Source organism: Nicotiana sylvestris, chromosome 3 (genome assembly GCF_000393655.2).
Source record: "Nicotiana sylvestris chromosome 3, ASM39365v2, whole genome shotgun sequence".
NCBI lineage: Eukaryota > Viridiplantae > Streptophyta > Magnoliopsida > Solanales > Solanaceae > Nicotiana > Nicotiana sylvestris.
The window spans coordinates 32,420,447-32,492,535 of NC_091059.1; the positions used below are offsets into that span (position 1 = coordinate 32,420,447).

Sequence of the window (72,089 nt, forward strand, 5' to 3'; positions counted from 1 at the left end):
GAATGTAATTTAGAGGTCCGTGGTAGATTAAGGCTTGAATTGGCGAAATTGGAGTTCTCGGTCGGTAGTGAAAATTTTGATATCGGGGTCGAAATATAATTCTGGAAATTTGAGTAGGTCCGTAGTGTCAGTTTTGACGTGTGTGCAAAATTTCAGGTCATTCGGATGAGGTTTGATAGGTTTCGGCATCGTTTGCAAAATTCGGAAGTTTAGAGGTTCTTAGGCTTGAATCCAAGCGTGATTTGGTGTTTTGATGTTGTTTGGATTGTTCCGAAGGTTCAAATAAGTTTGAATAGTGGTATATGACTTGTTGGTATTTTTTGTTGAGGTCCCGAGGGCCTCGGGATGAATTCGGATGGTTAACGGAATGGTTGGAAATTGGTTTGAGCAGCTGAAGTTGTTGCTTCTGTCATTTTCACAACTACGGATTGGGGACCGCAGGTTCAAGGTCCGCAGAAGCGGAACTAGGCCGCAAAAGCGGAGAAGGACTACATGAGCGGAAGTTGGACCGCATCTGCGAGCCCGTAGGTGTGAGGCCTGAGGCGCAAGTGCGAAAACTGGGAATTTAAGTAAAATGCGCAGATGCGGTGTTTGTCCCGCAGGTGCGTGAATTTGGCCGCAGATGCGGAAGTGCTGGGCAGAATGTATAAAAAGGACCCTTCACGAATTTTGGTCATTCTTCACTATTTTTATCCAGATTTGGAGCTTTTGGGAGCAGTTTGAAGAGAGATTCAAGGGGATTTTCACTAAGGTGAGTAATTTGAGCACTAATACTCGTTATTATTGTAGTTTTCTGTGGTTTAATCATGTAATTAGTGGTGATTAAGGGTGAAATGATGGGTTAGGGCTTGGGGATTTGGAGAGTTTTGAATGAGGGTTTGAGGAATCAAATGGAGTCGAATTTTGATAAATCTTGTATGAATGGACTCGTGAGTGGAAGAAGTTTCTTGTTTTGCAATTTTTGTCGGATTCCGAGACTTGAGCTCGGGGGCCGGGTTTGGGTGAATTTCGGGATTTTGGTTTGAATTGATAGTTTTTTGTTTGGAATTGATTCTTTGGCCTATATTGATTGCGTTGCATTGTTTTGGTTAGATTCGGGATGTTTGGAGGCCGATTCAAGAGGCAAAGGCGTAGCGAAGTAGGATTTGGCTTGGTTTGAGGTAAGTAACGCTTCTAAACTTGGTTCTGAGGGTACGAAACCCCGAACTATGTGTTATATTGGGGTGACGCAAATGCCAAATGACGGGCGTGTGGGCGTGCACCGTGAGGATTATGGCCTGGTTCATTCCATGGCACCGCTTAGTTACTCTTTCTTATTGATATCTGTGTTATGATTATATGATTAAGGAAATGAACTGTAAATCATGCTAATTATCATATTAGGGCTTCACGTCAATACTGTTGAGACCCGAGTGGTCGTTTCTTGCTGTCATCCCATTAGTTTCTTTGATATTCTGTACTCAATCTTGTTCATGCATATCATAATATGTCTCAGTCTCGGTTGTTGTTATTTGGCACATTATATCATTGTTTCGGGCTAATTTCACAGCATTGTGAGCCCTCGTGTGTGAGACTGGAGAGCGATGACTGAGTGAGGCCGAGAGCCTGAATATGAGTGACAGTTATGGGATCGGGCTGCACGCCGCAACAGATTATTGATTATGCCTTCATTGGCTTGTTATAGCGCTTGGGCTGAAATGAGCCCCTCCAGAGTCTACACACCCCTAGTGAGCGTGGATGATATTATTGAGGGATGGATTTCCTTGGACACAAATTTGTCTGAAGTATTGATACCTGGAGATGGATTTCTCCTCAGGGTTGGATTACCCTTGTTCCTCAATACTGGTTGACTTGAAGTCAGTGTTGTATATATTCCGAGATGGATTTCCCTGGGCCAGATGGCTATATGCGGTACCGAGTGGTTGAGCACTTGAGAGTGGGAGCACACGATGCATTTTCATACATTTTTGGCACTGATATGTAGAGATTTGCTGAGCTTTATACTTCACATTGTTCGGATTGGTATTTTGCTTTACTGTTGAGTTGAATAATTGAATTGCCAGCATGCCTACTTTACTGTACAATTTAAATATGTTATAATTGTTGAGGTTTAGTTCGTCACTACCTATCCGTCCATAGTTTGGACTTGTTGCTTACTGAGTTGGTGTACTCACGTTACCCCTGCACCTTGTGTGCAGATCCAGGTATCTCAGGTCACGGTAGTGACTGTTGACTATTCCAGTCGCAGATTATCACCGGAGATAGCAAGGTAGTTGCCTAGCGATCGCAGTTCCGCCTTTCTCCTTCTTTATCTTCCTTCTAGTATACTTTGGCTACTTTTAGACTATTTTGATCTTGTTATGTTTCGGAACAATTATAGTATTGCTCATGACTTAGTGACACCTGAGGTCGTGCTTTTATTTTTCGCATTTTGGTTCTTGACTTTATATCTTTATGGAAATTTTAGTTGAAAAAGGCTGTTATTTAAATTTAACGAAATGTTGCACTACTTTGGAAATGTGTCGGCTGGCTTAGTTTTATGATAGGTGCTATCACGACCGGGTTGGTTTTTGAGTCGTGACAACCGGGGGCTGCGATGATTATGAGATATTTACTATTGAAATTGGGAAACGTTAATATTATTCCTTAAAGTTCATTGTTACTAATTAAATTGAAGAAAATTTACGTTTTCAGAAATATTAAAATGAGAATTTAAATAACTATTTAGTGTTGGCTTGTCTGACAGTGGTGTTCGGTGCCATCACAACCTTTAATGGATTTTGGGTCGTGACAATAATATTAATAATAATAATAATAATAATAATAATAATAATAATAATAATAATAATAATAATAATAATAATAATAATAATAATAATAATAATAATAATAAATGACAACTGATTCAGAATATAGTTTGTATTCTATTATTTCCTCCTATTGTTTCAAGTTTGTATTTTTACGAATGACTCTTAATACTATTATAACCAATTTTGCCATATGCAAATGCTATTCTTATCATAACAAATTTATGTATCCTATGAGATTTGTCAATTTGAAAATAATCTTACTTATATGATGAATTCAAAAAATAATTAAATTGATTCTTGTTAATTAGTTAATTCAAAGGCTTAATTATTTGTTCTTAATATTAAAGAAAATAATTATTTTTGTTAATTCAAATTCTTCGTATTTGCTCATCCAATTTTAAGTAATTAGTTATGGTTATAATTTTATCTAAGTTGTATTATCAAATAGTAAAATAAAATAATTCGATATTTGACTTTTTGAATTTTTGTTTGTAGAATCATTAATGTACTTGAATCATATCAGCCACTTAAATATTTTTAGTGGTTTTTCATAAATTGATCGATGTTATTTTTAATTGTTATGTAATTATAACTAATTATTATTATTATTGTTGTTGTTATTGTTGTTGTTGTTTTATTAATTAAAATTCATCCACACGTATGGTCTTAGATAGTCTAATTAGGATTTTAAAAAAAAGTTAACGATATAAATTCCTTATGTGAATGAGGTTCCTAAATATTAGGTACTTTGCATAATTTCAAATAAGAAATGTATTAATAACCAATATTATAGTTGATTTGAAATTCCTAAATATTAGAAAAATAATTAATTTATAGTTATAATTTTATACTATGTAAAATCTATTCTAAAGGGGTAAAAAATCAAATCATATTTCGATAGAGGTTTGTGCTTTTAATATAGTATAGATATAGATATAGACAGACTAGAGAGATATTGAAAGAAATTCTAAAAACAAAAATTAACTTGAAAATAAAAAATAAAAAGTATAACAAATATTTTTAGGGAAAATGAAGTATAAAGAAGCAAAATGCAAGTATGAAAGCAAAGTAAGAATTGTAGGACAAAACTCTTTGTATTTTGCAAACAAAGGTCTAATGTGTATTTGTTATTCATTAGTAAATTATGAAATTAAAATAAACAATTAGAAAGAAAAAAAATTAGCTTTTGAGATTTTTAGTTTGAAAATTAATAGAGTTAACTTTTGGATATTTAAGTTAAAATAAAAATATTAAGCAATCTTAGCTCAAATTTGAAAAAGTTCTAAGGGCTTATGCACCAAATGAACACCGAGAACGAACTTATGCCTAGGCAAACGCTTGGAATATCGAGGCTTACGCCCTATGGTACTTACACCTCGCCAGTATACTTCAATGCGTTTTTAGTACGCCTCGCTCCAAGGCACGCCTAGAAAATTACCTTTAAAATACTGATTAAATATATTCAATTCTTAATTTTGTTTTGAAGTTTAGTCAGTTTTTACAAACTTTAGAGTGAACGTAAAAGCATTCATTTTTCCTCTTATAACTTCAAACCTCTGCTCAAGGTTTGATTTTGAATTTCTAAGCTTTGGCGGATCTTAAATTCATAATCGTAATACTGAACTTGAAAACTTCAGACTCGCTATTTTCAACTTCAAACCGGCATGTCCAAAGTTGATTCATAGGCAATTAAACTTTAAAATTATAAATATCGGCTATTCTTTAAATAGGGTTCCTAAAAAGGGCTATTTATGCCCTTCGCCCCTTAACATGACTAATTTGGGCCAAATCGTAGTCTATTTGGCATCGGGCCTACATGAGGCGAAGACTGTTAGGTAGACCTTCAGCTTTCTGCTTCCTTTCTCGAAATTCACCTCGGAAATTTGCAGAAAAGAGTCAGAAAAAGTGCACTAAATTACTAGTAGTTTCAATTCAGATGCTTAACAGCCTTAACTAATTTTCAACGATTTAGGTGAATTTATTCATTAATTTTGTTAATTTTTGAAATATTTGAGGAAATGTTTGTTGAGGATCCGAAAGTGTGTGTTTTAGGCATGTGATGATGAAAGAGAAGAACCCAACAGCTGCTGCTGCTACTACGTCAATTTTCAAGAAAGTATTGTTGAATTGTTCAGCTCAGGTTTGTCCAATACGGGTATCCCTTAACTTCCTTTATTCTTTTCATTGTTTGTTTATTTTTTCTTAAATTTTATACATATTGCTAAAGAAGTAAACTTTTTATGTCCCATGGTAAATATTTGATGTTTTCTTGATATCCTTTCTTTTCATTGTTTGTTTTTTCTTATATTTTATACATATAGCTGAAGAATTAAATTTTATTTGTCCTTTGGTGAATTTTTATGTTTTCTTGATATTCTTTGGTTTTATATGATCATGTATACTTGATTTGTAATGAGTAGGATAGTTCAAAGAATTATGACATAAAAAAGATATATTTGGTGGTCTCTCTTACAAGACTTTGTTACATGACAATTGAGGCTTGTGGTAATTGGAATTAACTCTAGTTTCAGAAAGGGTGGAAGGAGAAGGAGGGATTTTTTATGTGTGTATTTTAAATTATGACCTGATGACTTACGGATAATGTAGGAGACGGATTATTACTTAAAATGAAACCTGCCCCCAGACCTAGCTGATCCTGCTTGTTGTGTTTCAATTGTTTCCATAACCATTTTGTCAGAGATTGAAGACTATTGAAAGCATCAGGATCTTTTAACAACTTATTATTATTGCTCTTCATAAAACACAGGCGAAAGTGTACGGCAGTTGTGTTGCAGCAAAGGTTCCAGAAGTAGAACGTGACATGTGTTTAAAAGAATTCCTTGAATTAAGGAGCTGCATGCAGAGTGTAGTATGACAAACTCACCATCATTATTTGATAACGAAAAGTTCTCAAAGTGTGTACCACAGGGTAGTATGTCATTCCTTCGTTTGCCTGATGTTTACCTTGTTTATTTAACAGCTAAGAAGAAAGTGTTGAAAGTTGAATAGTATGTGTGTGTAAGCAGCTGTTGTTGAAAGATTAAATCATCCGTGAAAAGGTTTGACGTTTTAGTTGTTTTTGAAGGATAGTATTGTTCGTTTAATTGTAATGTTTTAGCATATAACTTGTTGCACCATTATATTTGTTTTTTCATTTGCAGTTCGGCATAGTTTAGGTGTTTCTCAGGTCAGTAGTTCTACATAGGGGGAAGTGAAACATGTCAACAAAAGCATCTTCTTCTCAGCCTTCTGGTTTTGGTAGTTCTGGTGCTCTATCACATGTGTATATCCAGCATCCACCCTTAAGAAGCAAAATCCCAGGAGCAAGAAATAGTTTTTATGATGATGGCACGAAACAGCTTATTGTACTCACATCTGATCAGGTAAAATGCCGAGAAGGAAAGATGAACTCAAAATTTGTACTCAACCAAACATGGTCAGCATTGACGTTTTGACAAATGATGCTGCAATATTTCTTTGCTGTCTCTTATCATTGAACTAAATAGCGGTCACTCCTTTTGCAGGTTTTTTCTTGGAAAACAACTCCATTTGATCCAAATGTGACTCCGTCCTCTGATTTAATAGGCGAAGGTCCAGTTTTGTCCATTCGATATTCTTTAGATTTAAAGCTTTTGGCTGTACAACGATCCCCTCATGAGGTTCATATCCAGAACAGAGAGAGTGGGGATACTTTCAGTCACAAGTGCAGGTCTGAATCAGAAAGGATTCTTGGATTCTTTTGGACAGATTCTCCGACATGTGATATTGTCTTTGTGAAGACCAGGTATATAGCACAAATACTTATCTCTTAAGTTTCTTGTCTTTATTGGCTTTTAAACATAACTATTTGATTACTTCATGGTTCTTAAATGTTTACCCAAGAAAAGAAAAAATGGATTTGCATTAGTAACTCAAGCTACTTTTTGTCTTTCTGAAATTGGTATAATTGACTTTAAAATTAACCTCCTCAGATAGATCTTTATGACTATTCGGTATATTCGCATGTTTAGTTTGGATATATTTACCTTATTTATTTCAGAATTTAGTCGTTTTCATGCTCATAACTAGAGTTTGGTACAAAGAGAAAGGATCACTTTTCAGCAAACAGCTGACAATTGTTTAATGAGGCAATAATCAACTATCTAGAAATCAGTTTCAGAATCCAAACTAAACAGCCTGTTATTGTGAAGCCCGGAAGAATGTTTGTTATTATTTAATGGAGTTGGAGAATAATGTTGCAGTTCATAGTGGTTTTGGGTTTAGAGCTAACGCTGAATCAATTGAAATGGAAGGAAAAATAATGCAGTCTTTGGGGATAAAAGAAGCAGATTGGCAGAAATTTGAGTGTATTGCCTCTGTTGCAGAGCAGCAGTGTTGTTGATGGATCACTAAAGTGTAGCCTTGAGGTAATGAGTTTGGCTATAACTGCAAAGTTTATGGTCAGTCCCGAAGAGCCTCTCTTCCCCTGGGGAGAATTTGATTCCTTTTCCAAGTGGGGATAGGTGGAAAAAAGTTTCGTATGCCTGAAAGGGCAATAAAGTTGCTTGGTTAGACAATCTGCAGTGAAGGTGGGAATGCCTATGCTCTTTGGGAAATGGTGAAGACTTGGACAAAAGAAAAACATTCTTGCATAGGTGGAAAAAAGTTTCGTATGCCTGAAAGGGCAATAGGTGGCTAATGGGCTGCTTGTGTTTGTGAGAAGACCCGATGCCGGTAAGTTGTTTGAGAAAGTGGGAAAGATTATCTCTTTATATATGTGAAGGAAATAAGTATAAAGATGTGCACCTTGGTTTACTTGTTGGCAGATGATAAAATATATTAATACCCAATCTCTAATAAATTGTTGATTAGCATGTGCTTCGATACTGATGAAAAGGTTAACCCTGCACGGGATAAGCTGGAGCATTTTCCTAAAGAAGAGCAAAATTTTGCTGTTAATTCATTATCATCTGTTATAGATGGGTTATATGAGGGGTTGCTCTGATGGTAAACAACCTCCACTTCCAACCAAGAGGTTGTGAGTTCGAGTCTCCCCAAGAGCAAAGTGGGAAGTTCTTGGAGGGAAGGATGCCGGGGGTCTATTTGGAAACAGCCTCTCTACCCCAGGGTAGGGGTAAGGTCTGCGTACACACTACCCTCCCCAGACCCCACTAGGTGGGATTATACTGGGTTGTTGTTGTTGTATAGATGGGTTATATGAGGCAAAAATTGCTATAGCAGAAAGATGTTTCCGCACATGAAGGAGAATGGCTGCATTTTGTTGCATGTTTCTAGTTTTCTTCTGTTAAAGTTAACACTCTATTTGCTAGAGACCAAAAATGACCCAAAAATGCAAACTTGGAGGACATTTAATGCTCAATATGAAATTTGAAGGACAAAGTTGGATCAACTTTTAAACTTAGGGGACCATTTTGGTCATTTTCTCTTTTACGTGTTATCAGAACCTTTTGTAAACCCATTCTCAGATCCATAACTCTGCCTTTAAAGGTCACCCCTCTGCATTTACTGTTCATGTTTGAACCCCGTTTTGGGTTACACATGCACAATACCTCATGGATTGTATAAGGGCATCCAAAGGGGTTTATAAAGGTCTTGCGCCTACTCCACAATCTCCACCATGGCCTTAAGGTGCTATGTTGGATGCCTAGATTCTTTCACATAATTTGCACAATGAATTTGTCTAAATGTGAACTTAACATTTGAGTGTGCAAACTTGGTCCAAGTAACAGACATGGTGATTAGAAATTGTGAAGTAACTTAAGACTATTGACAGATTAAAAATCTGGAGCAAGGAAGAAGATAGAATATGTCTCGGATAGGGAGCCTTGAAGCAACGACAAAGCTGTCTCCGTGTTCGAGCCATGGAAGCAACAATTGATGCTCGCGTCAAGATAAGCTGGCTACATCACACTCCCTAGGGTGCGGCCCTTTTCTGGACCCTGCGTGAACGTTTGCACTAGGCTGCCCTTTTTCCTCTTTAAAAATCTTTGTCCACGTGAGCATTTTGGTAGATAGTTACTGAAAAGTTTTTTTGTATTATATTTGATTCTCCTGTGGACAAGGTATTGGTAATTTTGTAGTGTTACGGTTAAGTGAGAAAAAAGGTTTCTCAGAGATAAAGTTTCTGCAAAGTAGAATGCTTTCTACTTAGGGAAAAGGGTCAAATTTACCCTGTACTATCCGAGATTGAACAACTTTGTCTTCCATTAGCTTTTGGTCTCATATTACCCTGGCCATTAGGAAAAGGGCTCATTTTTGTTCTTGACCCCTAATGGAGCTCCAAGCAGATGGTAATTTTAAACCATAGTCAAGTCGGTAATTTTGGACCTTTTTCTTGGAAGATTTCAATTCGTGGAGTCCACTCAGTACGAGACTATTTTGCTAACAACAACTGTATGAATGGGCCAAAGTATGGTGGGTGGAAAATTGAGCAATTTCGGATAGTATAGGAGCAAATTTTGACATTTTCCCTTATGCTTATGGATTTCAAACCTTCTGCTTATAAGCATTACAATTATATCGTATATTGCGCCATTATATCATATAAGCATTGCTATTCAATAACAACAATATAACCAAAGGAGGAAGAGTTATCTTGGAGGTAGAAGTCTAGGTGTCTTTGGCTCAAAAAAGGTGATAGGAATACCAAGTACTTTCAAAGAATGGAAAATTCCAATAGGAGATCCAACTTTATAGATAAATTGTTGATTGGTGATGCGGTGATAGAAGACAAAGATGCAATCAAGGAAGAAATACTCATTTTCTACCAGGGTCTATACACGGAAGAGGAGCAATGGAGGCCTACTGCTGATTTTGGTAATCTGGGATCTATCTCCAGTGATGAAAAGGACTGGCTAGAAAGGCCATTTGAAGAAGAGGAAGTTCTAGCTAGTATCAAATCATGTGCACCAGACAAAGCTCCTGGACCTGACGGATACACTATGGCATTCTTCCAAGGTACCTGGGACATAATCAAGCATGACATAATGGGGGCCTTAAACCACTTCCATCAAAATTGCTACATGGTCGGATCCTACAATGCCTCTTTCATAGCTCTAGTCCCTAAAAGGAAAGGAGCCTTAGAACTCAAAGACTTTTCAGGCCTATAAGTCTTATAGGCAGTGTCTACAAGATAGCAGCCAAGTTACTAGCAGAAAGGATCAAATTAGTGATAGGGAAACTCATATCAGGAGTGCAAAATGCATTCATCAAACACAGACAAATCACTGATGCAGCCTTAATAGCCAATGAGATGTTGGATGCCAGATTGAAGAGTGGAATTCCAGGCATACTATGTAAGTTGGATATAGAGAAGGCCTTTGACAAAGTCAGCTGGTCTTATCTACTATCAATGCTTAGAAAAATGGGGTTTGGGCACAGATGGATTAAGTGGATAAAATACTGCATAACAACGGTCAAATTCTCAGTTCTTATTAACAGAAGCCAGGTCGGCTTTTTCTCTCCACAAAAAGGGTTAAGACAAGGAGATCCCTTATCTCCCTTCCTCTTCATTCTAGCCATGGAAGGACTCAGTCAGATGCTAGATAAAGCAAAGCAGCTACAATGGATAGAAGGGTTCAGTGTTGGAAATTCTTCAAAAGCCTACATATCAATATGTTAAAGTATGTAATATACCCCGTCGATGAAGTCCCTGATTTGGAAGCTTTGGCTGATATATTATGCTGTGATACTGGTACCTTTCCAACTACTTACTTGGGCCTCCCCTTGGCTAGATACAAATCAGCCGATGTGTGGAATGGAGTCATTGAAAAGGTAGAAAAAAGACTGGCAACATGGTAGCTACAATACATCTCAATGGGTGGCAGATTGACCTTGATAAATAGTGTCTTGGACAGCATTTCGTCCTATTGCATGTCACTCTTTCCTATGCCTAGTAAGGTCCTAAAACAACTAGACAAAGTTAGAAGAACCTTTCTATGGAAAGGTAACTCTGAAGATCATAAGTTCCACCTTGTCAAATGGTCCAGGGTAATACAACCAAGATCCCAGGGTGGACTCGGAATCAGAGACCTAGCAAAGCACAACAAGAGCATGCTAATGAAAAGGCTAGGGAGATTTGGAGATGAAAGCTCTAGCTTATGGAAGGAGGTGGTTGCTGCCAAACATGGACAACAGTCCCACTGGTGCACTAAACACAACATAGCACCTCATGGAGTAGGCCCTTGGAAGCACATCAGCATCCTGTGGGAGGAATTCTCCCAGAACATATCATTCAAGACTGGAAATGGTTACATGTCAAGTTCTGGAAGGATAAATGGTTAGACACAAGCACCCTGAAAGACAGCTATCCATCCCTATATCAAATAGCCAATGCTCCAGACTCAACAATAGTTCAAAACAGATTAGAAGGTTCCTGGGACCTCCTATTTAGAAGGAACATGCAGGATTGGGAACTAGAAAGTCTTCTGGAACTGTATGGAAGACTTGGGAACTTCTTCATGAATGAACAAGCATCAGACAGACTCAGGTGGGGTAACTCTGAATCAGGCTCTTACACTGTGAAGGCAGGCTACAAACACCTCTGTGAGCAGAATGAAATCATTGATTTCTGGCCCTGGAAACTGATTTGGAAAACAAAAGTGCCCACAAAAGTCATCTGCTACTCATGGACAACTCTAAAGGGAGCTTGTCTCACACAAGATAACCTCTGTAGAAGGAGTTTCCAACTAGCTAATAGATGCTACATGTGCCAACAAAACTCAGAGTCTATTAACCACCTTCTTCTTCACTGCCCAGTAGCCACTTCCATGTGGTCTATGTTTTTTTCCATTATGGGAATAAGCTGGACCCTACCTCAGGGCATTAAGGAAGCAGTTGAAGGGTGGAACAAGTGGAAAGTTGACAAAGCCATCAGAAAAATCTGAAAGATGATCCCTCCTTGCATCTTTTTGGTTCTTTGGACAGAGAGGAATCACAGATGTTTTGATGGAGTTTCAACTCCTTCCCATTTTTTGAAAGCTAAAGGTCTAGTGTACCTTTTTAGTTGGAGCAACCTAACCCCTGTAAATAATGTTGCCTCCTATTTAGATTTTATCAGTTCACTTACTTTGACTTAGGCCATACTTTTATTCTTTTGATTTTTTGTTAGCTCTTTGACGGGAAACACATTGTAATGGAGCTAACAATGGCCTATTTTGTATCTCTGCATCTTCTGGATGCCATCAATGAAACATCTCACTTCATCAAAAAAAAAAACAATTATTACCACGTCTCAATTCCAAACAAGCTTTGCTTAAATTAGTAAAATATATATGATTTTGAACATTTTCAACATTATTGGCATACATCTCTGATCTAGATTGCAACTGCAGCGGACTGGAGTTATTCTCATGCAATTTTGAATCAAGAGCGCTTCAATTGGTAGAGACTAAGAAATTGAATGTGAGCTGGTATGTCTATACTCATGAGAGTAGATTGGTGCTCCTTGCCTCGGGAATGCAGTGCAAGAGCTTTACAGGATATCAGGTTTATTTATAGTCTTTCGTGCCTTTTCTGTTTAGATCTCTAGATTGTTGGGATGAAAATACCTTACATCACTTCTGCAGAAGCATGATTGTTGACGATACATGATAAATAAAATGAAGCAACAGTTAAAAAGGCTCTTGATAGTAAACATAAACAGAGTTTTTTTTGTTGCTTTGGTTGGTTTAATATTCTCTAGATCCAAATTATAGTGGGGTTGAATAGTTTACCATCCTAGTCTTTAAGGTTTCTCATGATTGGTGGTTTCAAGCTTAAGCTTCAGAGCTGAAGTATATGAAGCTTCACTGGTAGGAAAGCACTATCTGTTCTCCAAGGAAGAAATATCCATGTCTTCACCTTTCAGGATCATTACTGGTTATTCAGATTTTATGATAAGCCCGCTTGTCGCTGAATTCTTTTTTAGAAGTGAGATCTTTTCATTTACTCGGCATATCATTTGTCCTATTATGCCTTGTATGATTAAAATAGATGAAATCCTTTGTGTTCAGAATTCGTGAGATGTGTGATTCATCATGAAAATCCTTTTGATTTTGATAGTTTAACATTAGTTTTGATTCTGTTTTATAGATTTCATCAGTGGGAATAGTCCGACTGCCAAGGTTTGACATGGCAATGGCAAAATCTGACGCAAATAATAAGCCTGTCCTTGCCACAGAAGACATTCATATCGTCACAGTGTAAGAGCTTTTCCTGTTTTCTTTCCTTAAGAGAGATCTTTCAACTAATCTTCTTCATTAAGTAGATTTTTCACCTAAATTAAGATATGTTTCCCTGTTAATTCGCAGTTATGGTAGGATCTACTGCCTGCAACTTGATAGAATAGCAATGCAGCTCCATTGTTACAGATTTTATCGGGATGCTGTGATACAACAGGTAAGCTATTACCAACACCAAGATATACGTATATTTACGCAATGACGTCATAGCATTCTTGACCCTTGAGATTTAGAACTTACATTGAAGTAGTAGTGGCTATAAAGATAGATTAAGAGAAAACTAGTGCTCTATGATTATGGTATCTGATTGTTCTAATACTTATAAAAAAAGGTACTGATGATTCTAATTATCTAAGAGACAGTGTTGTAGCTTCTCAAAATAACAGAAAGGTCTAAATTTGAATATTGTTAGAGATAGCTATGTAATTGTCCCACATTGGAATAGGAGTAGTATCCCCTTTGTATAGAGTAGCTATAAATAGCACCTCTTGTATTGCATCACACACAATATATATCATATTTTCTCTCGTGTCTTCTCACATGGTATCAGAGCTATCGTGAGAGATTTATCGATGTGCATAAATTCCAGCGATTCCGGGAAGTAAAATCAGTCACCGGAACCCTTTTTTCCGGCGACTTTCAAAGTTGTTTTGTGTCTGCTTTGTCTCGGTCAGTGTTGTGCACAAAATCCAACACTACCACAAGAGTAGTCACTGTCCGGCGACCAAATCCCAGTGAAAATCTCCGGCGGTACTGTAGCTGTCCAAAGAAAATTTTGCGGCGAAGTTCCAACGTTGCGTGGGCCACCTTCCGGCCATTTTTTTGGCGACGACTCTTCAGGACAGATTGTTTCCCTTGCAATTCCGAGCCTACCTATCCAGGTTACACCAAATTCCGACAACTTTTTTATTTTTCCGGCGTGAATAGTGATTTCAAAAAAAAAAAGGTGGACATCCGGCCATTTTTTGAAAAAGTTCCTTCAGAACAGTTGGGTCTTCTGGTAATTCCGATCCTACTCCTACTGTTTTTATTTCATTCCGACCACTTTGAATATTTTCCGGCTGCAACAGTAACTTTCCAACTGCTACAGTAGTTTCCTATTCTGGTTCAGTGTTCCTTACTCTATTTTCAGTGGATTACAGTTGATTATTTCTCTTATTTGGTAATAATTTACAAGATGTCTTTGGGAATTGATGTTTTTGGGTCTAAAAGCATGAGTTCTGGAAACTCTAATGTTATGATTACCTCGGAACCTTTAATGGGAGGTTCAAACTACTTAGCTTGGGCTTCATCTGTCGAGTTGTGGTGTAAAGGTCAAGGTGTGCAAGATCATCTGATTAAACAGTCTAGCGAAGGAGATGAAAAGGCGATAGCGCTTTGGGCAAAAATTGATGCTCAATTATGTAGCATCTTGTGGCGTTCTATTGATTCTAAGTTGATGCCTTTGTTTCGGCCATTCCAGACATGTTATTTGGTTTGGGCAAAGGCTCGTACGTTATACACTAATGATATATCTCGCTTCTATGATGTGATATCACGGATGACAAACTTAAAGAAGCAAGAATTAGATATGTCTACTTACTTGGGTCAGGTACAGGCAGTCATGGAGGAATTTGAGACATTGATGCCAGTTTCTGCTAGTGTGTCAAAACAACAAGAGCAGCGACAGAAAATGTTTCTAGTTCTTACACTCGCTGGACTTCCTCATGATCTTGATTCAGTACGAGACCAGATTTTGGCGAGTCCGACTGTCCCTACAGTTGATGAATTATTCTCTCGATTACTTCGCCTTGCTGCAGCACCAAGTCACCCAGTGATTTCATCACAGATACTTGATTCCTCTGTTCTTGCATCCCAGACAGTGGATGTTCGGGCATCTCAAGCTATGGAGAATAGACGAGGAGGCGGTCGTTTTGGGAGATCTAGACCCAAGTGTTCTTATTGTCACAAACTTGGACACACTCGCGAAATGTGTTATTCCTTAAATGGCCGTCCACCCAAAAATGCCTACGTTGCTCAGAGCGAGACTACAGGTAACCAGGGCTTTTCTGTATCTAAAGAAGAATATAATGAGCTCCTTCAGTATCGAGCAAGTAAGCAAACATCTCCACAAGTAGCCTCAGTTGCCCAGACTGACACTCCTATTGCTGGTAATTCTTTTGCTTGTGTTTCCCAGTCTAGTACTCTTGGACCATGGGTCATGGACTCAGGCGCTTCTGATCATATCTCTGGTAATAAATCACTTTTGTCGAATATTGTATATTCACAGTCTCTTCCTACTGTTACTTTAGCCAATGGATGTCAAACTAAGGCACAAGGAGTTGGACAAGCCAACCCATTGTCTTCTATCACCCTAGATTCCGTTCTTTATGTTCCTGGTTGTCCTTTTAGTCTTGCATCTGTTAGTCGTTTGACTCGTGCCCTCAATTGTGGTATATATTTTATTGATGATTCTTTTATTATGCAGGACCGCAGTACGGGACGGACAATTGGTACAGGTCGTGAATCAGAAGGTCTTTACTACCTTAACTCGCTCAGTCCTTCCACAACATGTCTAGTTACAGATCCTCCAGATCTAATCCACAGACGTTTAGGACATCCGAGTTTATCCAAACTTCAAAAGATGGTGCCTAGTTTATCCAGTTTGTCTAGATTAGATTGTGAGTCGTGTCAGCTTGGGAAACATACCCGAGCTTCCTTTACGCGTAGTGTTGAGAGTCATGCAGAGTCTGTTTTCTCCTTGGTTCATTCTGATATATGGGGTCCTAGTAGAGTCAGTTCAACCTTGGGATTTCGTTATTTTGTTAGCTTTATTGATGATTACTCAAGATGTACTTGGCTTTTCTTAATGAAAGATCGTTCTGAGTTATTCTCTATATTCCAGAGTTTTTGTGCTGAAATCAAAAACCAATTTGGTGTCTCTATCCGCATTTTTCGCAGTGATAATGCCTTAGAATATGTATCTTCTCAGTTTCAGCAGTTTATGTCTTCTCATGGAATTATTCATCAGACATCTTGTCCTTATACCCCTCAGCAAAATGGGGTTGCAGAAAGAAAGAATAGGCACCTTATTGAGACTGCTCGCACACTTCTAATTGAGTCTCGTGTTCCGCTGCGTTTTTGGGGCGATGCAGTTCTCACAGCTTGTTATTTGATTAATAGGATGCCTTCATCTCCCATCAAGGGTCAGATTCCACATTCAATATTGTTTCCCCAGTCAGCCTTATACCCTCTTCCACCTCGGGTTTTTGGGAGCACATGTTTTGTTCATAACTTAGCCCCGGGGAAAGATAAGTTAGCTCCTCGTGCTCTCAAGTGTGTCTTCCTTGGTTATTCTCGTGTTCAGAAGGGATATCGTTGTTATTCACCTGATCTTCATAGGTACCTTATGTCAGCTGACGTCACATTTTTCGAGTCTAAACCTTTCTTCACAACTGATGTCACTTCTGCTGACCACCATGACATATCTGAGGTCTTACCTATACCGACTTTTGAGGAGTTTAGTAATCCTCCTCCACCTTCAACCACAGAGGTTTCACCCATACCAACTTTTGAGGAGTCCAGTGTTATCCCTCCTAGTTCCCCAGCCACAGGAACACCACTCTTGACTTATCATCGTCGTTCGCGCCCTACATCAGGCCCATCTGGTTCTCGTCCTGCACCTGACACGGCTCCTACTGCGGATCCTGCTCCTAGTACACCGATTGCACTTCGAAAAGGTATACGGACCACACTAAACCCTAATCCTCATTATGTTGGTTTGAGTTATCATCGTCTGTCATCTCCCCATTATGCTTTTATATCTTCATTGTCCTCGGTTTCCATCCCTAAGTCTACAGGTGAAGCATTGTCTCATCCAGGATGGCGACAGGCTATGAGTGACGAGATGTCTGCTTTACATACAAGTGGTACATGGGAGCTTGTTCCTCTTCCTTCAGGTAAATCTACCGTTGGTTGTCGTTGGGTTTATGCAGTCAAAGTTGGTCCCGATGGCCAGATTGATCGACTTAAGGCACGTCTTGTTGCCAAAGGATACACTCAAATATTTGGGCTAGATTACAGTGATACCTTCTCTCCAGTGGCTAAAGTGGCATCAGTTCGCCTTTTTCTATCCATGGCTGCAGTTCGTCATTGGCCCCTCTATCAGTTGGACATTAAGAATGCCTTTCTTCATGGTGATCTTGAGGATGAGGTTTATATGGAGCAACCACCTGGTTTTATTGCTCAGGGGGAGTCTCGTGGCCTTGTATGTCGCTTGCGTCGGTCACTTTATGGTCTAAAGCAGTCTCCTCGAGCCTGGTTTGGTAAGTTCAGCACGGTTATCCAGGAGTTTGGCATGACTCGTAGTGAAGCTGATCACTCTGTGTTTTATTGCCACTCTGCTTCAAGTCTATGTATTTATCTGGTAGTCTATGTTGATGATATTGTTATTACGGGCAATGATCAGGATGGTATTACTAATCTGAAGCAGCATCTCTTCCAGCACTTTCAAACTAAGGATCTAGGCAGATTGAAGTACTTTCTAGGTATTGAGGTTGCTCAATCTAGCTCAGGTATTGTTATTTCTCAAAGGAAATATGTGTTAGACATTCTTGAGGAAACAGGGATGACAGGTTGCAGACCTGTTGACACGCCGATAGATCCGAATTCTAAACTTCTGCCTGGACAGGGGAGCCGCTTAGCGATCCTGCAAGCTATAGGCGGCTGGTTGGTAAATTAAATTATCTCACAGTGACTAGGCCCGACATTTCTTATCCCGTGAGTGTTGTAAGTCAGTTTATGAATTCTCCCTGTGATAGTCATTGGGATGCAGTTGTCCGCATTATCCGGTATATAAAATCGGCTCCAGGTAAAGGATTACTGTTTGAGGATCGAGGTCATGAGCAGATCGTTGGGTACTCGGATGCTGATTGGGCAGGATCACCTTCTGATAGACGTTCTACGTCTGGATATTGTGTTTTAGTAGGAGGAAATTTGGTGTCCTGGAAAAGTAAGAAACAGAATGTAGTTGCTCGGTCTAGTGCAGAAGCAGAATACCGAGCAATGGCTATGGCAACATGTGAACTAGTCTGGACCAAACAATTGCTCAAGGAGTTGAAATTTGGTGAAATCAGTCGGATGGAACTTGTGTGCGATAATCAAGCTGCACTTCATATTGCATCAAATCCGGTGTTTCATGAGAGAACTAAACACATTGAGATTGATTGTCACTTCGTCAGAGAAAAGATACTCTCAGGAGATATTACTACGAAGTTTGTGAGATCGAATGATCAACTTGCAGATATTTTCACCAAGTCCCTCACTAGTCCTCGCATTGATTATATATGTAACAAGCTCGGTACATATGATTTATATGCTCCGGCTTGAGGGGAGTGTTAGAGATAGCTATGTAATTGTCCCACATTGGAATAGGAGTAGTATCCCCTTTGTATAGAGTAACTATAAATAGCACCTCTTGTATTGCATCACACACAATATATATCAATATATATCATATTTTCTCTCGTGCCTTCTCACAAATATGCTTCTTATAACATATGGATAAATAAGCTTATACACCGATCATTTGCTGGAAGCTATTTCCAATGAACTATCATATCTATTCTAAAAAGTTATATGGTAGTGAATATTGGGTTGCTAAAGTCCAATATATCCGCAAGATAAGTATTGCAGAGATGTGGATGCTAAGATGGATGGGCGGTCATACAAGATTAGATAAAATTAAAAATGATCAAATTCACCAAAGGTGCAAGTAGCATGCATTAAGGATAAAATAAGAGAAGGTCGCTTGAGATGGTTTGGTCATGTCTTGCGTCGCATTACAGAAGCACTGGTCCGTATGTGTGAAACTATGGTGAGTGAAGGTGTTAAAAATGGACGAGATAGACGTAAAATCACATGGAAGGAAGTTGTCTCGGAAGACCTACAAATCCTTGGAATCAATGCAGATTTAGCTAAAGATAGGGTACAATGGAAAAAAAAAATCCGTATATGTTATAATTACTAGATAGGAATAGGCTTTAAATTTGTTAAAGAACTTTTACTGTTCTTAAAAATATATATATATATATTCACAACTATTATTTTATTTTGGCATGACGATGATATGAGTTGAGCTTAAAGAAAGAAGTGAGGATTCATATCGGCGACTCCAACTTTGTTTGGGACTGAGGAGTAGTTGTAATTGTTGCTATGTCAAGAGGATTAATTTTTTTCCTTCAATAATGTTAGCTGATAAACTGCGTAAGGGAGTTTGAACCAACTAGCTATAAGTATAAGTTAGTTAGAAGTCAAAACTTTTGGCCTAAATGTCAAAGGTCTTCAACACGGGTTGATGGACAAAAAAGTCAAATTAGGACAGGAGCGGATTTAGCCCAAAATAAAGGTGCACGTGAACCCATGCTTTCACCGTCAAACTAGGTCTTTTATGTATATATTTCCTCAAATTTATCTAATATTATTTATTGGCACCCATGCTCCAAAAAGGTTGAATGGTGCACTTTGTTGAAGGTTAAGTTATTTACCCAAAGGAATAGGGATGGATTCCAACTTAGTACTTTTTTTCTCTCCTTTCTTTAGTGGTGCACCCATGTTTTAAAAATCTTAGACCCGCCTCTTTATTAGGAGACCCTAGTTGCTCAAATGAGGCTGATTTTAGTTGGCATTTTCTAGATTAGAAGGCAATAGTTTCCGTTGATTGTGAATAGGTCACCCAAAACTATTGTTATCCCATAGTTAGAGAAATCAAGAAGTCAAGTAGGAATATTATATCATTATCAATGCGACTGGGTGTCCCTTAATGAGAGAAGGAATCCTTAAAAGTCTCAAGGGCTCTAAGAAAAACTGCTCTCGCGTATTCTCAAGCCTTTTACTTCCTTCAACAGCTTATTTGTGATGAAGTTATGATTGTCCCAATATAAAAGGGGAATACAAAAAGTAGAAAATCTCACACAAAAATGTGGTTTTCTTCAAAGACTATCTATAGTCAGAATTGCTCCAAAATTCACAAAATATATCACCAAATGGACTAAGTTATTGTGAATTTGTGATTATTGTGTCTTTCCTTCCAGATAGTCCTCATGAGTCGGTAGGGGCCTACTTCCTGTGCTCTATTCCTCCTAAGAGTCCTGCTTGAGCAAATCTTTTACTGTGGTTGACATTGACATTCGATTTCGAACAAGTTTCATACTATGCTTCATAACTATTGTGGTACCTGATAGTGAAGCAACATATAGTTTAATTTTATCCTGATAGCTAGCTCTTGAATTTTTTTTAGAAAAACAAGCCTCATGAAAGACCAGCTTAATTTTATCCTGATAGCTAGCTCTTGAATTTTTTTTAAAAAACAAGCCTCATGAAAGACCAGCTTATGTGAACTCTTTTTCCTCTTTCTCAAGTTAGCAGTTGTTACATGCTGGTAGCTATATAAAAGAACATACTTCTTTTAGGTGCTCTTAGAGTCACTCCGAACAATGGGGAATGTCTTGGTCTTCCTCACCAGCAGCTTAGGATAGAAAAGACTGCAGCGTCAATAGCTCTTTGCTATATCCCCTTCCATGTCTGCATGTCCGGATCCATGAATGATCATTTTTTCCTTAAAATGATTTGAGGAGATTTGAACTCTTCTATTTGCTAATCTTCCGAGTTTTCTCTAGGTCTTAGATTCCATAGCATCTATCATCTCTCACATTTTAGTTTCTTGGAAGTACAAGGATGGTTGCCCCCTCCCTCCCCCCCCCCCCAAAAAAAATTCCTTAACTCCCACCTTGATAATAGCTCTTTTGTTTGGGTCATTCATCCCTATTGTTAAAGGTGCGCTTAAGCCCTGAAGCGAGCGAAAAACATGTTGAGCGCTTTGCCTCACTTAGCTGGCGTTTCGGTGTCGTAATCTACGCTCTAAGGAATACTTTTTCTTACCAATGAGTGTAATCCTAAAGAGGTTACACTAAACAATTTATATTTGTTATTCTTGCTTTATAATTATTAATCTTGGACTACACATATGTATTTGTATTTTTTCTCCATTTGCGCCTTTTTTCACTAAAGCCCACGCTTTATTTGCGCTTTGCGCTTAAAGCCCCAATGGACCTTAGAGCTTTTTTGCGCTTTTCACCTCTTTGATAACACTGCTATCCCCCTCACGTTTCATGTAATGATTTTAATATTCATTAACTACTGCTTTTCCTTTCCCATCCTTAATTCCTCCCTCCTTCTTTCCCCTCCTTTTGTCCCTAAACCTTTTCGTATACACCATAATGTTCCCCCCTCCCGTCATGTCTTCTAGTCAACTCCCACTCTGTTGCTATCCTCGCTTTCCCTCTCCTATTCCCCACTACCTCCTTTGGGTCATATTCAATGTCAAGTAGAAGTTGTATGGCCCTATCCCCCTTGCCATCAAAAGTAAACAACAACAACAACAACAAGCCCAATATTTTCCCACAAGTGGGGTCTGAGGGTGAGATGTACGCAGTCTTACCCCTATCCTAGAAGGACAGAGAGGCTGTTTCCGATAGACCTTCAAAAGTAACACCCAAAAATTCCCCAAAGTTGAGGTATTTGTTCCCTCGCCAATCCGGACAATCTCCTTCCACCTTTGAAGATTGCTAAGAGTGGATATTCTCCTCCACTTCCACATTTTCTCCTCTAAGATTACCCATGTACTCAACTACTTGATCCTTTACCACACCACTTCCAACGCTCACCTCCACCCAATTGAAAATTCTCCCTCACTGCCCAAGACCACTTAGGCCTCTCTACCCCTTCGGGGGTAGGGGTAAGGTCTGCGTACACTCTACCCTCCCTAGACCCCACTTGTGGGATTTTACTAGGTTGTTGTTGTTATTGTTGCCCAAGACCACGTAGATACCCCCCCTCCCCCCCCCCCAAGTCTCTTTCCTTCAACACATTCTGTTTTAATGGTCTCACTGGAGAACCCATGTTGTTCGGGGCCACTGCGACTTGGCAGCGAACCATTAGTGACTCGGCAATATCCTTGGGAGGCCGGTTTTGCGAAATTAGAGGCCAACGGAGAAGGATCTTTAAATTTTAGAGTCTGCCCACAGCTGTCCTCCTCCTTTCTCCCCCAGTTAAACTGATTTGCGTTGGTTTCTGCATGCTCCATGCTTTAATTGACTCTCATGGAGACCTCCCATCCTTAATCTCCCCCTCCTTCTTTCCCCTTGATCCATCCTTAACCTCCCTTCTTTCCCCTGCGTTTGATATCGGTTCGATTTTGGTCCTTTAAACCATTTGGTTTTTGGGTATTGAGGCAGTTTTGGACTTAGTGAACTGATTCATCCTACTCAACCAAACCGGTTCCCTTATCCGAGGGTACTGTAGTCCTTTTTGAAATTGACTCCATTACCAATTTAACTCTCCAACACCTCCTCTTTTGTGAATGCCTTTTGCAAAAACTGAAAAAGAATTTTAGTTTTTCAAAACAAATGCCACCTAAATTGAACTTGCTGGAAATTTTAATCCAAAGGAAATTGCTGGAATTTTTTTTTTCCAGAAAGTAGCCAAAAAATTTTGCACAATGGCCTGAATCGACCCTCGAGCTGCAGTATGGAAAAGACTGGAATGGCTAGAAAGTGAACGATTTGCATGGAAAGTCTACATTGGCGGAATAGGGTTCCAACCACCAGGAAGTTTAAAATTAAGTTGGAGTTGGAAGAGGAGTCCACCACCAAGAATCCAACAAAGTGGACTTGAAACTAATCGAGGCAGACTACACTCATTGCATAATGACAAAGTCTAGGAGGTTCTGGCGGTGCATGATGACACATGGAGGGTTTGGTAGCATTCTTGCGGGGTGTGGAGGGTTTGACTGAAGCCCTAATCTAACATCTCTCATGCCTACTCAAACTTTCTAGTTTTGTCTTTAGCTTATTCTCTAAGTTTTCTGACCAGATCATTTGGCTCTTCCCATCCGCTCTTGATCTGACGATAAAAATGCTAGTACATTAATTTTCTATAATCTGTATAAATTTGTGTGTTGCTCCTAATTTGATTTTTACAAGTGATGCTGAACTAGTTCTTAGGAATGGACAACATTCAGGTGACCAACTGCATCAGAACCAAGTGTAGGCAGAATGTCTCTTTTTAAACATTTCTGAGAAGAATATGGTGTATCTGATATTCATATGACATTCTATTTTTTCATCCCCTTTTATGGGTTTTGTTTAATTGAAATGATGTCTTGTGTTTAATTGCTCATACTTCTAGTTCATCTCTAGAGCTGCTTGTCCTTGAAACATATATTGGTCTGCTTTTTGATTGTATTACCGAGAGGTTGGCTTTCTTCTAGAACTTGAGGTCAAATAAATGCATTAACCTAATGAAATAGGTGAAAGTTACACTTTGGAGGATTTCATGTGGTATTTGCTCTGCTTGCATTTATATTGGCAGATACCAACTTCATTTAATATTTGTCGGAAATAACTTTTCCTTCTTCTCTGATGACTCCTAATTATACTTCCAGGGTTCTTTGCCAGTTTATTCCAATAAGATAACTGTCAGTGTGGTAGACAATGTACTGCTTGTTCACCAAGTGGACGCGAAGGTGGTTATTATATATGATATATTTGCAGATTCTCGAGCGCCTATATCTGCTCCACTTCCATTATTAGTTAGAGGTTTCTCTAGAGCAAATGCTGCAGCCTCTCAATTGATGTGCCAAAATGATGAAGGTCCGGCGGGAAAGGACTCAAATCATGGTGAAACAGTCATCTATGCAGACGAGTGGGTATTTCTCGTTCCAGACCTTATATGTGATATTGCCAATGGAGTTTTGTGGAAGATCAATTTAGATCTGGAGGTAAATTCTGAATCTCTGATTGCTAGTCAATATCACGATACGGAAGTTACTGTACTACTGTCTTTATCTTTTACAGGCCATTTCCGCTAGCAGCTCAGAAGTGCAAACAATCCTTGAATTTTTGCAGAGGAGGAAATTGGAAGCAAATAAGGTCTCATCTTTCGGTTCTAATTTCTTTTAATGCAACTGCTGCTTGCGCACATACAAATGTTGATTTTTCCTGTTTTATGCATGAACATGTTGTGTTACAAAAAATAATGGATGATTTGCTCTGGTTTATTTGTTGGGATAGAAGCAGTTTCCATCGAGACATTAATATTTTTGTATCAATAGTACCTCCCAGAAATGTCTTTGTTGAATATTTTGCACTAAGTTAATATTTTCACCATCTGAAATTGTCTGTTTCAGGCTAAACAGTTGTGTTTGGCAATTGCTCGGACAATTATTCTCGAACGAAGACCTGTGCCCATGGTCGCGAGGGCAATAGACGTCTTAGTGAATTTTTTCTCTCTTTCAATAAAAACTGGAATATATCAGGCAGGGTCAAAAGTGGAGAGAAGTTCAACAGCCAGTGGTTCTAATGTTAATAGTGCTGTTGGCGAATCCATCAATCAAACAGATGCATCTGAAAAGTCACTAAAACAAGAAAGCGCTAGTGGCATGCACGACAAGTCTATTGTCAATTCCTCTTCCTTTACTTCGGACTCTGAGGACAATGTTAGCTTTGCACCAAATAGAGGCAAATCTAAAAATATCAATTTGTCTAGTAGTAAACAAGATGGAGGTTACTTAGTGGGCACAGATATATCTGGTGTTGAAGCTCAGCCTTCTGTTATACGACCTCAAGCTCCTGGAACAGGTAGCACTCCCCTAAGAACTGATGAGCAGCAGGAGTCTCTGGTAACTTCTGCTGCAATATCCCCTGATGATCTGTGCAGCTTTGTGTTTGCTCCTGTAGAAGAAGAAATAGCCGGGGATTCGTCTTACTTGGTTGCTGTCATTGTTGAGTTCCTACGCAGGTACACTCTCTCGGAGCTATCTCATAAATAACGGCCATGATGCCATCGTTATCTAATCACATTTAGAAAGAAAGAAACAGTTTGAATATTACATTCACTAATAGAGGATGCAATAAGTCTGCTGTTAATAAAAGATAGTTCATCTGTGAGGATCCATTTTTGACCCCGAAAGAAATATACAAAACTTTTTCAATGGAAGTTTAGAGTCAAACCAATCTTACCTCAACAGTAGGTCACAGGTATTTAAATGATATCACTTCTTCCCCTTGCCCCCTTTCTTATACGTTATTATCCTTTTTAAAAAGTTGCCTACATTATATCCATATTGTTATAATCAAAAAAGTTTTATAATTTATTCCAGTTCATGTATTTGTTTAAAAGAAAAGTTACTATCTGTTTTCTTTTAAATTTTCTTTCTATGTTGTTTTATGTTACAAATTTACTTAATAGTCTAATGCTTGTTCAGGAATATTGTTACAATGCTAACATGATCTGGATGAACTAGTAATGTGGATGTTTGATTGATAGTCTTAAAAAATAAATGATTGCCAATTAGTTTATAGTATTGTTAAAATATCCAATCCCTTTTGGATCCGAACACTCATTGGTTTTCAGAAAATTTTCCGAAAGAAAACTTATTAAGAAAAATTTACCACCAAACCGTTCAAACCCCATCCAATTCTCCTAAAATATAGGATTCACCTTGTCTGTAACTAAATCCTCATCCGTCTGAACTGCTACAGTTGTACCATGTTCTTTCTGCTGGTAAAAGGACAAAAAGTTGCTTGTTCTTCTTTCTGATCAGTTATCTTCTTTTGATGCATGGACTGTTCTTTCTGTATCTTATAGATCATGTATCCATTCTTTCAGTGCTAACCTGGAAAGGTTGAAAGTGCCTCCGAATATTTATATATTGATGATACAACTGCTAGCACGGAACGAAAATTATGCGGAACTTGGATTGTTGATCATGAATAAGGTTAGCAAATTGTGGTAGTGTATATTTTAAGAAATGCCAAGAGTTTGTGATAAACACTTTATATGAGCCCTAAACTTGTGTTTATTGTGTTTCAGATAATTGAGCCCTCAAAAGAAGTTGCAATGCAATTATTGGCGTCAGGCAGGCAGAATTTTCAAACAAAGAAGTTGGGCCTGGATATGCTCAGAGAGCTCACATTACACCATGACTATGTGTTGCTACTTGTTCAAGATGGATACTATCTTGAAGCTTTACGTTATGCCCGGAAAACTAAGGTATTCTTAAGTTTCCCTGCATCCACTAATTCCATGTCACGACCCAAAATCCACTAAGGGTCGTGATGGCGCCGGACACCGCTGTCAGGCAAGCCAACCAAAATACTTAATTAAATTTTCGTTTTAATAATTTTGAATGCTATGATTTTCCTTCAATTCTACTAGTAAAAGATAATCCTTACAAGGTAAATAAAAGAATGTATAGAAATAAATACAAGATACCCAATAATCATCCCAGAACCCGGTGTCACAAGTGCATGAGCATTTACTAGGAATGAAATAAAATACAGTAACTGTCCGAAATACAAAATGGACAGAAATAAAATACAGTACAATACTCTAAAGGGGACTCTGCTGGTTGCGGGTCGTTTTGACAAATGCAGCTCACCTAAATCTCCGTATCAACCATGCCGCTATGCCACTAAGCCACCAGCCACACATGAACCTGTGTAACAAAATGCACAGCAAGTGTAATATGAGTACGAAAACAACGTGTACCCAGCGAGTATCCCGTCTAATCTCGAAGAAGTAGAAACGAGAGGTCGACTTCGACACTTACTAGTGGTCCAATAGTAATATATTATTAATACGAATAATCAGGGATTTATTAAAAACGGCAGTAAATTCAAATAAGTCACGAAACAGGTAAACATTCCTTTTTGTATTAAAAGTCTCCAAATTCATAACCTATTAATTATCAATTTATCTCAAGTCAGGGAGAGCAAATATCAATTTCTATAAATCTCAAGGCAAGCAATACAAGCATGCGCAAATCATGTCGAGGTCGTACGGCCCGATCCAACAATATTTAAACTGTGCACTGCCAGAGGGTCGAATGACGCGAACCATAGATGCATCTATTTAATCTACCGAGGCGTTCGGCCCGTTCCACAATAGATAAACACATTCAAACAGTCAAATCAAGAATTTATCAAGGAGCAATTATTCAGGAAAAGGCAAGCTTCTCTTTTAAAAGTCAAGAAATGATGTCTAGCCTTTTAAAAATTTATTTATACGTTCGATATGTTTTAAGCATTTTTAAGTTGACAACAAGGTTGCAATATTAAAAGTAAAGCATGCTTTTGGGGCCTAGACTACCCGGACTTAAGCATAATAGTAGCTACGCACGAACTCTCGTCACCTCGTGCGTACGTAGCCCCCACAAATAGGAGCACATATCCAATTAATTCACCTATGAGGACAATTCCCTCTAACAAGGTTAGAAAGGAGACTTACCTCGCTCCGAAGTCCAATAACCTGCTTCCAAGCTCCTTCCGACGATTCAAACCGATGCCCCAACGCTCCAAAACTGGCCAAATAACAGGCAAACAAATGAAAATACACCCTAATACTCATAACAATTCAATTTATATAAAATCCCAACTCCACTCGAAAAGTTGACAAAATCGCCATCGGGCCCACGTGCCCGGATTCCGATTTTTTTCGAAAATAAATTTCACCCACAACCTCACGAACTCAAATATATAATTGGCTCTCAATTTCATGTCAAAAAATCGTGGTCAAAATCCAAGAATACAAATTTCCTAGGTTTTCTTCAAAATCCCAAAATTTCCACTAATTTACATGATTTTCCATGTTAAAATCTAGATATAATCCAAGTAATTAACTTGCAATTGGTGGGAATCACTTACCTTGACATGGACGATGAAAATGGAGCTCCAAAATCGCTCTTAGGTCGGCTCCCATGGAGGAAATGAGATGAAATGAGCCAAATCCATTTCTTTACACTTATACACTGCCCAGACGACTCTTCTTCGCGAGATTCCCAAAAATCATTTTTCCTAACTCTTCTCAGACAACCTCTAGTATAATGGCCATAACTTTTTGTGCAAAACTCCAAATGACAAATGGTTTAACTTTTTGAAAACTAGACAGCAAGATCTACAACTTTCATGATTTGGTTATCTCTCAATTCCTTATAGATTTTGAGATATAAGCCTCCAAAGTCAGCCCTGTGCAACACAAATTTCTTCTTCATCTTCCCGGACAGCCTATACTGTACCAGCCATAACTGTACATAACTTTTGGTACACAAATCCAAATGCTAAATGGTTTACATTTCTGAAAACTAGACACAAAGGGCTACAACTTTCATTTTTGGATCATCTCAAAATTCCTTATAGATTGTGAGATATGAGCCTCCTTCCCGGACAGCCTATACTGTACCAGCCATAACTGTACATAACTTTTGGTACACAAATCCAAATGCTAAATGGTTTACATTTCTGAAAACTAGACACAAAGGGCTACAACTTTCATTTTTGGATCATCTCCAAATTCCTTATAGATTGTGAGATATGAGCCTCCGAAGTCAGACCTGCGCAACAGAGATTTTCTTCTTCGCGAACGCGAAGGACAAAATCCATATGCCCAAACCTTCTTCGCGAACGCGAAGAACAACACCAGACACCAGCAACAGCTATAGCAAAACAGCCCGAAATGATTCGAAACCACCCCGAAACACACCCGAGGCCCCCGGAACCCCATCCAATCACACCAACCAGTCCCATAACATGACATAGACCTGCTCGAGGCCTCAAATCACATCAAACAACATCGAAATCATGAATCACGCTCCAATTCAAGCTTAATGAACTTTAAAATTTCAAACTTCTACATTCGATGTCGAAACCTATCAAATCACGTTCGATTGACCTCAAATTTTGCACACAAGTCACATTCGACATTACGGACCTACTCCAAATTCCAGAATTGGTATCCGACCCCGATATCAAAAAGTCCACTTCCGGTCAAACTTCTCGAAAACCTTCAAATTTCCAAATGACTCCAAAATGACCCACGGACCTCCGACTTCACTTCCGATCGCGCTCCCAACACCAGAATCACCATACGGAGCTATTCCCAGACTCGGAATCCCAAACGGACATTGATAACACTGAAATGCACTTCAACCCAAACTTATGAAATTCTTCCAAAATGCTAACTTCCACAATAGGTGCCGAAACGTTCTCGGGTCTTCCAAAACCCGGTCAAGTTCGAAATCATTATACAAACCTGTTGGAACCTTCGAATCCCAATTCCGAGGTCGTTTACTCAAAAATCTAGTCTTAGTTAATTCTTTCAACTTAAAGCTTCCGAAATGAGAATTCTCTTTTCCAAATCAACTTCGAACTTCCCGGAATTCATTTCCGACCATGCGTACAAGTCATAATACCTTAAGTGAAGCTGCTCATGGCCTCAAACTGCTGAACGACGCGCTAAAGCTTAAAACGACCGGTCAGGTCGTTACATTCTCTCCCACTTAAACTCACGTTCGTCCTCGAATGTGCTAAGAACTGCGCTGGAGTTGTCTGAAATCATTGCTTAACACCTCGTGCACCTACCCGTGCTACCACAACTCGGTTGAGCACATTAGTTCGAGCAAGTTTGAAGATGTTCTCTTTTATTCAGGCAAATAAGCTTAGAGCCCAGTTCCAACATCCAGAACTCTCTGTAATAGTAATATATTATTAATACGAATAATCAGGGATTTATTAAAAACGGCAGTAAATTCAAATAAGTCACGAAATAGGTAAACGTTCCTTTTTATATTAAAAGTCTCCGAATTCATAACCTATTAATTATCAATTTATCTCAAGTCAGGGAGAGCAAATATCAATTTCTATAAATCTCAAGGCAAGCAATACAAGCATGCGCAAATCATGTCGAGGTCGTACGACCCGATCCAACAATATTTAAAATGTGCACTGCCCGAGGGTCAAATGGCGCGAACCATAGATGCATCTATTTAATCTACCGAGGCGTTCGGCCCGTTCCACAATAGATAAACACATTCAAACAATCAAATCAAGAATTTATCAAGGAGCAATTATTCAGGAAAAGGCAAGCTTCTCTTTTAAAAGTCAAGAAATGATGTCTAGCCTTTTAAAAATTTATTTATACGTTCGATATGTTTTAAGCATTTTTAAGTTGACAACAAGGTTGCAATATTACAAGTGAAGCATGTTGTTGGGCCCTAGACTACCCGGACTTAAGCATAATAGTAGCTACGCACGGACTCTCGTCACCTCGTGCGTACGTAGCCCCGGCAAATTGGAGCACATATCCAATTAATTCACCTATGGGGACAATTCCCTCTTACAAGGTTAGAAAGGAGACTCACCTCGCTCCGAAGTCCAATAACCGGTTTCCAAGCTCCTTCTGACGATTCAAACCGATGCCCCAACGCTCCAAAACTAGCCAAATAACGGGCAAACCAATGAAAATACACCCTAATACTCATAACAATTCAATTTATATAAAATCCCAACTCCGCTCGAAAAGTTGACAAAATCGCCCTCGGGCCCACGTGCCCGGATTCTGAATTTTTCCGAAGATAAATTTCACCACAACCTCACGAACGCAAATATATAATTGGCTCTCAATTTCATGTCCAAAAATCGTAGTCAAAATCCAAGAATACAAATTTCCTAGGTTTTCTTCAAAATCCCAAAATTTCCACTAATTTACATGATTTTCCATGTTAAAATCTAGATATAATCCAAGTAATTAACTTGCAATAGGTGGGAATCACTTACCTTGACATGGATGATGAAAATGGAGCTCCAAAATCGCTCCTAGGTCGGCTCCCATGGAGGAAATGAGATGAAATGAGCCAAACCCATTTCTTTACACTTATACACTGCCCAGACGACTCTTCTTCGCGTTCGCGAAGAAGAAAATTCCCAAAAATCATTTTTCCAAACTCTTCTTAGACATCCTCTAGTATAATGGCCATAACTTTTTGTACAAAACTCCAAATGACAAATGGTTTAACTTTTTGAAAACTAGACACCAAGATCTACAACTTTCATGATTTGGTCATCTCCCAATTCCTTATAGATTTTGAGATATAAGCCTCCAAATTCAGCCATGTGCAACACAAATTTCTTCATCTTCCCGGACAGCCTGTAGTGTACCAGCCATAACTTTTGGTACACAAATCCAAATGCTAAATGGTTTACATTTCTGAAAACTAGACACAAAGGGCTACAACTTTCATTTTTGGATTATCTCCAAATTCCTTATAGATTGTGAGATATGAGCCTCCGAAGTCAGACCTGCGCAACAGAGATTTTCTTCTTCGCGAACACGAAGGACAAAATCCCTGAAGCCCAAACCTTCTTCGCGAGCGCGAGAGTATCCTCACGAACGCGAAGAACAACACCAGACACCAGCAACAGCTATAGCAAAACATCCCGAAATGATCCGAAACCACCCCGAAACAAACCCGAGGCCCCCGAGACCCCGTCCAATCAAACCAACCAGTCCCATAACATGACACAAACCTGCTCGAGGCCTCAAATCATATCAAACAACATCGAAATCATGAATTACGCTCCAATTCAAGCTTAATGAACTTTAAAATTTCAAACTTCTACGTTCAATGTCGAAACCGATCAAATCACGTCCGATTGACCTCAAATTTTGCACACAATCACATTCGACATTACGGACGTACTCCAACTTTCGGAATTGGATTCCGTCCCCGATATTAAAAAGTCCACTTCCGGTCAAACTTCTCGAAAACCTTCAAATTTCTATCTGTAGCCGAATGACTCCAAAATGACCCACGGACCTCCGACTTCACTTCCATCGCGCTCCCAACACCAGAATCACCATACGGAGCTATTCCCAGACTCGGAATCCCAAACGGACATTGATAACACTGAAATGCACTTCAACCCAAACTTATGAAATTCTTCCAAAATGCTATCTTCCACAATCGGTGCCGAAACGTTCCCGGGTCTTCCAAAACCCGGTCCAGACATACGCCCAAGTCCGAAATCATCATACGAACCTGCTGGAACCTTTGAATCCCAATTCCAAGGTTGTTTACTCAAAAATTCAGTCTTAGTTAATTCTTTCAACTTAAAGCTTCCGAAATGAGAATTCTCTTTTCCAAATCAACTCCGAACTTCCCGGAATTCATTTTCGACCATGCGTACAAGTCATAATACCTGAAGTGAAGCTGCTCATGGCCTCAAACTGCTGAACGACGCGCTATAGCTCAAAACGATTGGTCGGGTCGTTACATTCCAAAACCTAACCGTCAATCCTGCCAAAGAACTAGAATAATAAAGATAAAAAAAAAACCTTGAGTTCAGCTCTTTTATATGTGCATGCTAAGTTTACATGTGCGAAAGCCTGAAGGTTCCATTCTTTTAAGTCTTCTGTACTTGATGCCAATTTTGGATATAGTATTGGTTTGTTGAGATTAGAACTACTCCTGCCTGACCACTTCAACTGTACTTTACATCTATTGATTACACTGTTTCAGTAATGTGCCAATATTATTTGCTTTCTGGCTGGGCTTTATCTTCCGTTTCTGTTGTGATTTTACTCTATACAAACTTGAGAAAAAAGTTCTTGTACAACTGAGGATTCTGACATAATTGAGTTTTATTCAGGTGAATACTGTTCAGCCTTCATTGTTTCTTGAAGCAGCTTATGCTTCTAATGACTCGCAACACCTGGCTGCAGTTCTTAGATTTTTCTCAGACTTCATTCCTGGGTTCAATAGCACTACTGACCACCAAACATATAGCCGTTGTCTTGCTGAGATGAATTCAGTGATTACTGCTTGAGGCCACCTTGACATAAATCAAGAAGTTGAACCCTTTGTTTCCCCTCGAAGACCAACCTTTTGTTCAGTGTCATAGTTTTGAATGATACAGGTAAATTTGTGCTAAACAGACATAAATAAGCTATAGGGGTTTTGGAGGAAACTTGGAACATGTATTTTTTTTTCGTTTTAGTTGAATCCACTAGGCATTGTGCCTAGGGTTGATTTTCATAAATAATAAGCGAAGTACAACATAGGAGGGGGACATAAACCTGACCTCCAAAAATATAATACATAGGCACCTGGTCATGTAAACATAATGACCAGAGAGAACCTGGAATTGGACCTATGATGATGATCCAGTTGACTATCAAACATTGATAATCAATTAGATGTGCAAAATCCGAGTGAAGTAAATCTAGGTCAACCATACAAAAAAACACATGTAAACCTAATTCTACCAAGATTTTGAGTTGGAGGATTATCTTCCAAATACAAACAAGTCTACATCTAATGAAAGTGTAGAAGTTCCCTAGAGAGAATGACAAATTACATGTGATACCGGAGGGAGTTATCTTCAACCTTGCTTTGACAATGAGATCCATGAAAGCTAGGTTGAAGATTTGTATCAAAAAGGGGGCATGATGAATTGAGCATAAAGTTTGCTGCTTCTTGCTGATGATAGGGGGGAGTGAGCTTTGGCTTGCGTTATTTGTCCTAACTAGCCAATGGTCTTCTGGTGGCTTCTGGTGATTGGCTAAGTCAAAGCCATGGTAGATTATTTGTTGCTGGATTGTGCTAAGTGTGCAGTTGGAACATGTATTGGAGAAAAAACTTTGAGGTGTTGATTAATAGGACATGAATGTAGTAATTTACTCCTTTTTTTTCTTTTGAATTTCTAAGTTTTAGATTCTTTACCCTTTTGTCGGGTGTTTTGGGTAGAGGATAGGGCAGGGTACACATGAACTGGTGTGATGAAGAAAATGACACTCATGTTTTATACACTAATTCCATATTAGATGTGAAATTGACCTAATTGCTCGTGAACTCCCAGCAATAGTAAAGTGACCTTTTAACAACTTGCCTTTGTCCTTGCCATCTGAATTGTACTAGTATATGTTGATATAGAACAAATTTTGTACAAACTTGTTTTTTGGTGTTGTAGGTCTATGGCTACAATGGAGGTGATATTTTCTTTTTTCTTTTTTCTCTTGTCACTCGATATTGGCCGAGTAGGTCCATGGAGTGAAAATAGCATGAGTTTGGCAGTTTTTGGACTAGTAATTAAAAAATAACCAGCATTTGCAAAGTCATTAAAAAATAGCTGTTCTTTTATGCTGAGATAAAATCTGGAGAAATAGTTGAAACATGAAACGTTCTAGCATAATATGTTGGATTATGGAGCCACTGCGTATAAACTTCCAACATATTATGTTGTAATATCATATATTTGTGTGTGTATATATATAATCGAATTCTAGGTTTCCAGATTTTTAAAGGTGTTTTCGTTTAGATTGTATTTTTACATGAAAAAAGTGGCTAAATTTTAATTACTTTCGAAATTATGGCTAATTTTCAATTAGCAATTGTAAATCAGGTTATTTTTTATTTTTCCCTGTCGATGGAGGCGGTAAAATTCTCCTTACCATCTTTCTCAGAGTTCGAACTCATGACTTTGTATATACTTATCATATTTACCTCTGCAATCAAAGTCTCATAGGAATTATACTTATCATATTGGAAAAAGTTTAAAAATACCCTTCATCTATTTATTGGGCTAAAAATATCTCTTCATCCACCTTTTTAGTTCACTTATACCCTTTGATTGTTAGGTCAATGCTGAATTAAAAGTAATTACTTAAAAAATATATTTTGCAAAGTATTTTTGTTTTTTTAAACTAATGCACAAGTAGTCTACTAATTTAGTAAAGTCTTCTTTTTTCAGTTTTAAAAAAAATAAAACAATTCAGTTTTTACAAAAAAAAAAAAATCCATTTTTTTTAGTTTTTTTAAAGCATTTTTTTGCAAAGACTGAAAAAAAATTGTAAATAGAAAAAAAATTATTTTTAACAAAATTATTCTCGTTTTTTAAAAACTGGAAAAAATATTTTCGTTTTTGAAAAATATTTTTTTTAGTTTTTTCAGTTTTAAAAAAAAAAAATATTTTGTTAAAAAACGAAAATAGTTTTTTCAGTTTTTACAAATTTGTATTTTCCAGTTTTTACAAAAAAAATTCTTTAAAAAAACTGAAAAAAAAATATTTTTCAAAAACGAAATTATTTTGTTGAAAATATTTTTTCAGTTTTTGAAAAACGAAAATATTTTATTAAAAACAATTTTTTTCTGTTTTTACAATTTTTCTGTTTTTTACAAAAAAAATTGGAAAAAATGAAAAAAAAAATTTTTTTTTTGTAAAATGGAATTGTTTTTTGTAAAAACTGGAAAAAAAGACTTTATTAAATTAGTGGACTATTGGTGCATTAGTTTAAAAAAACAAAAATATTTTGCAAAATATTTTTTTAAGTAATTATTTTTAATTCAGCATTAACCTAACGGTCAAAGGGCATAAGTGAACGAAAAAGGTGGATGAATGAGTATTTTTATCCCAATAGATGGATGAACGATATTTTTAAACCTTTTTTCAATAGTTTAGGAGCATTTTGAACCCTTTACCTATGCAATCGCCAAGTAGGCCTAAAAGAAGGAAGTCGTATCCCCCGGAGTTGCACACCGAGAAATTTTCTGAAGTTCCATCTTCTTAGTCTATAAAACTAAAAAAACAGAAATACTAATTAGAAGAAAGTATAAGAAGTTGGAAAACTTACAACAACAACGACCCAGTATAATTCCACAAGTGGGGTCTGGGGAGGGTAATATGTACGCAGACCTTACCCCTACCCCGAAGGGTAGAGAGGCTGTTTCCAGGAGACCCTCGGCTCAAAAAAGCAACAGGAGATGATATATTAGTACCATAAAAATGCGTAATAAAAATAACAACAATATATAAGAAATATGAAATTACTAAGTGGAGAATTTAAAAACGAGTCCGTGATTTCCCTTTCAGTTCTGGAAAAGATGATAAGCTTAATGAGGAGAGAATTATAAACTATTAGTACAAATTTAAGATAGAAAAAGTTTTCATTTGAAAATCTGGTGTTCAGAGTCTAGTGGTTAGATTGATTTCCTTAGTTCCCATTTAACATTTAGGTGGGATGGAGATCATCATTCTTTATATTATCTTATAAAAATAAAAAATAAAAACCGGTTGGTGATATGGACTGATCTTTTTTCATCTAACACCAAAAACAAACTTATACTACCAACTATTTGTACAGTGCGTAACATGGACTATTGAATTATGAGCCAGATTTAGCAAAAAGAAAATAAAATTGAATCACAATACCAAAATAAAGAGATAATTTATTTCGGGAAAATGATATTGTGTAGCCGCTCTCAAAATAATAGCCCAAAAAATATATATTTTTTGTATATATACATTTTGTATGTTATATATAAAAATTATATAAATTCTATACACTTTTTCGACTAACTAATATAAATAGTTTCTGGCGCAGGCGAAAAGTGATAATACCCCGAATATTTCTCTTAGAATTATGCAACCTGCTCTATTGGTTTCCCTGGGAGAGATCAGAGATAGGAGAAGAAATGGCGTGGGATAGCCACTATTTAAGGTGGTATTTATTTTTTATCTGGCAATCCTAATGTTGAGCAAAAATAGCCACTACTCTATTAAAATTAATATGAAAAGACATTTTTACCCTTTTTTCTATAGAACCGGAGCCCCGATAATGGCGAGAAGTGCAAGACAATCACCATTACCGGCGACCACCGGAACAACAACAACAACAACAATAACCTTAACCCTAAACAACTCATTGCAATCCTCTTCATCATCATCGTCCGAATAGCATCAGCAACATACAACAGAAACCCTAACTCTGAAACTGAAACTGAAGAAGAAGAGCGTTTCATGGAAGCCAGGTACAGTGGATAACGAGTTCCTCAACAAGAAAAGCTCTAAGATTTGCTGTATATTTCACAAGGAAAAGCCTTTTGATGAGGATGACAGTGATGACGATGAAAATGTGAATCAATCAAATAAGAAGGATCTATTGGTACAAGCTCAAAAGTTAAGGACAATAGGTCATGAACTTAGGCTAAGAAGCCCAAAAGTTAAGAACAATAGGTCCTGAACTTACAGTTACAAGTTCAAAAGTAAGGACAATAGGTCCTGAAGTCCTGAATTTAGACTAACAAACTCAAAAGTTAAGGATAATTGGTCTTAAACTTAGGCTAAGAAGCCCAAAAGTTAAGGACAATATGTCTTGCACTTAGACTAACAAGCTCAAAAGTTAAGGACACTTGGTCCTGAACTTACAGTTACAAGTTCAAAAGTTAAGGACATGTAGTCCTCAATTCCTGAAGTTAAGTTCAAAAGTTAAGGACATGTAGTCCTGAAGTCCTAAACTTAGAGTTACAAGTTCAAAAGTTAAAGACATGTAATCCTAATGTCCTGAAGTTAAGCTCAAAAGTTAAGGACATGAGCAGAAGGGTATTTTCGTCCGGACAGTTAAAGTTTATTAAAGCAGTGGCTAAAGACTAAAAACATTTTAAACAGTGACTTAAAAGTAAATACATGTGTTATTAGTGACTAACCGTGTACTTCCTCCGAGATAGGAGGGTCATGATTTTGATTGTAAATTACAAAACAGCAGCTTTCTGCCTTTCTCTTTATTTAATTTTTCTTTTGGGTGGTTGGGGTTGGGGTGGGGGCGGGGGGGGGGGGAAGGCGCAATACTTTATAGTATCTTAGTGTGATGTAATTGGACTTTTTATGGAAAGTATATTAGAAGATAATTAGTGACCTTTATTAGTTAGCTGATACTGACATCAACATCTAGGCCGTTTGGTGAGATACTTTAATCATGCAACTCTAGTATTTTATATTTATTATTTTCCCTTTACTTTACAGTATTTTTTTCATTGTCCAAAGTCTGGTGTATAGTGTCACCTAATACATGTACTAATGGAGGTAATAAGAACTTAGTGCAATAATCGAAAGAACAAATATATAAAACCTCAAATTTCACGATTGACGGTTTATTTTCATTGTTGTTTTTATTTTTGTACAATTATTGAAAGAATTAGAGAAAGAACAAAAAAGAAAAATCCTGTTTGTTAAGACATATGAGTGGTCATTTTCAATAAATATATTAGGTTTATAATAAGGTTTGGTATAATAATAGTTGGTAAGTCAGTTGTCTGCATGAATAATGGTGGAGCCAAAAGATTACAACCTACAACTTCCAACTTTTATATTTGTTGGCTAATTAGAAAGAAACAGAATGATGCTGGCAACCTAATATTATTTTTGGCATATTAGATCATTTTGAAAATGAAATATGTTATTTTTTTCCCAGTTCTTGTTAGGTATACACGTACCCCACCAAAATTCTTAGCAGATACCATTGAATATTACGTTTTATATTAAATAAATTTTGGAATTTTCTCTTTGAGAGTTGATTATGAGAACGAAAAAAAATATATATATTACTAACATTCGTTGGTGCATAAAATTATATGCTGTGAGGGAATAAATATTTTGATATTTAATCGAGAGAAACTTTATTTAAATAGATATAATGTGTGTGTATATATATATATATATTATTGTTCTTTTTTTATTTTTATATATAATACTACAGTTGCTGAACGTAATAATCATTGACCAAACCAGGTGGGCGTTTGGACATAAGAATTGTAAAATTTCAAAAAAAGTGAAGAAAAAAAAATTTCAAGTGAATATGATATTTAAAAATTTGAGTTGTGATTGGACATGAATATAATTTTGGATTGTTTTAAATTTTTGTGAGTAATCTGAGTGAAAATTTTGAAAATAACTTTTTTGAATTTTTAAAAAATTCAAAATTCATCTTCAAGTGAAAATTGAAAATTATATGGTCAAACGTTAATTTCAAAAAAATAATAAAAAGTCGAAAACAAAAAATTCATGACCAATCGGGCTCTAGATAAGAATACAAGTTAGAGAGGGGAATAATATGGAGCTTTTTCGAGGAAAAATTTAGAATTTTAAATAACTTTTTGGAGTAGATTATTTTTTCAAGGACTTTTTCTGAAGGGCTTGGGACAAATTGGCAGTTTCAAAACACACGTGTAAAGGTACAAATACTACCCAAAAATAATCATTGGATTCCTACAAACTATCTTTAATTCATTTGTTTAAAAAAAATTTAAGGCAAAAGGGTTCCATTTTTTGTTGATACAATAATCTATAATGAGTGGTTGGTTTGACAGCCTTTTTCTCCCTTTTTGGGGAGTTTATCTTTTGGCCCCAAAGAAACTAAAGGGCAAAGTTGTAAGAGTAAAAGAGTATACTTTATACTTTATCCAGGATTAATCCTTAGAAAATATAGAAAATTAAATATAGAACTGTACGTCTTCTAGTTTTAGGTTTGACTTTCCTATATTTATTATTCCTTTTTTTATCTATCCAAAAAGATTAATCATTGAGTGTTCTTTCACGGCGCATTTGCATCTATACCCGTTTTCTGTGTCACGTTTTAACTTGTGCCCGCTTTGCAAAAACAATTGCAAGCGTACCCGCTTTTTTGCATAACTTCAGCATACGGGGCTGAAGTAGCAAAGACAATCACACAAAACTTCAAAATTCTAGTAGCCGGGCCTGAAGTTCAGCTCTAGAGCTTAAGTTTTTTGTTTTTTAACTGGCGAACTTCAGCTCTAGAGCTGAAGTTTTTGTTTTGTAACTGGCGAACTTCAGCTCTAGAGCTGAAGTTTTTGTTTGTAACTGGCGAACTTCAGCTCTAGAGCTGAAGTTTTTGGTTTGTAACTGGCGAACTTCAACTCTAGAGCTGAAGTACCACAATTAGTAGTGATTTTTTAAGAAAAATAGCGTACATCTTCTCAGCTCAAACACGAATAAACATACAAAAACTCCAAAATTTTACAGCTCATCCTACTGGTAACTTAAACTTTTTCCTAAGACTAATTTGCTGTAAATTTGGAGCAGAAGTACAACTGCCGAACTTTTCAATTAAAAAAAATTGATCTTATAACTAAAGCAGCGTTGCTTCTGGAGATAAATACCAGTTTGTTTTGTAACTTGAAGAAGAAAATGAAGGAGGAGAAGGAGGAGAAGAAAGGAGGCTGAAGTTATTTAAAAAGTGGGTACAAGTTAAAAGTTTAAAAAAAAATATAGGTATATGTTAAATGGGGGCGACCAAATAGGGCGCCCCGTGCAATTTTTACTTCTTTCACATGGATATGCTACTTTTCAACCCAACAAAAAAGGGCCAAATACATATACAACCCATCCAACTTGGCACCATTTTTTATTTTGGCACTTTATCTCTACCTTGTTCCATTTTGGCCCTCCAACTCTATTTTATATGTTCCATTTTACCCTCCAACTCTATTTCTTATGTTCCACTTTAACACAAAAGCTGAAACCAATGCAGAAAATATAGCGCGTGTGTATACACAAAACTGAGGTGTAATAAATATCCAATTAAATGTTATCACCTAGTTTTTTCATCCATGTCAAATGGGTCAATACTAAAATATCTGAACCCGACCGTATTTTTTCATCCACTGTTGCTCCATCTTTATTCTCTAAGTTGCAAAGCTTTCATCTGCCGATTTCATACTTGGCCCATTTAGATGAAATATATTCACAAAAAATACGGTCGAATTCAGGTATTTTAGTATTGACCCGTTTGACATGGATAAAAAAATTAGGTGGCAACATTTAATTGGATATTTATTATACCTTAGATTTGTGTATACACACGCGCTATATTTTTTGCCTGGTTTCAGCTTTTGTGTTAAAGTGGAACATAAGAAATAAGGTTAGAGGGCTAAAATGGAACAATGTGCAGATAGAGTGCCAAAATGAAAAATGGTGCCAAGTTGGATGGGTTGTATATGTATATAAAAAAAATGTCCAAAATAGGAGCATGTCAATTTATGCAAGACGGGTAAATATAGTATTCTTGTTTGAATGACTTTTTAAGAAAATATGTTTTGACACAGATATATGTGTTTGTTTCAAGGTTTAATTATTTTTGTCAAAAACATCTTTTAGTTCACGTGAGGCTTGGAAATAAATTTTAAATGTGAACTCCAGGTTGTTGAGGTCAAAGGAACGAAGACAAATACACAAAATTCCACGTCTATCCACCAAAACAGTAAAATAAATAAAAACCATTGGTACTTGTATGGAAAAATGACAAATTTTTGAACCTATAGTTGACTGACACCTGTCTTGTTGAAGCTTCTTAAACTCTTGTTGGTTTTTTCTTGTGAAAACAAACAACATAATGAATAGTCTACATTCATGCTATGGTTGTGGAGTAAAAAGAAGGGAATAGTTATTTTATTTACTTTTATTTTTTTTGTCTCTTCGTAATTCTTGGGTCCAAAGTTTAAAAAAGGAACCAACTATTAGGAGTTGAAAGGTATGTATCAATGTGATGAAGTGCTCTAACTTATATGTCAAGACAATAAAGACAATACTATATTCTTCTTAATAGACTTACATTTAGGAAAGTGATTAATTTTTACTTTTTCTGTAAATACATAGTCCTAGTTTACCACATCTGCACTCATGTGGAGCTACAGTTTTAGTACATAGGACCAATTGACTTTCTGCTAATTAAACATGTACAAGTTTCACAACACATCACATGGAACATTAAAGAAACAAAATTGTTCTAATACTGATGTAATATATATTTCTAAATAAGAGTTATCTCCAAGAAATCTAGAGAAGCTAAAAATAAAGGTGTCAATGTGTCGGGTCGGTGTGAGCACGTGATTTTTGTCCTATATGAATTACTCTCATAAATTCAAGAAAACAAATTTCTCCCATTGTTTGCAGTTTTGTAGATTTTTGTGGCAATTTTTGTCGACTGTTTGCATTTGTCTGTGCACTTTTATTTTATTTAATTCATGAAAAATACAAAATATGTTGCATTTGCATTTAGGATTTAATTTGATATTTTTCAGATTAATTAGCAAATTAGTTGTTTTATAAGAAATGGGGAAATCAAAAAAATAACTTATTTTTGCACTTCTTAATTTTTAATTTTGGTAGATTTTCTTTAAATTTGGTTTTTAATTAGTTATGATAATTATTATTTGTATTTAATTAGTATTTTGATAGGTTAATTTGGTTTTAGGATTAAATTTAGGTTTTAATTTTAATTTTTGAAAAAAAGGGGAAAAGAATTTTGAAGAAAAATGAATTGAAAAGAAAAGGAAAGAATTGAGAGGATCAAAACTTTGGGCCAAATTGATTAAATTCCCCAGCCCAAATCATTTTCCCCAAACCCGTCTACCTGAGCCCAAAATTGAGCCCCACCCGGTCCAAATCGGCTGATCCTTCAGACCATCCAAACGACGTAGTATAAAGCCAATATTATGTCGTTTCGAATTCACTAATGTCCAAATGATCTGAGCCCTTCATCCCTCTTCATCCAACGGACCGGAACTAGTTTCCCCTAGCTATTTGATTGTCCGAATCTAGCCCCCCTCGATCGTCTCTGTCATTCCCCCTCTCTTCAGAGATCAGATTAGTAACCCTAATCCGCCGCCCTGATTTTCCACCGGCCTGGGCCGGCGGCGCCACCGCAAAATGACCCCAAATTAACACCACGCAACCTCCAAGGCCCCCTCATTCCAAATCCCCATTCCGTTTTCTTCGAATCTCCCCAGAACCGTTCGAATCTTGAATCGAAGTTCGAACCCTAAAATCCCAAAAAAAAAACCTCAAAATCAAGATTTCCGCGAAGATTAGGGTCTAGTTGGATATTATTCGTGCGTTCTTGATAAGAACACAGATTAATGTCAAACTCGGCTTAAATTTGAAGATTTGGATTCGTCGCCATTCTTCACTATCCGAGTTGTTTTAGGTATCTTCCCTTTTTCTTTTGTTTAATCTTTACTTCGGTTTTTCCTTTCATCTCATTATCTTCTACTTCTTTCTTCTCTTCTACTTTCCTTCTTATTCTCTCTTATTTTTCCAATTTCTTCAGAGTCATTGTTTATGCATGATAGTATTAAGTTTGTCTTAATTAGCATGATTTTGTTAGATTTTTGTTTAAGTTTTGTCTGTTTCTACCTTTCTTTGAGCCCAAGACCTTAGGAGTCTTTATGACTCTGTAGGTCATTTAGTTGGGTAATTTTGATTGCCGATTAAATTGGGTTTTTGGAATTCAGAAGCCCAAAAGGGATTAAGCCGGATTGGCAGGCCCAGTTTTAGAACTTGGACCTTGGGTCAACATTGACCCATTTGGTTTCCTGCAGTAAAAATAAGGGTATTGAGGGTTATTCCGGGTAATTGGCGTAGGGAATATTTCAGTAACATACTAGGGAAGCTTCAATACAAAATTGAATTCTTTGAGGCTGCCTTAATGTCTTGCCTATAAAGGCACCATGACTTGGTATTCAAGTCAGAAAAAAATGAGATAAAAATCTTGCAAAAAACTGAAATGGTTGAATTTTGGAGAAACTCTAAATCAACACTGAAATTCGTCACATTTCCTTGTTCAAAACAGTTCAAATTCTGCTTAGTTTAGGTTTGTTGATCCTCCTTACTAACGAGAATTTTGAAAGCATTTCAAATTCCTACATCTGGTTGAGAAAATGGTTTGGTTCTGGGAATTTTGAAGCCTGGTTTTGAGCTGTTGGGTTGAAATACTGTTGCATTGGTTGATTTCCAAGCTGAATTCTGCTACTTTGCTGATTCCTCACTTCTTTTTCCTTCTATTGCCAGGTATTAATTTGACTATGAATTTGGGAATGAAGTGTTTAATGTCAATCGAAAGACCTGTTCCTTATTTGAAATCAATAAGAAGTTGTTTCTTTGTTTTAGGACTTTATTTTGCACCTTGCTTTTGGGCCATGTAGTCTGATTATCCTTCCTTGCTTTTACCCATTTCATCATGTTTTTAGTTACTGTGATGCTTTTCTGTTGAATGGCTTAGGAATATTTGGAGCTTGGTATGTATATATGAACTATGAGAATCAGGATAGTAAACTTCAGTAGAATCAAGCCTGCTTCATGTTCATTTAAGTTTGTAGGAATTAATGCTTGTATGATGATTCTATTCCAATTTTATTAAAGTAATGTGTGTAGATGCTTTATGGGAATACATGCTAGTAAACAGTCCCATTTAGTTAGCCATTTTTTGTCATAAATGATAAGCTTCATTAGACCTCAAAAATAACAAGGAATTACGTATAGGTTTGTGGTTACATTTTCTCACAAGATGGTATCAGAATACATGTTGCATGTTTTTTTAATTGCAAAGGCTGTCAAACGTTTGCTTCATTTAAAGGTCTTTTTATGGAAATTTTGACTTATATCTTTTTTGGAATTAATCATGACCTGGGCTTCAGCATTGGCCCAGTTACACCAAACCGGCCCTGCTGCCATTTTAGCTTGCGTATTGGGCTTCATGAGAGCCTAGTAAAGACCCAAAGCATGCCTGGGCTTTGTTACATGGTCAATTTAAGCTTAGATTGGGCTATGGAGTTTAAATATCAAAGGTCTCCCTCTTAAGGGAATAGATGTGAATCCCTGCTTCCCTGCATTGGTTATGAATCGGATTTGGGCTTACTTTGGTTGTGAGCCCGGAGACATTTGAAACAAATGGGATTGTTCACGTTTTATCATTTGGGCCTGTTTTCTCTGTTGACTCCTTGTCTTCATTTGGCTTTGTTGTGGAAGCAATGTTTGCTCTAGTTACTTGCCTATTCGATATGGTGCCTATTGGTAGCCAGTTGAGTCTGAATTTTCAGCAAAGATTAGTAGATGGACTTCTTTAAGGTTGTTCTCATAATTAGTTAAGTTTCTTTAAATAAGTTGAGGTGCGCCATATTAGCCAGATATATAATTTATGGCCCTCACGAGCTAAGTTAGAAATACTTTGATAGAACAATTCGAGGCGTGCCGTGCCAAACAAAAATCTTAAATGCACGACCCTCATTTAATTAATATTTTTATCCTTAGAAATTGAGGCGCGACATTTAGCGAATTTTTCATGGCCCTCGCAAAGTTGAAAATGCGTAGTTGCTTTAGGCGCGTAATTTAAAATTACCTTCCTAAATTCGGGTGTGCATTTCATGTGACCAAATTCAAATCTTAACAACGTTAAATAAAATGTGTCTCGAACTACGGGTGCATTTCATGTGGCGTGGTCCAAAGACGTATTTTAGATGACGTTGAAATCTTCCTTATAATAATTAAAAGCGGTTTGAAGTAAAATGCACATAGGTTTAAAAGTATTTTAAAATTAGATAATTATGTCAATAATAACAGTTGACTGTGCTAGAACTACGGAACCCGGAAATGCCTAACACCTTCTCCCGGATTAACAGAATTCCTTACCCAGATTTCTGTGTTCGCAGACATAAACAGAGTCAATCGTTTTCTCGATTCGGAATTTGAACCGGTGACTTGGGACACCATAAATTATCTCAAGTGGCGACTCTGAATTTTAATGAAATAATCTCGTTTGATTGTCACTTAAATTGAAAAAAACTCCCTTAATACCCTTTTCGGGGTAGATAAAAAGGAGGTGTGACAGCTCTGGCGACTCTGCTGGGGATCGAACCCAGAATCTCTGGTTCAGGGTTCAAGAATTCGAGCTTAGAATAATTGTTATATTTGGCTTTATTTATTATCTGGTTTTATTTACATGTTTGGGCCTAATGTGCTAAGTGTTGCTTTTACCGCTTTGATATTCTATGAACTATATATAAACTGCTACGAAACTCATATTCTCTCTAAGTCTTCTAAATCATTTGAGAAGGGTGCACTTCATGTGACTTCTCTTCTGTCTAGAGTCTTATCCAATTTTAGAACAAGGTTCGGACAAGTTGCAAAGCCGGTGAAGCTTATGTATTCCCAGTACGCTACCCCCCCCCGACTCGAGTTGTCCACTCGGGTAAGCCAGGTCTAGAACAATAAACCCAGGTTTTAAACCTAGTATAACAAAGCCTCATGCTGGATCCCTAGTAGGAACGTTTGTTTGCATCACGTGCATTTGACTTTGAAGACTCAACACAGGAGTTGGGTCTATCTAGGACAGGTGTACTCGAAATGAAAAGACCATCCTGATGCATCCTACTTGCTGCTTGTGCATTTATTTGCTTCGGAATTGCATGTTGACCGGCTTATGAATAATTAGAGGAGAGTTGGAAAAGAAAAGTCAATGTGAGGGCTTAGAGAGATAATTATTTGTTTTTAAAAATCGTTGTCCAAAAATATACTGAAACTCTGCCAAAATTCTGTTCTGTTTTTTTTCTTTTCTTCTTTCTTTTTCTTTGGAAAAAAAAATAGTTTTTTTTCCCGTCAAATCTACCCGAACTACGCCAGTTTGATTCTCACCGGATGTGGAATACGTAGGCAACCCCCATCGAGTCCAACTTCCCCTTTTGCGAAAATAGCCCAAAAAGAAACAAAATTTTTATTTTTATTGTAAATAAGCAGGGTGATGCCATTCTTGTCTAAAATAGCCGAATGTCCCCAAAAGGGCGCTGGAAGGCCGTTTTGCAAGAACAGCCGCCTTTGATCATTTTTCAAGGTTTTGGCGGGTTAGCGAATACAGCCTTAAAATCTTCTTCCTCGAAGTGCTGAAAGGTCGTATTGGCAAAGCCGGATATTTTTATGAAAATTTTGAAAAATAGTGATAACTTTTTCTTGAGTCAAATGAGTCTTAATTTTTCTCCTAACTAAAATCACCCTAATAAATGTGCAGGATGAGCATAGATGAAAATGAACCCCTCTCAGCTCTTAAAGAGATCCCCTTACAACTCCACATGTGGTGGAACGATTTAGGGAAAGACAGTAGAGGAACCGTGGTCAAGGTTTTGGGTGGCCTTATCGTACTTTTGAACGTCAGGACAAGATTGGACGTGATTGAAGCCTTGATACCTTTTTGGGATCCGACTCGCAATGTGTTCCGCTTTTCTGACTTCGAGCTCACACCCACGCTAGAGGAAATTGTGGGTTACGCCGACCTTAGTGGAAACCTTAGAAGTCTTTACCTTGTTTCACCAAGACCGATATCTCCCCACAAATTTCTCGATATGTTGAGTATTAGCCGGGACGTTCAAGATGGGAGTTTGTCTGAAGAGTATTGCACTTTCCAGTTCTTGTATCATCGCTATGGTAACCCCCAAGGCTTCGAAGCACCAAACACTGGTTTGACTCATGCCGAAAATAAAGATAAGTGGGAGGCAAGGCGAGGTCTGATTTTTATAGTAGCATTCTTGGGTACTGCAGTCTGTCCACGAGACGACGACAACATAGAATTGAGCCTCGTGGGAATGGTTGATGTGGCAATTAAGAGAGCTAATGGCACCTTGGTTCCCCTAATCTTGTCTGAGATTTATCGAGCTTTGACCATTTGTCGGGAAGGGGTAAAGTTCTTCCAAGGCTGCAATCTACTACTACAATTGTGGATACAGGAACATCTCTGCCACCATGTCGGGTATATGAACCACGGTATGACCAGTTTGAAATGCATCGAAGAATTTGAAAGTCGAATGGTGGGTATTGCCTTTCCCAAGGGTATTGAGGCTCGGTTTGCACTCTTGAGCTCTTTGATTGCCGATAAAATTGAGTGGCGTTCGGATGGCTTCCTGTCACCGAAGCAGTATAAATGTCAGCCGAAGTGTGTTATCTTCTCCTTATGGTCATCCGGAGCATCCAGCCATATGCTCCTCACAGGGTTTTGCGCCAACTAGGCAGATTTCAAACCATTCCCCATGACGAGGATTTGAGTAGACTTGTCATCGAATTGGGCCCAAAGGCTGCATTTCCGGAAGGAAGAGTTCGCCAGGTGTGGAATGAATGTAGATTTCTTGAACCTAAGACCATGGTCCGGGATTTAGCTAAAGGTGAGGTAGACCCCAAGTACGTTATTTGGTTCGGCAAAAGGTTTCAGATTCCTGAGAGACCTGCTAAGAGAGCTTATGTCCAATAGTTTACTAACGACTCGCAGGAGCAGTGGGGCTGGTTAGCAAAAGAAGAAAGCTACAGAGCTAAAATAAGTAAGTTAGAAGGACAAATCAGAGACCTTAAGTTTGGCAACAGTATCCAGGCGGCCACAGATGAAGGGGAAAAGAAAAAGCTGACTCAGGAAAATAAAGCTCTCAAAGCTCAAATCCATAAAATGAGAATAGTTGTTAGAAACCCGGAAAGAAGCCGAGCGGATGAAAGGCTTATAAGCAGTCTGAGAAAGAAAGCACTAGAGTGTCAAAATGACCTAGAAAAGTCTGAGGCCAGTCTAGCGAAAGTCTGGGCCCAATTGGCAAAGAATGCAGAAGGGCGGGCACGGTTTGTACAACAAATATGAAGGGACAATCACCAATCTGAAGAGAAAAGTAACTACCCTTGAGAATGAGGCAGCCAAGCAGGCCAAGGACTTTAAAGCTGATAGGGAACATTGTTATGCTTTGATGGTTCAGATGGAGGAAGAAATGCAACAGTTGCAAAATCAAAACCATCATGACACTCAGGTGTTAGAAGCTCAGAATCAGCAGGTCGGGCGTCTGCTTCAGGAAAAGGGTAGAATCCAAGAGAGAGTTAGAGCTATTGCCGACTACATTGTTGTGAAATGCCAAGCATGTGAGGACATGACTCATACTACTTTCTTCGCTGCAGTGATGACACTTGTCCGCCAGATAATAAGTGATTTGGAGCGACTTCAAGGGGATCTCGCACGTAGGCTTGTGGCGAGACCGAATGATGTCCCACGGGCCCTAGGAGCATTTGAGGCATTGATGTATTCGTAATTTTTACTCAAGTCTATATTGCCCTTCTGTTGAAGTCTGTCAGTCTATTTTTGAGTCTTTATTTTTATCTTTCTATTGGAGTCTGTTAGTTTCCTTTTTTTTTCCGAGTTTGTTAGTTTTTATGGTTAAAATTCGGAAAGAGGAGTCGTTGTAATTAAAATGTTTTATTTTTATGGAAAGTTTGAAAATCCCCCAGAACTACGCTCAGTCTGATTCATGTGGGGTCATGATCGTAGGCAATCTCCATAGGATTTGATCATAATCAAAAGAGAAAAAAGAAAAAAGAGGGGGGGGGAGAAAAGAAAAAAAATAAGAGAGGAAAAGAAAAGAGACAGAAAACAAAGAAGCCGTGGGAAAGAAACAATGGCAAAAAAAGAGAGAGAAATGAGAGAATAAAAAGCAGAGAAAGGCATGATTGGAAAAGAAAGAAGAAGAAGTTTCAAATGGAAATAAGGAAAAGCCGGGATGATGCAAGCAACCGATCAAATGCATAAAAGAAACGGTTAAGTGCTTAGGTGCATTGCATTCCCCAAATGTGCGATTGCCTATATGTTAAACCCTGATCGCTAGCAAGTTTGTTGTTGTCATCAAGTTCAGTCAGGTGGTTAGTTTGTTTGGCATTCTGGCAACTCACCCATACAACACCCGGTCCAAAAACAAGTCGATCATGGCCAACCAGGAACTTAATGCGAGTGTTATTGATCCTTCGAGAGAGGGGGAATAGTCGAATGTTAATTTGAAAGAAGAGATGTATAAGCTGAAACAACAGATCGCCGAGATGTACCAAGCATGGGTAAAAGGACACCCTCCACCACTTTACCCCGCCAACCCTGCCTTTGTACCGCCATTGGCTCAGTCACAGGAACCTCCCACGGCCGATTCATCCCTGGGCTTTCCCATTTACCATCACTATCAAGGTACTACTTAACACTACAAGCTCCACCACCCAAACCAGTTCCGTACCCTCCTCCACTCCTGTTTTCGTGGCACTCCCACCCACTACACTCCACTGATCCTCTAGCGAGCCTTTATTCCAAACCCACGACAACCAATATTACCCCCTAGAGCCCACTTTCAAAGCTCCAGAACCCTATTCCTACACTTCTCGTTTTGATCTCCCTGTGGAAACTGAGAAACCATCTAAAAATCCTGAACAAGAGAAGATGTTTAGGAAGGTTAAGAGCCTGGAACAGTCATTCATGAATATGCATGGGTTGGGAGGTCAGGTAAGCGTGGCTTACAAAAATCTATGTTTATTTCCAGATGTTCAGTTGCCGGTGGGGTTTAAGATGCCCAAGTTTGATTTGTATGATGGGCACGGAGACCTGGTGGCTCACTTGAGAGGTTTCTGTAGCAAAATGAGGGGAGCTGGCGGGAAAGACTAGTTGCTAATGGCATATTTCAGTCAAAGTCTTAGTGGTTCAGCACCGGAGTGGTACACTCGGCAGGATCACTACAGATGGTATACATGGGATGATCTAGCCCAGGCATTCGCTTGTCATTTTTAGTACAATCTCGAGATTATTCCGGATCGTCTGTATTTGACAAATATTGAGAAAAAGCACAATGAAAGCTTCAGGGAGTATGGTTTTCGGTGGAGAGAACAGGCAGCAAGGGTTGACCCTCCAATGAAAGAAAGTGAAATGGTGGATTATTTTCTGCAGGCCCTAGAGCCTACTTATTACGGCCATTTGGTATCAGCTATAAGCAAGTCCTTCAATGAAGTAGTGAAGATGGGTGGTATGGTGGAAGAATAGTTCAAGTCAAACAAAATTATGAGATATTCGGCTATTAAAGCAACTACCCAGTCCATTCAGAGCAGAACTGGGGGAGTAATCGAAAAGAAGAAGAAAGAGGATGTAGAAACGATTGATTCAGGAGCTTGGTTCGGACCTAGGGGCTCATCTCACCACTATAATCAGCCTCAACCCCACCACAAAACCTACCCCCATACCCCATATAATCCACCCCAACACTACTACCCCCTACCAGACCCCCATTTTTCTGTCCACCACGCCCAAACATATAACCAACCCCTCGCCTATGCACAATGGTGTGCGTTAGCCCCACAAAACACCTACCCGCCCCCACGAGCCTACAAAAACCCTCCTAGACTAGATTTCCGGCCTAATTAAGCATTTAAGAACGAGAGGTTGCAGAGAAAGAAAACCTTCACTCCATCGGGCGAGTCCTATACTAGTTTGTTCCACAGGCTAAGACAATTATGCTGAGGCCGATCGAGTTAAAATTGCCAAATCCTCCCCCATGAAATCTTGATTATTCTGTAAGCTGCAAATATTGTTCTGGTGCTTCGGGGCATGACACGGAGAAATGCTGGCATTTGAAAAATGCTATCTAGGAGCTCATTGATACAAATCGGATTAAAGTCCAAGCTTTGGAGGCACCCAATATCAACCAGAACCCGTTGCCAACCCATCAGGAGACAAATATGATCGAGATAGTTCATAATGGAGGGTAACATAAGAAGCCTTCATAGACCATCATGATGATTCGATCCAGCGAGGTCAAGCTGGTTGAAAAATCAACAAGTGAGAGATCAGTGATCAAATTGAGCGGGACATATAGTGAACCATCTGCGGTAGTCAAGAAGGGATTCTCAAGTGATGTTGCAGCGAAACAAGAAAGGGTAAAAGTGGTTGTTCCGGGAATGGCGAACAAGCCTGCCATAATTGTGGAAGGTGCCCGCACAGATCCGGTCATTATCAAGCCTGTAACCTAGTTACCAATAGTCAATAGCAAGGCTATCCCGTGGAATTATGAACGGGTGACAGTGACTTACAAAGGCAAAGAAGTTAAAGAAGAAGTCTATAAGACCCATGGATTGACTCGGTCAGGGAGATGCTTTGCCCCCGAGGAGTTAAGAAAAGCTAAAACCTCCAAAGATAACCCAGTGCTAGTGAAAAAAGCTGTGACCGAAGAAGAGGCAGAAAAGTTTTTGAGAAAGATGAAGGTGCAAGACTATTCCATTGTAGAGCAGTTGAGGAAGACGCCTGCTCAGATTTCACTGTTGTCATTGTTAATCCATTCAAACGAGCATCGACGGGCCTTGATGAAAATCCTGAACGAGGCCCACGTTCCTGACAAAATCTGAGTAAACTATTTGGAAAAGATAGCCAACAAGATATTTGAGGTAAATAGAGTCACTTTTTCTGATGATGAGTTGCCCGTGGAGGGTACTGAGCACAATAGAGCCCTATATCTTATAGTGAAATGCGAAGATTCTGTGGTTACCCGGGTATTGGTCGACAATGGTTCCAGTGCGAACATTTGCCCTCTCTCCACTCTGAACGAGTTGAAAGTGGATGATGAAAGGATTCACAAGATTAGTATCTGCGTGCGAGGATTTGATGGTGGAGGGAAAGATTCAGTCGGTGATATAGTCCTTGAGCTGACAATAGGACCAGTTGAATTCACCATGGAATTCCAGGTGCTGGATTTGGCTGTTTCATACAATTTGTTGTTAGGTCGACCTTGTATTCATGTTGCCAAAGTAGTCCCGTCTACTCTGCATCAGATAGTCAAGTTTGAATGGGATAGATAGGAAATCGTTGTGCACGGCGAAGATAATTTGCGTGTCCCAGTGATGCCATTGTTCCGTTCATTGAGGTTGAAGATGACAAGGGACCTTGGGTCTATCAGGTTTTTGACACAGTATCAGTCGAGAAAATTCTATAAGGGAAATGCGTTCCAATGCCGAGGGTAACTGCCGCATCAGTCATGGTAGCTTTTGAAATGCCGAAAAATGGTTTTGTACCTGGTAAGGGTTTTGGTGCATCTCTGCAAGGTACCATACAACCGGTGTCTCTCCCTGAAAACTTGGGTACATTTGGTTTGGGATTCAAGCCCACAGCCGCAGACGTGAAAATATCCAGAAAGTTGAAACAGAGGGCATGGGTCCTCCCAAAACCTGTCCCATGTCTCTCCAGATCGTTTGTCAAGCCTGGCACCAGGAAACACCCAGTAACAACACCTCCCAGTTCTGTGGTTGATCTTGATAAAGAGTTGATTGAAAGGTTCGAAAAGTTGTTCAACGATGTGAACATGGTGGAAACTGGAGAAGGTCCTAGCAAGGCGAATGTGCAATTTGTCGGGCCAAGTGCAAAGCTTAACAATTGGGAAGCTACTCTTCTCCCTACCCAGAAGGAGTTTTGGTAGTTTGCTTTGATTTTCTTTCAGTTTATCTGGATTATTCCAGGGTTGTAATTCAGATTCTATGTTCCGTCCGTTTGGATGTATAAACCTTATTATCCTTTAAATTTAATGAAATGCAATCTCCCTTTTCCATCATTCCTGATAGTTTTATTTTTATTTTTCTTTTCTTATTTGTACAGTTCTTTTTATGCTGGTTTCAATGACATGACATGCATGAGGAATCTTTGGTCCAGTCTTAAAAGCCAATCTATTTATGAAATAATAATTCAAGAAATAGAGTGTTATGATGAATCAGAATACGATGAGGATGAGACCTTTGAAGAGATTAGTAAAGAATTAAACTATTTTGAAGAAAAACTCAAGCCCAACCTGAGTGATACCGAAGCAATCAATTTAGGGGACCCATATAATATCAGAAAAACTAAGATAAGTGTCCACCTTGAACCTCAACTCAGGGAAGAGATGATTAAAGCATTGTTTGAGTACAAAGATATTTTTGCATGGTCATATGACGACATGCCGGGTCTAAGCACTGACTTGGTAGTTCACAAATTGTCCACTAACCTGGCATTTCCTCCCGTCAAACAGAAGTTAAGGAAGTTCAAAACCGATATGAGTGTGAAGATCAAAGAAGAGGTCACAAAGCAGTTCGATGCAAAAGTCATTCAAGTCACGCGGTATCCCACTTGGTTAGCCAATGTTGTGCCTGTGCCAAAGAAGGATGGTAAGACTAGAGTGTGTGTTGATTACCGTGATCTCAACAAGGCAAGTCCAAAGGACAACTTCCCACTGCCAAACATCCACATTTTGATTGATAATTGTGCCAAACATGATATTGGGTCTTTTGTGGATTGTTATGCAGACTATCATCAGATCCTAATGGATGAGAGGATGCAGAAAAAATGGCATTCATCACGTCATGGGGAATATACGGCTACCGAGTCATGCCTTTCGGTTTGAAAAATGCTGGGGCAACTTACATGAGGGCAATGATGACCATATTCCACGACATGATACACAAGGAAATCTAGGTTTATGTGGATGATGTAATCATAAATCTAGAAAGCAGTCTGACCATGTCAGAGATCTAAGAAAGTTCTTCTAAAGGCTTCGCAGGTACAATCTTAAGCTCAATCCTGCAAAGTGCGCATTCGGGGTGCCGTCTGAAAAACTGTTGGGATTCATAGTCAGTCGTCGAGGTATTGAATTGGACCTGTCAAAGATTAAAGCTATCCAAGAATTGCCACCCCCAAGGAACAAGACTGAGGTGATGAGTTTATTAGGGAGGTTGAACTACATCAGCAGGTTTATTGCTCAGCTTACGACAACTTGTGAGCCTATCTTCAAACTGCTGAAGAAGGATGTTGCGGTCAAGTGGACAGATGAGTGTCAAGAAGCATTTGATAAGATAAAGGGGTACTTGTCAAACCCACCTGTGTTGGTGCCACTAGAACCGGGGAGACCTTTGATTCTGTATTTGATGGTCCTAGACAATTCATTTGGTTGTGTGTTGGGTCAGCATGACATCACCGGCAGGAAGGAGCAGGCCATCTATTATCTCAGCAAGAAGTTCACATCTTATGAGGTTAAGTACACTCGCCTGGAAAGGACATGTTGCGCCCTAACTTGGGTAGCACAGAAGTTGAAGCATTATTTGTCATCTTACACTACTTACCTCATCTCTCGTTTGGATCCGCTAAAGTATATCTTTCAGAAGCCTATGCCTACAGGGAGGCTCGCAAAGTGGCAGATCTTGCTAACAGAATTTGACATTGTCTATGTGAGTCGGATTGCGATGAAAGCCCAGGCATTGACCGACCATTTGGCCGAGAATCCAGTGGATGAAGAATATGAGCCTTTGAAGACTTACTTCCCTGATGAAGAGGTAATACACATTGATGAGTTGGAACAAGCTGAAGAGCCAGTTTGGAAACTTTTCTTTGATGGAGCTGCTAACATGAAAGACGTTGGGATAGGAGTTGTACTTATTTTTGAAACAGGGCATCACTACCCTGTTACGGCTCAGCTTCGTTTCTATTGTACTAACAACATGGCAGAGTATGAGGCATGCATTTTGGGTTTGAGATTAGCTGCTGACATGGGTGTCCAGGAAGTTTTGGTCTTGGGAGACTCGGACCTTCTGGTGCACCAAATTCAGAGGGAATGGGAAACACGGGATTTGAAACTAATACCGTATCGACAATGTTTGATGATCTTTGTCAGCGGTTTCAATCAGTAGAGTCCAGGCATATTCCAAGGATTCATAATGAGGTTGTCGATGTTTTGGCTACTCTGGCGTCAATGTTACATCACCCAGATAAGGCTTATGTTGACCCTTTGCATATTCAGGTCCATGATCAGCATGTTTACTGTAACATGGTGGAAGAAGAACTTGATGGTGAGCCGTGGTTCCACGACATCAGGGAATACATCAGAATGAAAGTATATCTGGTACAAGCCACAGGTGATCAAAAGAGAACAATTCGTCGTTTGGCAAGTGGATTTTTCTTCAGTGGAGGAGTTTTGTACAAAAGAACTCCAGATCTTGGATTGTTAAGATGCATAGATGCTAAACAGGCCACAACTATCATGACCGAAGTACATTCTGGAGTCTGTGGACCGCATATGAGTGGGTACGTTCTGGCAAAGACGATTCTCCGAGAAGGTTATTATTAGCTCACCATGGAGCGAGATTGTATCAGTTTTGTGCGCAAATGTCATCAATGCCAAGCACACGGAGACTTGATTCATTCTCCGCCATCTGAATTGCACACAATGTCTGCACCATGGCCTTTTGTTGCTTGGGACATAGATGTCATTGGATCGATTGAGCCAGCAGCATCCAATAGGCACAGGTTCATCCTAGTAGCCATTGATTATTTCACCAAGTGGGTTGAAGCTAAAACTTTCAGTCTGTGACCAAGAAAGCGGTGGTCGATTTTGTGCACTCAAATATCATCTGTCGGTTTGGGATCCCAAAGGTGATCATTACAGATAATGATGCTAATCTCAATAGTCATCTGATGAAAGAGGTATGTTAGCAGTTTAAGATTATGCATCGCAATTCCACCCCATACCGCCCCAAGGCGAATGGAGCAGCTGAGGCAGCCAATAAGAACATAAAGAAGATACTTCGAAAAATAGTAGAGGGTTCCATGCAGTGGCATGAAAAGTTTCCCTTTGCATTATTGGGTTATCTCACTACTATTCGCACTTCAGTAGGGGCAACTTCTTATTTGTTGGTATATGGCACTGAAACAGTGATACCTGCAGAAGTTGAAATCCCATCCCTTTGGATTGTCGCTGAAGCCGAAATTGATGATGATGAGTGGGTCAAAACCCGCCTAGAGCAATTGAGTTTGATCGATGAGAAAAGATTGGCAGAAGTGTGTCATTACCAGTTGTATCAACAGAGAATGGCAAGAGCATATAACAAGAAGGTGCATCCACGGAAGTTTGAAGTGGGTCAACAAGTATTGAAACGTATCCTTCCACATCAGGCTAAAGAAAAAGGCAAGTTCGCCCCAAATTGGTAGGGGCCGTTCATCGTAACGAGAGTGTTGCCCAATGGTGCTTTGTATTTAACAGATATAGAAGGCAAATGTGTAGAAATGGATATCAATTGTGATGCGGTCAAGATATTATGTATGATTTATTTGGTTAAATTATATTTGTTTGTACTTGGCATGTTTTGAAGATTGGAATGACGAAGGCATTTTGTTCTACTATCTAAACACTTTATCCTTTGTTACCCCTTTGAGCCTTATTTATTTCCTTTCATACCCCTCTTTTGGAATCAGTAGCAAAGTTCAGAAACGCGAAATCAAAAGATAAGTAACGGAAAAGAGAAAAAAAGAAAAAAAACAACAAAAAGAGAAAAAAAGAAGAAGAAAAAAGAGAAAGAAAAGAAAAGAAAAGAGCAAATCACAACAAAATAAAGCAATTCTTATGTCATGAACTACGTTCGACCTGATTCCTTTTAAGGATACGTAGGCAGCCTCACGGTTCGGTCCCATCAAAATAAAAATTCAAAAGTCCCCAAGCAAAGAAACTGGGGTAGAAGTTGTGGTTATGTAAAAGATCTGATTCCAAAAGTTGTAAGTTTGAACCCATTCAAGTTGTTTTGAGCCTTCGTGATACCCTTTCTTTCTAACCCTATCCAAAAGCCCACATTACGGTCCAAAGAAAGAGCTTATGACCAGTCTTCGAGAGATGCCAAGTCGAGCAAGTAGAGGTGATTCATATCAGGGGTAACTCTTCAGTCCAAACAAGGAAGATGAAAAATGAGAGAGTCTTATTAGTGAAAACTCTCAGGGGCACCGTAAGGCGATGAGAAGCTGAGAGAAATCAAAAATGAGAGAGTCTTATTGGTGAAAACCTTTACGGGCACCTTAAGGCGAAAGTGAGTTGAGAGATGAATAAATGAGAGAGGTTTGTTGGTGAAAACCCTTCGGGGCACCGCAGGCCGAACAAGGACAAGGTTTTGGTAAAGAAATTGGGTTTTGAAGGTCTCGGGGCGTAACGTACGACAACTAAAAGTTGATTGGTGGGATAGACTGGGTTGATTAATCCGAAATACATGTCCTGATCATTGGTACCAGTTGCTCTACTCAGATAAGTCTCTTTTCTTTTTTCTCCTTCAAGACAGTCTTCCAGTTTTGGATTTGTCTTATCCCTAACTCTCAAAGTCATTGCATTTCATTTCTTTCGGGTTTATTTCTCTAAGATGTTTCTAATGTCAGTTTTGTTTAAGCAAATAAGAAAGAGTTTCAAAGCTCACTACCAACTTCCAAAGTTGCACAAAGGCACAGGGCGGCCAAAGCATTGCTAGAGATAGTATGATGTGAAATGGGATATAAAGGGTCACCAAAAGTTCCATCGGTGAAAGGGTTTAGTAATTTCGGGGGAGATGCAGAGGTTCAGATAGATGGGTCAGAGATGTAACACAACGGTTTGGGTATAGAACACTCGGGTCATCCATGGTCATATGATTGAAAGGCAGTCAGAAAGTCAAGCGGTTCTTGGCCAGTTCGGGGAAGCCAGTCAAAACAAAGCACGGCAGCGGAGAGGCCACCTTCAGCAAGAATGCCACAAACTAATCACCACATTTTAAACTGACAAGATTTTTCTTTGATTGAAACAGGGGCAGAAAATTTTGTTTGTTTCGGAGAAACCCTCTATAGGGGAAAAGCAAGCACCAGACAGGTTTGACAGTAAATTTTCAGGACCCTCATGGAAAATGGGACCTAGTTTAAAATTCAAAACAATCATGAGTAGCATAATCTAGCATAAATGTACCCCAAAGGAATATAAGTTGGCTTCAAAGTTTGCATGTTTGAGATAGGATTCAATTAGGAGTTTTCAGGACCCTCCTGAATAATGGGACTTAGCTTTAAGATTTCCATTAGATAATAAGATTTAGTGTAAGTTCTGTTGTAGGGTAGTATAATTCAGCCGTAAAAGTTGTCACTCTTAAGATCAGACTTGATTTTTTATTTTTAGGACCCTCGTGGATAATGGGATGTAGTTTTAAGATCTTCTTAGATAACAAGATGTAGCGGAAGCAATACCTATAGAAGATTTAAAATTGTCATTTAACTAGGAGTTTTCAGGACCTTCCTGGATAATGGGATCTAGCTTTCAAATTCTTATTAATATGTGGTAACATGATTCAGTTAACATTCACCGATGTGCCCAACTATCGAACTGGGGCAGGAAATTTTCTTTGTTTTGTCTATTTTGTTGAAATCAGGAGCCCACCTGGAGAACAAAGCAAATCAAGCTTCGGTAATCAGTAGCCCACCTGGAGAACAAAGCAATTCAAGTGTCGGAAATCAGGAGCCCACCTGGAGAACAAAGCAATTCAAGTGTCGGTAATCAGGAGCCCACCTAGAGAACAAAGTAATTCAAGTGTTGGTAATCAGGAGCCCACCTGGAGAACAAAGAAAATCAAGCATTGGTAATCAGGAGCCCACCTGGAGAACAAAGCAAATCAAGAGTCGATATCAGGAGCCCACCTAGATAACAAAGCAATTCAAGTGTCGGTAATCAGGAGCCCAGCTGGAGAACAAAGAAATTCAAGTGTCGGCAATCAGGAGCCCACCTAGAGAACAAAACAATTCAAGTGTCGGTAATCAGGAGCCCACCTGGAGAACAAAGCAATTCAAGCATTGGTAATCAGGAGCCCACCTGGAGAACAAAGAAATTCAAGCGTCGGTAATCAGGAGCCCACCTGGAGAACAAAGCGATTCAAGTGTTTGTAATCAGGAGCCCACTTGAAGAACGAAGGGAAAACAGCAATGTTCGAAGGAAAACAGTTCAAGTTTAGTAATCATGAGCCCACCTGAAGAAAAGGGAAAACATCTCAGATTACAATTCAAGTCGGAAACAAAGGGACTTCACTTGGAGAATACAAGTCAACAAGGCAACGGGAATCACAAGATCAAGTTTGAGGATATAGATAGGATTTTTGTAATGCATAGATCATAGCTAGTCTAGCTTCTTTTATATTTGTCGTGGTGTAATAAGGAGTTCAGTAAGCAGTAGCAGCAGCAACAACAATAGTGGAATCACAGTTTTCTGGTAGTCCCAGCTACCGAAACTTCCCAAACTACACTGACCTAATTTCTTTACAGCCAAGGATATGTAGGCAGCCTCGGAAGCAGGGTGCAGTCAAATCTTTTAAAAATGCTTCCCACGGAGTATTTAAACGGGCAAAAATCGCTCGTATTCGCTCACTTTATCTTTGCACGAAAACTCTTCGTGTTTCTGAGCAAAGAGGGGCAGCTGTGATCACGTAATTTTTGCCCTATATGAATTACTCCCATAGATTCAAGAAAACAAATTTCTCCCATTGTTTGCAGTTTTGTAGATTTTTGTGGCAATTTTTGTCGACTGTTTGCATTTGTCTGTGCACGTTTATTTTATTTAATTCACGAAAAATAAAAAATATGTTGCATTTGCATTTAGGATTTAATTTGATATTTTTCAGATTAATTAGCAAATTAGTTGTTTTATAAGAAATGAGAAAATCATAAAAATAACTTATTTTTGCACTTCTTGATTTTTAATTTTGGTAGATTTTCTTTAAATTTGGTTTTAAATTAGTTATGACCCCAAATTAACACCACGCAACCTCCAAGGCCCCCTCATTCCAAATCCCCATTCTGTTTTCTTCGAATCTCCCCAGAACCATTCGAATCTTGAATCGAAGTTCGAACCCTAAAATCTCAAAAAACCTCAAAATCAAGATTTCCGCGAAGATTGGGGTCTAGTTGGATATTATTCGTGCGTTCTTGATAAGAACACACGATTAATGTCAAACTCAGCTTAAATTTGAAGATTTGGATTCGTCGCCATTCTTTACTATCCGAGTTGTTTTAGGTATCTTCCCTTTTTCTTTTGTTTAATCTTTTCTTCGATTTTTCCTTTCATCTCATTATCTTCTGCTTCTTTCTTCTCTCCTGCTTTCCTTGTTATTCTCTCTTATTTTCCCAATTTCTTCATAGTCATTGTTTATGCATGATAGTATTAAGTTTGTCTTAATTAGCATGATTTTGTTAGATTTTTGTTTAAGTTTTGTCTGTTTCTACCTTTCTTTGAGCCCGAGACCTTAGGAGTCTTTATGACTCTGTAGGTCATTTAGTTGAGTAATTTTGATTGTCGATTAAATTGGGTATTTGAAATTCAGAAGCCCAAAAGGGATTAAGCCGGATTGGCAGGCCCAGTTTTAGAACTTGGACCTTGGGTCAGCATTGACCCATTTGGTTTCCTGCAGTAAAAATAGGGGTATTGAGGGTTATTCCCGGTAATTGGCGTAGGGAATGTTTCAGTAACATACTAGGGAAGTTTCTAGGAAGCTGGGATGGGGTTAGTTTGAAAGTTTAATTTTTGAACTAAGGGTATTGGAGCTAAAATAAAAATATCAAAAGGTTCTAAGTGCAAAATTGAATTCTTTGAGGCTGCCCTAATGTCTTGCCTATAAAGGTACCATGACTTGGTATTCAAGTCAGAAAAAAAATGAGATAAAAATCTTGCAAAAAACTGAAACGGCTGAATTTTGGAGAAACTCTGAATCAACACTGAAATTCGTCACATTTCCTTATTCAAAACAGTTCAAATTCTGCTTAGTTTAGGTTTGGTAATCCTCCTTACTAACGAGAATTTTGAAAGCATTTCAAATTCCTACATCTGGTTGAGAAAATGGTTTGGTTCTGGGAATTTTGAAGCCTGGTTTTGAGCTGTTGGGTTGAAATACTGTTGCATTGGTTGATTTCCAAGCTGAATTCTACTACTTTGTTGATTCCTCACTTCTTTTTCCTTCTATTGCCAGGTATTAATTTGACTATGAATTTGGGAATGAAGTGCTGAATGTCAAGCGAAAGACCTGTTCCTTATTTGAAATCAATCAGAAGGTGTTTCTTTGTTTTAGGACTTTATTTTGCACCTTGCTTTTGGGCCATGTAGTCTGATTATCCTTCCTTGCTTTTACCCATTTCAATGTTTTTAGTTACTGTGATGCTTTTCTATTAAATGGCTTAGGAATGTTTGGAGCTTGGTATGTATATATGAACTATGAGAATCAGGATAGTAAACTTCAGTAGAATCAAGCCTGCTTCATGTTCATTTAAGTTTGTAGGAATTAATGCTATATGATGATTCTATTCCAATTTTATTAAAGTAATGTGTGTAGATGCTTGATGGGAATACATGCTAGTAAACAGTCCCATTTAGTTAGCCATTTTTGGTCAGAAATGATAAGCTGCATTAGACCTCAAAAATAATAAGAAATTACGTATAGGTTTGTGGTTACATTTTCTCACAAGATGGTATCAGAATACATGTTGCATGTTTTTTAATTGCAAAGGTTGTCAAACGTTTGCTTCATTTCAAGGTCTTTTTATGGAAATTTTGACTCATCTCTTTTTTGGAATTAATCATGACCTGGGCTTCAGCATTGGCCCAGTCACGCCAAACCGGCTCTGCTGCCAGTTTAGCATGCGTATTGGGCTTCATGAGAGCCTAGTAAAGACTCAAAGCATGTCTGGGCTTTGTTACATGGTCAATTTAAGCTCAGATTGGGCTATGGAGTTTATATATCAAAGGTCTCCCTCTTAAGGGAATCGATGTGAATCCCTGCTTCCCTGCATTGGTTATGAATCGGATTTGGGCTTACTTTGGCTGTGAGCCCGTAGACATTTGCAACAAATGGGAATGTTCACGTTTTATCATTTGGGCCTGTTTGCTCTGTCGACTCCTTGTCTTTATTTAGCTTTGTTGTGGAAGCAATGTTTGCTCTAGATACTTGCCTATTCGATATGGTGCCTATTGGTAGCCAGTTGAGTCCGAATTTTCAGCAAAGATTAGTAGATGGACTTCTTTAAGTTTTTTCTCATAATTAGTTAAGTTTCTTTAAATAAGTTGAGGTGCGCCATATTAGCCAAATATATAATTTATGGCCCTCATGAGCTAAGTTAGAAATACTTTGATATAACAATTCGAGGCGTGCCGTGCCAAACAAAAATATTAAATGCAAGGCCCTCATTTAATTAATATTTTTATCCTTAAAAATTGAGGCGCGCCATTTAGCGAATTTTTCATGGCCCTCGCTAATTTGAAAATGCGTAGTTGCTTTAGGCGCGTAATTTAAAATTACCTTCCTAAACTCGGGTGTGCATTTTATGTGATCCCAATCCAAATCTTAACAACGTTAAATAAAATGTGTCTCGGACTGCGGGTGCATTTCATGTAGCGTGGTCCAAAGACGTGTTTTAGATGACGTTGAAATCTTCCTTATAATAATTAAAAGCAGTTTGAAGTAAAATGCACATAGGTTTAAAGTGTTTTAAAATCAGATAATTAGGCCAATAATAACAGTTGAGCGACCGTGCTAGAACCACGGTACCCGAGAATGCCTAACACCTTCTCCCGGGTTAACAAAATTCCTTACCCGAATTTTTGTGTTCGCAGACATAAACAGAGTCAATCTTTTCCTCGATTCGGGATTTGAACCGGTGACTTAGGATAACATAAATTATCTCAAGTGGCGACTCTGAATTTAATGAAATAATCTCATTTCGATTGTCACTTAAATTGGAAAAAACTCCCTTAATACCCTTTTCGGGGTAGGTAAAAAGGAGGTGTGACAGCCGGTTCGAGCCAGTCCTGGAAAAAAAAAAGAAAAAAAACCTAGTTTCTTGATACCGGTCCATTACCGGGCTGATCTTACCAGGATCTACTGATCCTGGTCTTTTATGTGCTAAATCTTGCCTGGACTGGGTCGGGTCGGGTTTGTAAAAAAATATTTTTATAAAGTTATTAAGTATAATACAATGTGAATTTAATTTGAATGTTGTTAATTTAGACTACACTTAGACACAAGAAGAGGAGTTGAATTGTGCTTGATGATTTTCACGTTTTCAAAGAACCTAATTCTTTGAACTAGTTAAACAAAGTCAAACAAGAATATTAGGAAACAGTAATCAACACAGAGATTTTACGTAGAAAACCTTTTCGATCAAGGGAGTAAAAATCACGACCTACTCAGTAGGATTTTCCTCAAATCTCCACTAACTTCAAAGAGTAGTTTTAGGTTACAACTCAATAACCAAAGGGACTAACTCTAATACCCTAATACTCTAACCGCTACAATCAACCTAATTGTAGCAACCCCTATCTAGAGTGACTCTAGCCTAGAAAGCTAACAAAAATAAAGTCTCAACAATAACCTATTAATATACTTCTATAAAAGCAAATAGGTTACAGTTCAGAACAAAAGACTCAACCTAATAACTAAAGACTTGAGCAGCTTCATCTTCAAGAACATGTTCTTCAGTTGATTGAGTTGAATCTTCAGAAGTACCTTATTGCTTTGCTTTCTATTGTCAGAAGTATTCTCATGATTTCTCTCAATAACAGTAGTCTTGAATTGTGGCAGAAGGTCTTCTTTTATAGGTGCAAGGTTGGCCGAAATTCTTCTTCAATTAATACTCCAAAACCTAAAATATTTCGGTTAAAGAAATCTTCTCCCGTTTAGGCTTGGTTTCCTTATTTAAATACAACTTGCATCCTTCTTGCTTCCCACGAGTATTTTCTATATTTGTGAATTCCTTTTATTGCACGAAGTCCTCCCAGACGCGTAATCCATTTTGGACACGGGTATGATATTCCAGAAATCCTTACTCGCGTGGGAATGATAATCTTTCGCGTCTGGCTTGTTTACTTCAGCTAGCCTGCCGCAAACCTGATTCTTTTGACGTTCAAATATTATCATCTTGTCTCATTTGCACAGTAGTCTTACAACACGCTAGACTCAATCCTGAAACCTGGTTCTCATTATAGTTTGCTAATCATCAAAACATAATAGGTTCTCAGCTCAACAAATGTTATGAAACTTCTAACTTATAAATAAATAAATTAAACATCAAACTTTAACAAATAATGTATTAAAAACTTAAAGTCTTTAATAATAATTTTAATTTATATTAAGTGAATTTAAAACATAACTACTAAGAATAATATTTAGATAAAAATTTCAAAAGCTTAAAAGCCTTATATTTCACTAAAATAATACCTTAAATATGAAGATCTTCTCACTTATAATTTGCAAGTTTTTCTTGCAAATTAAATTTTATATTTTACAACAACTAAACTAAATTTAAAAAGAGTACATTCCAATTTGGATATAGTTTTCAAAAGTTTTGCATCACCCTTTGTAGTTCTTTCGTGTCAATATGAAAATTTTGTCCGGCTTCTGGAGTGTTTAATTTAGAAGGTCAATCATTCCTTAATATATTTGTAAGTTCCACGTCCTCCGATTTATCTAGATCTTCATGTCCTTGATTTCTTCGCTCCGATCTACTCGAGTCTTTGGAACATACTAGAACTTTCAAATTGTTGCTTCCCAATATGACAGGTGTCTCATAGATTTGCCTTGCTTGGTTAAATGCGCTTTCTAATGCAATAGTTGAAATTGGTACATTTAGCATGTCACACCTCCTTTTTACGCACCCGAGGGGCGCAGGGGAGTTTTTTCCAATTAAAGGACAATCGAGACGGGATTGGTTTAATTATTTCAGAGTCGCCACTTGAGAGATTTAGGGTGTCCCAAGTCACCAATTTTAATCCCAAATCGAGGAAAATAATGACTCTATATTACAGTCTGCGTACCAGAAATCCGGATAAGGAATTCTGTTAACCCGGGAGAAGGTGTTAGGCATTCCCGAGTTCCGTGGTTCTAGCACGGTCGCTCAACTGTCATATTCGGCTTGATTATCTGATTTTATACAAGTGTGAACTTATGTGCAAAATTTAACTTTTAACCGCTTTTATCATTCTATTGTTTTTATCAGGAATTGCAACGTTGTGAAAATGTATTTCGAACCGCGTTACAATCAATGTACCCGTGGTCGTCGACACACTTTGACTCCGTTGAGATTTGGATTTGGGTCACATCAATGCGCACCCAAGTTTAAGGAAATTAAATTATTAAAGACGCGCCTAAAGCGACTAGCGTATTCATTTTGGGTAAGACCGTGGAATTTTACTAAACGGTCCATCCCGAAGTCCAAATAAAAAAAACAGATATTTACTGAGGGCCCCGCAATTTGTATTTTTATTTGGCGAGGCTCGTCTCGTTCTTATTTTTAGTGAACTTGCAACGTCATGGACATGCATCTCGAACCACGTCACAATCAATGTACCCGTGATTAGAAACACATTTCGAATCCGTCGAGATTTGGATTTGGGTCACATAAATGTGCACCCGAGTTTAAGAAGGTAAGGTTTATTAAAGCGTATCCTAAAGAGACTAACGTGTTGTTATTTTAGGAGGGTTGTGAGATTTGCTAAGCAACCCGTCCTGGAAACTAAATGCTTCAATAATATACATTTAACAAGGGCCCCGCATCTGCGCGTTTTGTTTGTTTTCATCGAGGCTCATCTCGTTCTTATTTAAAAGGATATCCTGTACAACTACGTTTCTTGTCTTGTTTGTCCTTATCAATTGGAAACAGTAGATAACCCTAATTAATTACATGCTTGCAAGTTGTTCGTAATGACATTCAGAAAAGCTAAACAAATCAGAAATGAGGCTGCATGTACAGTCAGCCGAACAAATAATCATAGGCCCAAATCCAGCCCATGCGTGATAGGCCAGACCTGGGCCTCTGCTTGTTCGATGCGGGCCTACTTGGTTTGCTTCGATTTGGGCTCGACCTTCATGAGGTTGAGGACCAAAACTGGTTCTTTGTTCTGTAAATGAGTTTATCAATTTGTATGTGACAATCTGACCAGAGAGGAAAGTACTTTAATTAAAGTGGATAGTTTTCCTATTTTGACCTACGTTAGAGAATATACCACACCATCAGACTAAGTCTAAAATACAAGTTATTACACTGGGAATGTTTTTCACTTAACAGTATACATACATGACTAGCATTCATTAACCTACATTGATATACTGAGTATGTAGGCTACTTCTATTATCCAAACGAAAATGTAACATTTTCATGACATTTAATGTAACAGTTCATGTATATGTAAAAAACAATCTGCAGGTCCTCTCTTTTGCATTCATGCTCAAACTTTCAGTTACATTGGTGGTATTAATTGTGTACCTGGTATAGAGGACAAAGAAGAAAGAAGTGATCAGCTGGGCAGTATGCAGTAACACAGCAACAGCAGATACACAGCAACAGCACAGCAACAAACCAACAATCAAATGTTTTCCACAGCCCTCAGACAACCCACAATAATTCCCAGAGCGAAAGAAACCAGCAATAGTCGAATACCAAACCAGTGATTCCAGACGAAGAGTAATGAAAACACCAGAAGTAAGAGAGTGTTCAATGCAGCAAATACCAACAGTTCAGCAACCAACAAACAGCTCAGTCAATGCAGACGACAGAACTTGGCCAAGGCAGCTTGACCAATATGAATTCTTATTCAACTTTCAGATGGTGTTTGGTTACAATCTATTTGGAAACTAACTTATGTTTTTCAGCTTTCTTTAAACTCAGTAAACCTTTCTTCAGACTAAAAGTTTCAGCTTTAAGACTAAAAATTCCAGCTTTTTTTCTCTTTTTCTGAAGACTAAAAATTCCAGCCCCTTTTAAGTTCTCAAATGGCCTATTTATAAGCAAAAATGACCAAGTGCAGTTAAGTTGCCTACCCTGCCAATTGGCAGAATGCCCATACCCTTTAAGCCCATGCCTAAGCATCTTTGGTGCCAGCCCCTTTGTTCCCCACGCCTGGTCTTTGTTTAATCAAGAGTTATGGGCTCATTTTATTTATTCATTTTAAGCCTCATACTCTTATGTCTTGCTCCCCATTAGTATTAGTTTAATCTTAATTAGTACCCTACTTGTCAGCTTCATTTAAACTAACCTTTTCTGCCTTTTTCAAACCCCAGAATACCCCTGCTTAACCTTGATTATTACTGCCCTGCCTATTGCAGCATCAGGGCATTTTTGAACTGATGAAAGTTCAAATTCAAGACTGCCTGGACTGAACCTTTTCAGTCAGTTTCACAATGCAAACAAACCATTTCAAACAATGCTGGGGCATTCAGTCAATGGCAAGGTTCAATTAGTCATGCGACATTATTAGCTCATTCGATTCATTAGTTATAGAAAACTGATCGACGACATTTATCGAGTCGACTATACTAATTATAACAGGTAATAATCAGTCGTTCAAATAAACAACACATACAGGGACCTAAAGGGCTTCGGACAACTTGGTCAGTCACTAGGAACCTATATAAGTTTATTCATGCGACGACTATACTAATCGGACATGCTTATCATAGGATACATTTAAATCATACACAGAAACCAATCGACCAAATAAAAGGTCTTTACAGAGATGAAAGAATTTAAGAAACTATCAGAAAGTAACAAACAATCAACACAAAGCATGCTAATGACTTAATCAGCAGTTGATATAAACGAAAAGGGAAAGAAAAACTTACCGACAAAGTTTGAAATCAAAATGGACCCCAAGTCAGACTCAACTTCGAACTCTTGAGGCCGAACAAACTTTAATCAGGGTGTTCTCATATGAGAACACCTTGATTAAGGTCTATTAGACCTCAAACCCTTGTCGAAAAACCGGCCGGATTCCCCAGGTGCATGTGTTCTAAGGTCTGGATTTCCAGATCTGAATTTTAGGGAGTTGTGGGTAGATTAGGACCAAACCAAGCTTGGTTTGGTCACGAGGAAGGTCAGGGGGTGTCTGGTACGAAGATGGGGTAACTTGGCATAGGTCCGGGTTCGACTCAAATCTTCAAATGAAGATTCGAGACGAACGAAAGTGATTCGAGGCAAATGGATAGTAGATCCATGTTCAGGAGAGTGAGGGGGTCTTAGGGTGTTCAGGAGGTGGTCACCGGCGTTCGTGCCGCCGGCTTTAATGGCGAAGGAGACTAGGGCGGCTGCTAGGGTTCGGGGGGTTTCAGGTTTGAGTTTGGGGACGATGAAGGGTGGAGTTGGTATAGGGGGTGCGGGGTACGATAGGAGGCTTATATACGGGGAGGCTGATTGGATCTGAGCCGTTAGATCAGATGATCTCAACGGCTTAGATCTGATACTGAGAAATGAGACGGGGTCGTTTGGTAGTTAAACGGGGTCGTTTGGTTTAAGTGAGGGGTTGGGTCGGATTGGTTATTGGGTCGGGTTTGAACACGGGTTGCTGAAAATGATCCTGGACCGTTGGATTGGATTGATTGGAACGGCTGAGATGGATTGGCCTGAAACGGTGTCGTTTCAGGAGGTGTCTGGGCAACCGGATTTGGACTGGGCCTGAGTGCTGGTTGGGCCAGTTATTTTGTTTAATTTTTGGCCCAAACCGATTTCCTTCACTTTTGTTTTTCTAATTTCATTTTTTCTTTTAAAACAAAAATAGAAATAAAAATAATAAATAACGAAATTAAAACTAAACAACAATGCAACATTTTAACACAATTACCACAAAAATTATTTAAGTAAGTTAAAAACCTAGAACAAACGATGCACACATATATATCTATTTTTTGAATTTTCTTTTACTGACCGAATTATGGTTTAATCATCCTGACATACATATTTTGTTTGTTAATGATTAAATGCAAAAATGGACAGATCCACAAATGACTAACAACACATGTCACGAAAACTCAAACATTTGTACAGCGAAACCATTTGTTACTATTTTTATTTTCTTTTGGAGCGATTGCTCGTAAAGCAAAAATCACGTGCTTACAGCTGCCCCTCTTTGCACGAAAACACGAAGGGTTTTCACGCAAAGATAAGCGAGCGATTTTTGCCCGTCCGAATACTCCGTGTGAAGCATTTTTTTGAAAAAGATTTGACCGAACCTTTGCTTCAGAGGTTTCCTACATATCCTGGGCTGAAACAGGAATCAGGTCAATGTAGTTCGGGAAATTTTGGTAGCTGGGACTACCGTGTGACTGTATTGCTTGCTGCTGTTGTGCGCTGTTGCATGCTGCTGTAGGATGCTACTGCTCAACCGATCTCCCTGTTACATTGCTCTAAAAGGAAAAACAAGAAGTTAAGCTAGAGTATGAGATCTCATCTATCTCCAACTTAAATGTATTCCCGCATTATACTGGTGGGCGACCTAGAACTTAAAATGTATTCCCGCATTATACTGGTGGGCGACCTAGAACTTAAATGTATTCCCGCATTATACTGGTGGGCGACCTAGAACTTAAAATGTATTCCCGCATTATACTGGTGGGCGACCTAGAACTTAAATGTATTCCCGCATTATACTGGTGGGCGACCTAGAACTTAAAATGTATTCCCGCATTATACTGGTGGGCGACCTAGAACTTAAATGTATTCCCGCATTATACTGGTGGGCGACCTAGAACTTAAAATGTATTCCCGCATTATACTGGTGGGCGACCTAGAACTTAAAAGTATTCCCGCATTATACTGGTGGGCGACCTAGAACTTAAAATGTATTCCCGCATTATACTGGTGGGCGACCTAGAACTTAAAAGTATTCCCGCATTATACTGGTGGGCGACCTAGAACTTAAAAGTATTCCCGCATTATACTGGTGGGCGACCTAGAACTTAAAAGTATTCCCGCATTATACTGGTGGGCGACCTAGAACTTAAATGTATTCCCGCATTATACTGGTGGGCGACCTAGAACTTAAAAGTATTCCCGCATTATATTGGTGGGCGACCTAGAACTTAAATGTATTCCCGCATTATACTGGTGGGCGACCTAGAACTTAAAAGTATTCCCGCATTATACTGGTGGGCGACCTAGAACTTAAAAGTATTCCTGCATTATACTGGTGGGCGACCTAGAACTTAAATGTATTCCCGCATTATACTGGTGGGCGACCTAGAACTTAAAAGTATTCCCGCATTATACTGGTGGGCGACCTAGAACTTAAATGTATTCCCGCATTATACTGGTGGGCGACCTAGAACTTAAAAGTATTGAAATTGCTTCCCCGTTCTTCCGAGAAAATTTTCGACAATTGGCAGAAAATTTTCTGCCCCGGTTTTTGGTGACTTCCATGGCGGTGCATCTTGCTGCCATCATCAATCCTTTGTTTTCCTGCAGCAGACAAAAGGATTTAATCAGTTTTAATCGTGGTGGTAGAGGGTGCCTTTCTGGCGAGCCATTTTTCTCTCTTCCCCTTCTCTTGCTCTTTGTCCCCATAATTGGTTGGCGGGCAAAGTTGCCTGTTGGGGGGTTTCTAGCCTGCTGGGGATTGGCTTTCAATTAATTCCCCTTTCTGCTTTCTCTTTAAGCACATGCTGTGGGAGCCTGCTTTTAACTCCTGAAACCACTCCCTTTATGAGCTCACTTCCTCCGACATTGTCGGGTATGATCACTGCATTGCCTGGGACCGGCCTTTAGGACTGTTTGTATTATCCTGCATTGGATGAATTCCCCTCCGGTTTCTGGTAGTAAGCTTTGAAAAATCCTTTCAAGACACATTTTAGGAAAAGAAATAAAAGCTAGAAAAAGGAGAAAATCTTTCTGAACGAATATTTTGGTGGGAGAAGAAACTCAAAAGAACTTATCTGGAGGATACGACTGGTCCCCGTGATCATGACGTGCACCATAGATTCCTGACCCAGTCTATTTGTATCAATCGATTTGCCCGATGGTCTGACTTGCTGGGGATGATAAATGGTTGTCCATCTCGTTGCGAATGTGGTCACTTTTTATTGATCTATCTTGTCGCCTCATAGTGCCCTTCGAGGGGTTTTCACTAATGAGACTCTCTCTTTTCTCTCATCTCCTGGCGCCTTATGGTGCCTGTGAAGGTTTTCACCAATAAGACTCTCTCATTTCATATCCCTCCTCTTACATCGCCTCTCGGTGCCTGTGCAGGTTTTCACCGATAAGACTCTCTCATTTTATTTCTTTCGAGGATTCGGGGTGTTGTAGATACGACCCTCTCTTCCGGGGATTCTTTTGACCATCAACCCATTCCCAGTCTTACGATCCTCTTCTTTGCTGGGGATCAGTGTATTATTCTCGGCCTTATTCGCCGGATTTGGCATCTCTCGAACATTGATCGGGAGGTCTTTTGGATGTTGATGTTGGTTTTGGTGTGGGATTGAAGAAAGGCTACAAAAATGAAAACAATTTGAAGGGTGATGTGCTACAACTTTTGGAATCAAACCTTTGTTGGAACTTAAAACATAACCTCTGCCCCAGTTTTCTTGCTTGGGGAATTTATTTTTTATGCTTATGTTGAGCTATGTGCGTTACGCACATTGTGCCTATTATGCACACTATGTACATTATGCATCCTATATTTGCTATGATGCATACTATGACCGAGCCGTGAGGCGCCTACGTATCCTCTTTGAGGAATCAGGTCAAACGTAGTTCCCACGGTTTTATATTCCTTGATTTTTCTTTTCTTTCTTTTTTCATTTTCTTTTTCTTTTCTTTTCTTTTCTTTTCTTTTTTTTTCATGTCTTTTTCATTAGTGATTCCAAAAGAGGGGTATGAAAGAATAACTTAAGGCTCAAAAGGGGGAAGCAAAGGTTAAACAGTGTTTGGGTAGAAGAAAGAATTACCTCCGTCATTTCATTATTCAACAAATGTCAAATACAAACAAATAAACCAAAAATCGCCATAATTAAAGCATTTACGCATAATATCTCTTGACTGCGTCTGAATTGATAGCCATGTCGACGCATCTACCTTCGACATCTGTCAAACACAAAGCACCGTTGGACAATACTCTGGTCACGATATAAGGCCCTTGCCAATTTGGGGCGAATTTGCCTTTTGCCTCGACCTGATGTGGGAGGATCTTCTTTAATACCTGCTGCCCTACTTCAAATTTCCTAGGGCGCAC

At 38.5% G+C, this 72,089-nt stretch overlaps 1 protein-coding gene across 5 annotated transcripts; it reads left to right on the top strand.

Annotated features, from left to right (window-relative positions):
* The first annotated feature begins 4,557 nt into the window (after positions 1–4,557).
* LOC104243534 (uncharacterized) lies at positions 4,558–33,784 on the top strand. Of its 5 annotated transcripts, none has more exons than XM_070170715.1 (15): positions 4,558–4,645; positions 4,863–4,950; positions 5,578–5,679; positions 5,791–5,869; positions 5,972–6,193; positions 6,335–6,594; positions 12,143–12,296; positions 12,882–12,991; positions 13,100–13,187; positions 23,511–23,846; positions 23,923–23,997; positions 24,255–24,865; positions 25,736–25,844; positions 25,940–26,119; positions 32,551–33,784. In XM_070170715.1, exons 5-15 carry the CDS (start codon positions 6,029–6,031, stop codon positions 32,725–32,727), a joined length of 2,265 nt encoding a protein of 754 aa, XP_070026816.1. In that variant the 5' UTR covers positions 4,558–4,645; positions 4,863–4,950; positions 5,578–5,679; positions 5,791–5,869; positions 5,972–6,028; the 3' UTR covers positions 32,728–33,784. The 5 variants fall into 5 exon arrangements, with proteins under 5 accessions (XP_070026816.1, XP_070026817.1, XP_070026815.1 ...); XM_070170716.1 differs by lacking the exon at positions 4,558–4,645 and adding an exon at positions 4,652–4,782 and having other exon boundaries at positions 4,863–4,965; XM_070170714.1 differs by lacking the exon at positions 4,558–4,645 and adding an exon at positions 4,652–4,782.
* Positions 33,785–72,089: the final 38,305 nt, after the last annotated feature.

Excerpts from the sequence above, each read along its gene's own strand:
- LOC104243534 (XM_070170715.1), top strand. The coding sequence starts at position 6,029 with ATGTCAACAAAAGCATCTTCTTCTCAGCCTTCTGGTTTTGGTAGTTCT. Across the intron at positions 6,194-6,334 it reads TTGTACTCACATCTGATCAG|GTTTTTTCTTGGAAAACAAC; the intron begins GTAAAATGCCGA and ends CTCCTTTTGCAG. Across the intron at positions 6,595-12,142 it reads ATTGTCTTTGTGAAGACCAG|CGGACTGGAGTTATTCTCAT; the intron begins GTATATAGCACA and ends TTGCAACTGCAG.